This window comes from Mizuhopecten yessoensis, unplaced genomic scaffold (genome assembly GCF_002113885.1).
Source record: "Mizuhopecten yessoensis strain PY_sf001 unplaced genomic scaffold, ASM211388v2 scaffold6863, whole genome shotgun sequence".
NCBI lineage: Eukaryota > Metazoa > Mollusca > Bivalvia > Pectinida > Pectinidae > Mizuhopecten > Mizuhopecten yessoensis.
In genome coordinates this window covers 671,922-729,801 of record NW_018406762.1, presented here as the reverse complement: position 1 = coordinate 729,801, position 57,880 = coordinate 671,922, and the positions used below count along the sequence as shown (strand labels likewise).

Genomic DNA, 57,880 nt, shown 5'->3' with positions numbered 1-57,880 from the left:
TTTTTCCAGTAATGTTGCTTTTTTGGAGCTTTTTCCACAGACCAACTCTCCATACAGAATCGAACGCCTTACTAAAATCGATGAACGTACAATAAAGTTTTTTTCCTAATGAAAAATATATTGAGATTAAAGAATACAATACAAACATGTTATCGGTTGTAGAATGACCCTTTCTAAACCCAGCTTGTGCACTGCTTATCAGGTCAAATTCGTCAGAAATTTTATTTAAACGATTATTAATAACCGAAGTGAAAACTTTGCCAAGGCACGAGACTAAAGTGATCGCTCTATAATTATCCGGATCTTTTGGATCGCCTTTGTTTTTATATACTGGTTTTATAATACCGATCTTCCACACATCTGGTATAGACGCAGTATTCAGAATAAGGTTAAATATTTTTTGATAAATTGGTAAAAATACATCCATTGTACTTTTTAGATATTCATTTAGGATTTGATCTATACCAGAGGCTTTACTATTCTTCAAATTGATTAAAGAAAATTTAATTTCATCAGTGGTAATTTCACCATTCAGATAATCATCAAAAATACTATTATCAGGATTTTCCAGCTCAAAATCGTCATCATCATAAACAGACTTGTTCAGATCCTTAAAGTATTCATATAATTCAGTAATACATATATCAGCATTACCTTTCTTTACAGATCCGTCACATTTATTCAAAATATTCCAGAATTTTTTTGAATCCATTCTAGCAGTATTTCTTAACTCGCTTGACAATTTCTCCTGATAATTTCTGTAATTTTTATTCAATGTTTTTCTATAAACTTTACTAGCTCTATTGAGATTAGTTTTATTTATAGGATTATTTACTTTGTGAAATAAGGCCTTGGCTTTATTAAATTCAACTCTGTTTAAGTGGCATTCCCTATTAAACCAAGGTTTATTATCACATCTCAACCTCCGTTTCCTGTAAGCATTGTTACTACCAAAAACCTGCTTAGCAGAGCCTTTGAACAATTCACTAATTGAGTTTACAATGTCATTAATTTCGTTATTGGTTACATTGTCGTGTTGTTTATTTAATAATTCATTTAATTTATCATTAATTCTATGGAGATTACCTCTTTCATCATCTAGTATATGTTTTACAAAATCTTGTTCTTTACAGGATTTCCACTTTGTATATCGATTTTCATGACATTCGGTATTATATATACATTCATCAGTTAATTTACAAAGGCTAAATACAAGTCTACAGTGGACATCTGATATGAGTGGGTCAAAAACTTTGATTTCAAAATCTGTTGTATACCGAAACATATCTGACGACAGCAATAGATAATCTATAACGCTGACATCACTACATGTAGTTTTACCTATTTGTGCATCATTTCCAATCCGACCATTGGCAATATACATATTATTTTGCTTGCAGAAGTCAAGCAATTTATTGCCATAATTATTAACTTTAGCTTTACATTGACTAGCCCTTCGCAGAGGAACATTATATAATTTCAACTTTTCAATATCATAGAGATATGAGTATAGCTCATCATTTTCATCTAAGTTTAATGAACGAATGAAGTTATCATCTGGTTCTACAAAATCATCTCTAACTTGGGTTTTAGCATTAAAATCTCCGACTATGGCGACTTTGTTACCATGATGGGATAATTCTATCATCTCCCTTTCAATTTCATTGAACGCTTCCGGGGATGCATACTTAGTATTTTCGGGAGGTATATAAACACATCCCAGTAGAAAATCTAGATCAGAGTTCACAACGTGTTTTGAAAAATTTACCCACAATACATATTCTGATAAAGTTTTAGGAAAAGTCAACATCGACTTGAGAGTTTTCTTAAAAATAATTACTATACCACCAGATTTTTTATATGCATTAGTTCTACATTTAGCAAAATATTCATAGTCAGGCGGTAGTTGTAAATGATCCAGATTATCAATCTTGCTCTCTGCAAAAATAAGTATGTCATGTGCTAGGATTAAGTCTTCAAACTCAGGCAAAAGTATCTTAGACTTAATACCGCAAACATTAAGGAAAGTAAACTTGATAGTGTCTTTATCAATGTCACGAGGTTGACCTCTTGTCGCGTCTCCCTACATGGGGCGACTGTCATTGCGGGGGTCTGGCACGTGACGAGCATTACGGAACTGATGCTGACCACTAGGGGGCGTGGCTGTCTGTCGTCCTTGGGCCGATGAGTGCCATCCAGGTCCTCTGCGAGAATCAGGAGGATGATCTCGGCCTATGGGAGGATGACTAGGATGATGATGCTGAGGTGGGATGTAAAGGTTACCGTCAATGTAGAGTTTATCACCTTTTTGACGACAAAGCAATATTTTATATATATATAGACGATGACAGTGGGTAAAGAGGTATGGCGGAAAACTGCCCGTATTTCCCTAAGTCGGCATTTATGAAAACGGTGAAAATAATAAGGAGTAAAGCATTTCGGGTAGCAAAAATGCATACAAAAGATACAAAACCAATTGAAATTACTTTCAACACTTTCCCATCCGAGGACCAGCGTTTGAATAAACTTTTTGTGACCGTGATGTAATTTGCAAAAACAAATCGTATTACGGACAAGTGGTCCTCCTTTGGGAAAGTGCTCAAAATAATGAAACCGGTGTTTCTCGGGTTAAATAAGTTTGTAATTGCCAATATCTATATGTTCTATGTAGCCGAATGTGTAACGCAGTTTACTTGCGACTAGAAAATAAACGGTGCAGGTTCGAATCCTTCTTCAGTTTTTTTTTTTTTTAAATATTTAGGCATGTGATCATTTTCCTTAATAAGGCAATAGTGGTTTTTTTTAAATCGATGGAAAATTTTGTTTTTATTTTAATAACATACCTATTGATTTATCAGTTTTGTTAGTAATAACTTCTTTACTATTTAGTGCGACATACTTTTATCGAAGCATATCAACAAATCCCTGTACACGTGTACAGTACAGCTACGCTTTGCAGGTAAGACTATTTTTGATGAAATTTATGAATTGTTTTACCCTCCAACTGGCAATAGTAATTATATCAAGTGCTTAAACACCAACAAATAATGCCGAAATACCAAATATGTGGTCTGTTTACAATTATCTATTCTTAGACACGGGATTCCGATATTGCTACCTGTATAAAAATACCTGAGGACGCGTCATAACAGTGCACGGTTGGATGCGCGCACTAGCGTAACATAGCAACCCGCCATATCTCTTTAACACTGGGCAAAAAAAGGATTGTATCATCACTTATGTGAGGGCTTGTTTACTGCCGAGCGAACGTTTCAGTATTGCTAAAAGGTTCTTATTCAGTGACATTATTTAAATATTATAAATTTATTCAATATTAAAAGAAAAAAACAATCATTGTAATTTATTTTTATAATCCTAAGTTATTCATCAACAATTAATCAAATCATATTTTGATATAAAACCTAGACTTTTTCAATCATGTTATAGAAGGCAACTTGGCTCAAAATGGGCCGAACAAATGTGCATGCTGTCAGGGTTAAACCCCGAATCACTCCGATTTACGGCTGCTATCAATGTTGACCGCCATTCCGCATCTTTGGGAAAGCCAAAGTAATTAAGACCCTGTCCTGTTTTCTTACTGGAGTTGGTACAACCGACCACACAACAGTGTTTGCCACCCATTGTTTTACCCCTGGAGCAAACCGGAAGTTGCTTCCTATACCACCCGGTGGGGGCGCTGCGAACATCGGGAAGCTCCTTGGTTGATTATAGAGCGTGACGTCATGGAGTCGGCGGTCCCGTTAATTTAGGTCTATGCACGAACCAATGACGTTACAATCAATACCTGCTCTCAAGAGAAGATAACCCTGCAATACGCAAAGACGGAATATAAGAACCTCGAATTATTATTATTATTATTATTTATCTTTGTATTGACGTCATGCAAATATACTTTTTCTTTATTGACGTCATATTTTTACTTTGTTGATGTCATTCTTATCTTTGTTGACGTCATACAAATGTATTTTTGTCGTTATTGACGTCATACTTTATCGTTGTTGACGTCATTCTGTTTCTTTGTTAACGTCATACTTAATCTTTCTGTTGACGTCGTACTTCACCCTTGTGGGACGCCCACGATATTATTGTTGAAACTTTACATTTACATATTTTTTTCAATTGTAATTTTCATTCACCAAATCCTGATTCAAAGATGCCAATAATTCAAGTGAACAATATATAATTATGTCAACTCATATATGGCATCGCCTATTTCGTGAATGGATGCAATAGTTTCCATTAAAAGAAATGCGATTTTACAAAAAAGATGCCATATCTACCTTGGGTCTTCTTCAAAATCATTCAAATAGCCAGCTTTTCCTTAAAATACAATTCTATTAGGGAATGCATTTACAAGGTTTCTTTACAGAGAATGCACCTGTTGTGAATAGTACTTGTAGGTTTTCCTTATAAATACACAGGAAGCCGTCACTTAAACGTCAGCTGGATACAAGGTTAACAGGAACGCCGACACCAGAACTCCTGGACCACACAATACCAGTGCAAAGAGAAAGCGTTTCAACGTAGCAACTTTTCCGAAAATAGTCGTTACAGTTGAAGACAAAATCACAAAAACCAAATGAAACGTTTTTTTGAATTCTTTATTCGCAGTTTTTTTCTCCTGTAATGATCTGTACAATAGAAAATAATTTGATACTTGTATACGATCGTGAATTGCGGAAATATTTCTGGACTAGACACACAGGGAGATAGTGCGTGTCAGTATACGTCACGGCCCCCTATGGGCCAATTACTTCCCTTCCTTCCGTGCCTTATTTCGGCACGGCGTAACACCTCACCTTATCACCATACAATATTCATAACCTCATCCAACCACCTGTAGTCAATTTTCCAATCTGATTGGTCGAGCTGAATATCACCTTAACGACAGTCCCATAAGGGTTAGCATCTCCAGAGATACGACCTAGCTATAAATATATTGGTGTTAGAAGTAAGGTCATTCATACCTCGGTGAGTTATAATTCATGGCATGGCAAGATCGTCTGTATTTGTTCGAATGAAAACACGAAAGGCAAGACATGCACCGTTTGATGGACGCTTCTCATGTAGAGGAGGTCATTTAGGACTTTAGACATCGAAGAATACAAACCATGATCACAACGGACGATCTAATGCCGTGCATCAAACATACAGAAAGACGTGGACAGTTTATTAACATTAGGGAATATTAGAATGTCCCGGCCTGTGGACAGAACCCGCTGACTTTCCCATTTGAGCGAACTTTCAATACTAAGTCGGAAACTGTGGTAGTGCGGGAAACACTCTAGGACACAAAAGTCTGTTAAGAAGTTATGAGGGTATAGGGATTCAAAATGTTGCAATGGGTGAAGCAGATTTATTTTGATCACTTTTGTGTTCAAACGTAGAGGGGACAAAAGCAATTCCTAATTATGTCTCATACAACTGGCAGTGGATAACACAAGTACATTTTTTCTCCCACCTATAGTAATTAATAAAATTATTATAGGGCCAAGATGGCAAAATGCGAATCTTCAAGAAAGGTCTAGAAAAGCATCAGTTCGTAATATTCGCAAAGGAATCTTGATTAGATGATAAAGATATTTAAGTTCGTTTCCATTTCATAGGAGATTCATAAAACCCGTCAGGAATTGTTCGTCAATTAGCACGCCTAATGCGAAAACAAAAATGCCGCATTTTTTTAATAAATTTTGTGTAAAAGGAAAATTCATTCAATAGCCGCACCACGTGTAGACATGACGTTTAGTACAAGCTTTGGAAACCTTCCTTGGCCCTGTTTCGCTTGGTAAATACATCAATGGTGACTACACTGTGGAAGGGGAAACCCTTATTCGTCTGTTATCAGGACGACTGGGACTGATCGTGATATTAGCAGTGTTGTAGACCCAGGAGCAATGAGATAATGAAGTTAATTATGTATAAACAATATTGCATCACAAAGAAATGATGGGCCGATAACACAGGTAGTGGTGGAGGAGTGAGTGGGATGCAGGGTCAAGTTGTGGAATAGCCAACAAGGGTTCTGGCTCAGTGCCCGATGTGTATTCGGCAGATAGTGTCCATATTATTACCGAAAGCTTGACTTGGAGAGAAAGCAGGCGACACGCGAAGTTTACATGGTGTTATATAAGTATGCACTGTAGCATCGTTATGTAATCGTACGATACAGCCATATAACCGTCGGAACACGTACACGTCGATAAGGTTTAATGCCAAACGCCAGTTTGTATAATTATATAGACACCGGATCAATTCTATCCGCCCTCTAAGCTCGGTCCGTGTGCAGATAACACACAGGCATGTACGTCCTGGAAATTATTCTTTGCTAAGTGCGAACCCTCGTAACGTGTAAAATTAACAAGACGCAAAGCTGCTGATATAAACGAACAAACATCCAAACAAAGACTAATTTGTTAACCGTTGAAAATATCTTAGATATCGACCTAGCCCTATATGAATGTGCTAGCTTTTAGGAGTAGCCCAAGCCACTCGTTCGCTCGGCATCAGGGTTTCGCGCCCTTATGGTAAATACACTGAAGTTTTTATTCAGGGGGCAATGCAACTCCTGTGTTTCATATTATATATATATATTTATACTTCAAAGATTAATTATATTTCTTATAAAATGTCTTTTTATAAGATATCTTATAAAATGTCAGTATAAGAATTTATTTATAAATATACCATAAAGAAAAATGTTCAAAATACGGACCTGTCATATATAATTAATGATTTGTACAAAATGATAATTGAATTATATTTTAATTATATCATTTTTGTTCAAACAGGTGGAGGTGATGTACCTCTTTTATAAATTAATAATTAATATGCATGTCTTCCGTTTAAATCTGTGATGAATTTGTTTGGTCTGTTTAATAGGTTTAAGCGTCCTATTAGCAGCTTCAGTCATTTAAGCCTTCATGTGTGTAATGTATACGAGTTGCTGAAGGCAATTTGTTGGTATATTTGCCTCCTTGCGATAATATGGATCTGATTCCGAGTATAGTGCTACCTCACAGAAACACCATGCCGAAGGTCACCCTGTCATATTATGCTGAAAACGGGTAAACCAGTCGTTAACTTCGCTTACCTTTATTGCTGAAGATTTATTAGGGAATAACAACTACCATTTTAAAGGACTTTTAAAAAAGTATTTGGGGACAAAAGCCATCGCCTACCTCAAACAGGTGAACGTTACATTAATGCAGGGAAGTGATCATTTCCATTATAACTATATTTTTTCTGAATCAGCAATATTCATCGAAGACATATGATAAAAATAGTTCATTAGAAGTTCACTTTGAATCTTTCACTTCATCTTTGTTCTTCTTGTTGGTCGAGATTTCGCTTTCCGATAAACATGGTGCACTTGTCAGGACGCCTGTGTTCGTGACCGTGTTGTTCTGCGTGTCGTCACATTGATGGTATAGGTGACCATGCAGAGGAGTAGTGTCACTCTAAACGATGTTCCTAATCACCAAGAGTCAAGTGTGTCGTCACTTTAAAGGTTGTGTTGAAATGACTGCGGTTTGTATCGCCATTCACAAGTCCATGTTTCGCCGAGTGAACAAGTCTGTCGCTAAGTGACCGTTAGATCGATGGGCGCCAGTGCTGTATCTAAGAATCGCATCACAATCACTTCAAATGGCATAGACAGAGTTTTCATTTTTTCAACTTTGTTATCAATCATTTTGAACATGGTTAAAGTCGTCATATTTCTAAATTTCTTCGCAGCGAAGCATCTAAATCGATCACCAGATCATGTATGCTTTGGTTTCGTGGATTCTCAGGCCATCGAGTGGATAGCTTAATAATTCTTCCTTTCTTGTGTTAGGCTTATATAAAATGAAGAAACCATCAATATCTTCCATATTGAAGTCGTTCAAACATTATAGATATAGACCGCGTTGCTCCGCGCATTGTAGGCTCAACTACCACGCCAACCTTTGGATATCATTGTCGTTTAATAAAATGTCAGAAAAAATAAGGGAATTAATGCACCCGCTTACGTGCAAAACAGCCTCTATAAATAGTAACGGTGAATTCGGCACCTTAGCATACGAACTCATTCAAGCTATTATCATACATTTATAGAAGTTTAGTTGAAATCCGTTATGATCATTCGTCAAATGAAGTCGTTGTTGCGGTGACAAAACAAAATATGTTCGTGGTAATAATCACCTTGACCTTTGCACACTGAACCATGACTTCATTGAAGTTTTTTTCATAATTGACCTTCGTATAAAAGTGAAGTCGCTAGAGTGACAAAACTGAAAAATGGAGTTTGACAAATTTCTATAAATAATGACAAATGAAATGACATCTTGGGACTGCAATATGGATTTCAATAATTAAACTTAATAAGCTAGGATACCTATCAATTAATATAGGTTGTCTGCTATGAAACGAGTACATGTACATTGTACATAGTATACTTACGGGCAGTATGACTGTCGGCTAATAAACAAGCATATACCTTTTGGACTCTTCTTATTACGAGATTTCTCCGCTTGGTGCTTTTTTCTTCTTTTTCTTTTTCTCTTCTTCTCCAAATCCTAAAATTACAAATGACAATGAATGACGCAGTACAATCATATAGTATATCAAAAGTTAGTTACATGGAACAATACCCTTACGGAATGGATGTTATGATCAACGAAGGATAACTCTTGTTGGAATGCATCAGGAGGGTTTCGAAAAACAGCAGAGGGATGTACACCAGACATCTATCTGTCAAAATGTCTAACCCTGGTGTCAGGGCTAGAGGACACCCGGACCAAAGGATGTGCGTCACTATTATTGATTTAATCGTGCATATCCGCAAGGACTTGGATAGCGATCTAATCTAATTTCGTGATATCCGCAATTATTTATAGCATTTATAGCATTTATCGAAAATTGATTTCTGTATCAGTTTACATACAGAAATACATCTACATGTACAATGTGTATGGCCACGCACAAGTATGATCCGTACAACAAGGTACCAGATACATAGGACTTTCATACAATCGACTGTATAGTTAATACAAATGATATGATATAGAATATTTGAGACAGCAGCTACTAGAAAGATAGAGGAAGGCATGTCGACAGATTAAAGAATTAGCAATCGAACATCATATTTGTTTTGTAAAGGGCATGGCTCTACCAGGAGAACGAACCTTCTATAGCCAGAATAAACTGTATTAAGTTGAATAGGCGAACGACAAGGCACCAGCTTCAAAACTACTGAAGTAAGTGGTTTTGAACAAAGATTTTCAGTAGTTTCCCAACTTCAGTCTTTATTTTCCCAATTCGATTAAAAAAGTATACTTGTACAAGTTTCCAATCGTTACATGTGCAACATTCAAAGTATTGCCGTCCATGAAGGAACCGATACATAAATAACGAATGTTTATTTATTGCTATACAATTTAATGTAAGAAACAGCTTGTGGAAAATGTTTTGGTAATCACGTTGCGGGTTTATTTTTTTTGCAAACAAATACATGCGGGAACACTGACGATATTTTACCAATTCCTGCTCATGGGCCCCTCCCAAAATAACTGACATAAACCCAGGGAGACGAAAACACGTGCAGAAAATGCTTACACACATCAAAGCTAACACTGGAATTTGATAGTAGCATTCGGTCCAAATAACTTGATCGATTTATTGCAACAGGCAAGAAAGCAAACTTCGTCTGACGTAAACTTTCAAATGACAGAAGGAATACGAATAGACATTTGTCAGCAAATTTCGCCTACCGGGAACAGTCGTCATCAGTTTCGGTGCGGTGATTTGGTCCAGTGTTCAAAGAGAAACAACTCGAATACACATTAAAATTCTGAACGGTGGCCCATGACAAATAAAATGTTCATTGGATCCCTGCATCACATTCTTTGATCAATAATTTCTGAATAGAAAATCACCCCTTGCTGGACTTTTATGAGAATAGATTATAAGATGACATAAACAAAATATCATTAACAACAGTATTCAAAGTGGGAAAAAATGTACGGGGCTAGACCGGGGTTCGAACACTGTGACATCAGATTGTTGTTCTAATATCGCTCTAACCGATTGGGCTACCTGCTAGACCAGGGTTCGAACACTGTGACTTCAGATTGTTATAATATCGCTCTAATCGATTGGCTACCTGCTAGACCGGGGTTCGAACACTGTGACTTCAGATTGTTATAATATCGCTCTAACCGATTGGGCTACCTGCTAGACCGGGGTTCGAACACTGTGACTTCAGATTATTATAAAAACGCTCTAATCGATTGGGCGACCTGCTAAACCGGGGTTCGAACACTGTGACTTCAGATTGTTATAGTATCGCTCTAATCGATTGGGCGACCTGCTAGACCGGGGTTCGAACACTGTGACTTCAGATTGTTATAGTATCGCTCAAACCGATTGGGCTACCTGATCAACAGAAGTGTTCTTGCTTAATTGTGCTACAGTTAAATAAAAAAGGAAGGTAAATGGTAGACTGGCCCCCGTCTCTTGAATATTGAATAACTTAAAAAGAAAAACAAATCTAATAATTTTGATCGCTTGTATGTCCGATTCAGCTAAAGGAACCCCCGTCCTGCCCAATCCCCAATTCCAACAACCACCTGTAAACCCGGGTAAATGGAACTGTCCCTGGTCACATCCCAGCCACATCATCTCAGTAACGTAATATGGGCTTGACCTTTCTGCACTCACCACTATTCCGGGGAGTGCTTTTCCAGATTTGACCAGACCCCAAATTCTAAACTAGGGGTAGTAAAATGCAGTTGAAAAATTCTTCATAAAAACTTGGTTTGATTTTATATTGTTTAACGTCCTATTAACAGCTAAGGGCATTTAAGGACGTGCCTCCATGTGTGTAGTGTGTGCGTGCTTGCGTGTTTGTTTGCAGGAGATAGGGTATGTTGATGTGCTTGCCTCCTTATGATAGCGTGGATCTGATACCGACTTTATAGTGCTATCTCACTGAAATGCCATGCCGAAGGAACCCAGCACAGCATTCCACCCGGTCAGTTTATACTGACAACGGGTGAACCAGTTGTTGCCATTTCCCTAAATGCTGAACTTTAAGCAGGGAATAACAACTGCCATTTTTAAGGACTTTGGTATGTCCCGGTCCCGGCCTTGGGACTGAACCCATTGCCTTCCTCATCTGGGCGAACGCTCAACATTCAAGCCAAAAGTGAGGTTTTGCCAAGCAAGGCGCTAGGAAACAAAAGGTATTTAGAAGTAGAAAGAAAGATAAAGATCAAAATATTGCAATTGGCGCAGCAGTTTAATTCTACATCTTTTTTAAATATGTTTTCAATTTGGTAAACCTAAATTAATCAATGCAATTTAATTGATTCATTTTAGAATCCATTTTGGTTTTTGTATATTTTAATACAGGATTTGTTTGCCTGATATTTGTTTCCAATCAAAATTAATTAAAATGGAAGTTCAAGGCAAAACACACTTGATTTTTTTCAAATACATGTAGTATTCGCTTATTTAAAAATGTCTTCTTTTCGGCATCGGCAGTAGAAAAAATTGGGACGAGGTGTGGCCTCATAAATTAATTTATTGCATATTTAAATAAGTTTTGCGAACTTGCTTATTATTTATAGCGTAAGTGTAGCACACTGACAGCTTCACATTGACTTTAGTATTGCTGTAATATACGAATTTATTGAAATATCAATTTGGGGCAGGTTCGGCCCCAACAACTCATGGAAAGTTGTGAAATTAGCGGGGAAAAAATCTGACGTTGCATGCTTTATGACGTCATAATTATGCTGATTCCAACGTTGGTCGAACTTGCCCAAAGACCGGGGGCAGATAAAGTTTTATCACATAATCGGCCTGTTATCCAGTGAATTCGCCCGTGTAATATTTTTAAATATTTGATCACTAGTGTAATATACCCTGGAGCGTTTTTCATTGGTTGTGCCAGTCAGAAATCGATTGTGACTTCATAATATGGACAATGACGTGACGTCATACATTGTGAATGGCGCAACAAAATGGCTGTCTCCGTTTGATTAAGTCCTCTACATTTTGGCTTTAAAAACCTGTCAAAATGTAAGTTTAATACTCGTTTCATAAAATATCATATGAAATGAAAACTCATTTAAGATCCGTTATATATAATTCTTAAAAAACGGACGTGTTTGCCCTTTTGTTCAGTATTATTTTATGAAAGGCGTGGGATTTCTCTTCAAAATGGTATATTTACACATTAATTTTCAAAAAATGCGATACTGTCAAGAACGACGTCAATGAAGATTTGAAACACGATAAAACAGACCGGGTTAAGAGTGTATTTATATATATATTTTTCATACATGGGTTCATATTAGGCAAGATAAAATGCAAAACTGCATATTCATGCGTAGTTATAAATTCTTACGTTTTCAGAGAGAACTTTCGATAAATATTTGGCAGCTAGTGTACAGTCGATGTGCGAATGTCGAAAAATATCCTTTTGTTTGGTCATAATGGCCGCGCCGAAACCAATGACGATTCAGTAATTAAAGAGAACGATGCCTCTCTCAATGGAAGTCATTTACTAACATCCATTGCGTCGTCATTAATATATGTTATTGATATTAAACTTACCTCTGGTTAGCATTGTCTTTCTTCTCCCATTTTACTGTGTTCGAATTTCAGATTCACAAAACTTTTAAAAATGGCGGCGCTTTCGTTCATGATCTGCGTGCAAAGAGTTACACGTGTCAGTTTCGGGGCGGTCTAAGCACGTGGGTTATGCTTTGATTGGTTGCCGATGCCAAGTCTGGGATTTTGATTGACAGGGCATAGACTACATTAGTCTACTGATCGGGGATGGCGCTATCAATCAATCAATCAGGATCGCGCGCTTTTGATAAAGGGGAATAACCGATTTTAGCTAAGGGTGATAACTCTCATTCAAAGTAAATATCAATAGGGAACGGTTCATATATAACTTTAAAGGAGACAATTGCCGATTGAAAATTAAAGTGCTGTAAAGAGGNAGTAGATTAATTTTAGACACTTCGCCGGTATGCTAATGACTTAAATTAGTTTGTCCTTTTTTCTTGAGATGAGAGGTGCACATTCCAAATCAAAAGATTATTTCTTCTAAGATTTCTTTTTAAAAAGTTAAATTATATAACTTACGTCTCTGGTAAGAACAAGACACATTGGTATTTTTATGTGAATGAACGTATAATCGTAACTAATTATATAAGACCATGATGATATGTGGTTTTTATTTCACCATGGAACGTCGTCATAGTTGCAACCCCGAGGTCCAATATTAGCGATGACTTCGTGACACCTTCTGACCAGAATGTGAGGTTGATTCATAGAATACGTCATTTGGATCTATTTATAGAACGACAACCATGTGACCAAACAGTTCATTTTCAAGATGGCGGTGTTCCTAGCTGTCCCGCTGAAGCAGACTCAGGAAGTGGAACTTATAAAACCATTGAGAACATTTATTCAGAATACTTTCACTCAAGCAGATCCAGATGATTACAATCAGGCGCTAAATGAATTTAGTAAATTAAGAAATTTAATGATATCTAAATCAGTGGACAAACATGAATCAGCTCTGGAAATCCTCTACCGGTAAGTCAGTCATTGAACACAGGTGATACCGATACTCTATGGCAAAGTAAACAAACCACTGATATATTGAATGACTGAGCACATACAGTCTGCCTCTTACGGGTTGTTTAAAATTTTAATCGTGCTTGATTTTTTTTTAAAACGGCCCTATCAACGCCACAGACAAACCAAACTCGATCCATACAAACTGTATATATATTTGCTTATAATTCGGTTTAGCAGGTGGTTATTTCTAAATTCCCGTGTCACATAGCATGTGACTGCCAGTCAGAATGACTTTGTCATTAGGAATGTATTGAAATTTGTCTATGGAAATATGTTTTAGTAGGAGAAATGTCACTTTTTTCGAGTACGATACATTCTGAAGAATAGAAAATATCCCCTCGCTCTCATATGATACTTGTAATTTGTTGACATTTTTAATCAGATGCTGATCTGCTGAAAAACAACAAAAGGGATGGTATCATGTTAAACCAAAAGGTGCTGGGCATGCTGATGATATGATGTGTGTATGTATATTATATAAAAGTAAAGTATACACACATCAGACTATTTGTATGTCTAGCACCTGTGGTAGCTAGGATATAGTACTAATGTAATGGATCTAAACTGGGTCGATCGACGATGACCAGGTAGCTCAGTTGGTTAGAGCATCTGCCTAAAATTCAGAGGGTCACAGGTTTAAACCCTGTCTTGTCGCACATTTTTTCTCTCGTTATATTTTTCTCTCCTGTTATTTTTCGTACCCCAAAAATATTCCCACAAAAGGTGGTATATAGGGTCTTGTGTGTTGTTGGGGTCAAAGACTTGAGGAAAAGACGGAGGAATGTAGCGGAACTGAACTTTGTCGATCGCCAGTGACAAGGAATTTGAAGCTCAGTTGGCTAGAGTGTCTGTACAGTGTCTGTACAGAGTTTGGAGGGTCCCTGGTTCAAACCCTGGTATGGCCATGCATTTTTCCTCTTTTGTTACAGTATATATATACACATCGTATAACTATGAGTGTGTCCAGAACCTGTGGTAAAACCCACAGACCACTGATAGATTCTTACATTGATGCCATACCCATGTAATTAAACTTCATCAAAAAAATGCAGGAAGTCTGGATATGAAATATTTCAAAGATCTAATATAAATATTTTGCTTTTATATATAAATATTGATAATGTTTTGTGGTGTGCACCGTAGACCTTATAGATAAGTCTCTGTACATGAATAGGATGACAATTACAAGGATTAACAATTTAATACACACAGGAAACTAGCCTAGCTACATTTGTAGCCGAAACATGTCAACCGGTAATAAAACTACAGAATCCACATGCTGAGGCTCCATCGTTTAAATACTTTGTACACAGGAAACTTGTTATAAGTGGTGCTAATGTTGTGTTGTACCAAGATAAACATGTTGCAGATTATAATTGTACATATGATTATGGTCGCCTTCTAGCTTCGCTTTATAGGGAATTTCCCTTTAGCTCTGTGGTAGAGCGTCGAACTAGCTAGGAAGTCTGGGGTCATGGGTTCGATACCAGATGGAAGCAAGTAGATCTAATCTCTTTCCTGAACAAATTGTGTCCTTGGCCCTCCCTGTTGTGATAGGGAGTTAGAACCTGGGTGGTTGTGGTGTTCAAGGACAAACTTATTTTTAAAAAAAAGGGGAGTAGTGTGGCAGATTGTAACTGTATATATATGATTACAGTCGCCTTCTCGTTTGGCGTTAGAGGGAATACCCCTTTAGCTCAGTGGCTAGGGTTTAATCCCCGGCAGAAGCACGCCAATCTCTTTCCTGTTACAAAAAATTATCATGTAAGCTTACTGTTAAATAAATTTAATAGAACGGGTAGACCTCTATTTGTACAGCATACACTTAGGGACTTTTGTGATGATAAATATAATGTGTTATGAACCTGATAGATAAATATCCATAAATATCACAATATCTTGCAATACAAAAAAGCTTTAAATACTGATCCCGCCCCTACTCACCACCTGACCAGACAACACAGTTTGATGTATCTTTGAATGAATCAACTTGTATGAAATGGGGAGAGATAAAAACTTAAGTAATGTCTATTATTATATTGTTTACCTCCAGGTATTATGACCAGCTGGTGGCCATTGAAGACAAACTACCCATTGCAGAAAATCAGGTATGTAATGAATACACACAAATAGCTCTTTGTTTTTGTTGACCACTTGTTGACCCTAATGACCTCTGTTGTGTTGTTGACCACTTGTTGGCCCTGATGACCTCTCTTATGTTGTTGGGCCGCTAATCGTGTAATAATACAAATAAGCTACATAAACCATGAGATCTGATATATTTTTGTTTCATACACAAATATACATCTCACATTGATTATTAAATATTTAGATTTGCACTGCATTGTGGCTTTGTAAACCTGCTAAAATCAGCTGTGAATTTTGAGACCTTAATTATATTTTTCTGATGGTGTTGTCAACAAAATATTAAATGAAACAGTTTACAGCCAGTATCAACCAGCTGTCTCCAAGGTTGTGACTATGAAGTCACAATTATAATGATTAGTTGGAGACAGCTGGTTGATTCAGAAATAAACCCTAAACATGAAGGATCATGATGGAATACAGTCCTTGTCTTGTAAACCAAAAGACTAATCTTGTTGAAATTTGACATGGTAATACACTTTGATACATAGATACATATGTAGATGTTCAAGTAGTGTTTAAACATTTCTAAAATCAAGATCACTGTTACTTAAAAGAAAATACCCTGGGGGAGGCGGTATGGGCTTGGTCAGGCACATAGCGGGCCCTTGCTGATCTGTCAGGACTCTAGTGTCTTTGCAAAAAAAACCTTCAGAGAATGTAGACAATGTTTGAGATTTTAAACAGTTTGTCTGTATATAAATACATAGTGCATTGACATTAAACTAGGTCACCACACTGGTATCTATTTCTAAATCAAATTTGTTGTTATTTAGATAAACAGATAACTAAGTGTCTGTACTGATACCTGATACACTGTGTTTATAACCTATATCATCAGGCATGTTTTCTACTTCCTTAATTACAGATCAGAGTACAGTTCAAGTGGAGAGATGCGTTTGACAAAGAGTCCTTGTTTTCGGGGAAGAGAACTTTGGGTAAAGAAGATGAAATACGTTATAGTTTATATCAGTGATTTTTTGCCTATTTCACAGCTGAATACAGGTGGCTTTCCTCTAGCAAAAAAAGTGTTTTATTTTTCCAAAATGAAGAAAAATTAGTACACTTTCCCCAATTTCAGTAATACTTGTGCATTTTCCTAATTCTTGTGAGAACAGATTGTTGTGAAATTTAGGTAGAAAAATACAATGTGTATATGTTATAACTTATCACTCATAATATGAAATTATCATCATCATCAGCAGACGGAAACGACAGACTACCTGTCAGTAATAAGTAGTCTGTCCTTTCTGTCTGCTGATGATAATTTTTCATGCTACAGGGGAGGGGGGGGGGGGGCGAGTTTGATGACAAGGTACCTTACATACTTGTTACATGTCTTTAGTTGAAAAAAATTCAAACTAATGCAACATTATTCCTAAATAACAAATTATTAATTCAGAAAAAGGTCCCCATTAATACTTTGTTTTAGCCCAATATGTAGGACTTTTCCTAGCTACCTATAACTGAAATTAATATGACCTGAACTTTTTCTAATTTAATGTGTTAGTAAACCTGAGAAACCTGGCTTCACCTCACTGAAGCATGTTCAAATTTGATCTTTGTACATTTTCTTTGCTAAGTTTTGTAGAAAAGTCATTATTTAAATGTTGTGGCTGTTTCTTTTTCAGTTTTATAGCATTTAAACATATGTCCTTGAATTTCCTGTTTTAGCGATAGCATCAGGCAACTACGAGAAGGTGTGTATGCTGTTTAACATTGCCGCATTACAGACTCAGATCGCGGAAGTACAGAACCACGATAGTGACGAGGGGCTCAAAACATCCGCCAAATATTTCCAGGTTAGCCAGATAAAGTAATTCTTAAAATGGTCAACGCTTGTCTGGATGATGGAGTAAATGATTGTGTTCAGTACTAGTGAGGCATACATTTTGTTTCATACAAATTTTGCATTAAAGAAGACATCTGTTTGTTCATAATTCTAAACAAATATCAGTCAGGTCAAGAATAGTTAATTGTAATTAATCTGTAAGATAGTCCAAATTCTGTGTTCAGTTCATTTGCAGACATTACAGTTTTGATGCAAAATATAATGTATATACAAAGAATTTCAGGGGGTATATCTTAAAACATATGTATTTGTGTTTTATAATCAAATGAATTGAAATCAGAAATAAAAAAATAAAAATAGAAAGTAATCTTGGCTTGACTCTGAAACGTACAGTGTAACATCTTAAATATGACTTTGCCTGAAAGCATTGAATAAGGATGGTTTGAGTTTGACCTTGATCTTTATGACCTTGACCTTGCAGCAAGCGGCTGGTATCTATGGTCACATGAAGGATGTGGTGTTGTCCCATGTACAGCAGGATCCGACCCCTGACCTCAACCCAGACGCGCTCAATGCCCTGGTTGCCCTCATGTTGGCGCAGGCACAGGAGGCGATCTACAGGAAAGCTGCATCAGGTGTGTTATCTGTGTCTATAAATCTCTTCAGGGTGTTATAATCATGAAAAAATAAATCAAACAACTGGATTACATAAAAAAAAGATAAGAAAAATATAATCAAAACATTGAGCATTGAATTGAAATGCATGTTCAGTAAACAGATATATTTCAATTCAGCTTGGAAAATGTTTTATGCTGGTGTAATTTTCACATTATCAAACTTTTTTTTTTAAACACCCAAACAGCATGATAATAAAAAATAACCACTGTTTGTAAATTTCCATGTTTATAGCATAAGTTTGGGCAGTGATTGAGTTTCTAGGTATTAAAGATAAAGTTCCCAAATTAAAATGATATTAACCAAGCTCAAGAGTTAACTAATTCAACTGCATGGCTTTAACTTTTTCACCCCTAAAGTGACAATTTAACTCTTCTAATTCAAAGGTTGGAATAGTTCATCATGAAATTTCAGGGGTGAATGAGTTTCAGATATATTCGCAATCAGGGGTTCACTAGCCCGATGCCCGGGGCTATCAGATTTTCAGCTTTTGAAATTTAGAGGCTTACTAGCCTAGGGCTAGTGACTTTTTTTAGGATATCATAACTAACAAAAATGCTTCTGTTCGATTCTATCATCCTGAGGGTTGCCATTCAACATTTTAACCTATACATTCCTGGTAATTTTCACTATAATATCTATCAGAACACATGTTCTGTTGCCGTTCACATGTGTGCTATTATGTGATAGTAGGCACTGCTAACAACTTAAACAGCATTGAAAGTCTATACTAACCACCAAATTTGCCCTCTTTGTTGCAAATCATTCTTTTACTTATCTCTCCAAAAGTCGCAAGTCCACCATTTTTGTTTTTTATGCTTTCTAATACTGAAATCGGTATCTGATTATCAGGAATAGTTTAATAAATATTTTTGCTGAAAAAATATATTCTAAGGCATTCAATTAAATATTAATGATAATTTTTTTTTATTTTTTTTTAAGGAATGAGAATGATCGTGTGATCATGTTGTCAGCTTGATCCATTTTGTATTTGTCCGGCTAGCAGAATTTTATTTCGGGCTAGTGCATTTACACCCCTGGCAATGCATTAATCGTTGTTTGTTTGTGTTGATATGAAATAGAATTCAGCCTATAAGCAGCAATTATCAAAAAAAAAAAATGACTTATTTGAAATTCACTGTCTAGCTTCTGACTTTATTCTTTCATTTTTAGGTCACCTGAGCTTTAGCTCAAGTGACCTATTGCTATCCGTTTTCGTCCGTCGTCGTCCGTCGTCCGTCGTCCGTCGTCCGTTAACATTTTACATTTCAAACTTAAAGTCAAGTTCTGCTGGGCCGATTGAACTGAAAGTTGGTAGGAATGATCGCCTCATGGTCCTGACAAAGTGTTGTTATTTTTCGGGTCGATCAGAAATCCAATATGGCCGCCACGGCCGCCATTTTGAAAACCTATTTCAAACTTAAAGTCAAGTTCTGCTGGACCGATTGAACTGAAAGTTGGTAGGAATGATCGCCTCATGGTCCTGACAAAGTGTTGTTATTTTTCGGGTCGATCAGAAATCCAATATGGCCGCCACGGCCGCCATTTTGAAAACCTATTTCAAACTTAAAGTCAAGTTCTGCTGGACCGATTGAACTGAAAGTTGGTAGGAATGATCGCCTCATGGTCCTGACAAAGTGTTGTTATTTTTCAGGTCAATCATAAATCCAATATGGCCGCCACGGCCACCATTTTGAAAACATATTTCAAACTTAAAGTCAAGTTCTGCTAGGCCGATTGAACTGAAACTTTGTAGGAATGATTGACTCATGGTCCTGACAAAGTGTTGTTATTTTTCAGGTCGATCAGAAATCCAATATGGCCACCACAGCTGCCATTTTGGTAAACTATTTCAAACTTAAAGTAAAGATCTACTTGGCCGATTGAACTGAAACTTTGTAGGAATGATCGAATCATGGTCCTGACAAAGTGTTGTTATTTTTCGGGTCAATCAGAAATACAATTTGGCTGCCATGGCCGCTATTTTGCTACTAAGTTCTAATAGGCCGATCTCACTTAAAATTGGTCTAGGAATGATCAGCTCATGGTCCTGACAAAGTTAAGTTAACATTATACTATTTTTTACTCAAATTGGTACATATTTCAACAACAAAAATAAATACTATAGACTCAGGTGACCGTTAAGGCCCATGGGCCTCTTGTTCAAGTTATTTTTGAAAGCATTCTTTGTTTCATCATTGGTATTTCTTTCTGACAAGTGAGTCCACGTTGGTATTTTTTTTGTCGCCTGCAATGCGAGACATATAGGAATTACTTTGTTAGTGTCGGCGGTTGCATCGTCCGAAACAAGGTTTCCTTGTGATAACTTGAGTTTCCTTAGGTTGCCAAATTGTCTTTAATTGCCAAATAAGGGCATTATGTATTAAATGCAAGAACTTTTTTTATTTTTTTAATCATTTCCTTTTTAATTTTGTACCGTAATGCTAGAAGCAATAATGTTCAAAATATATTACAGGTTTTTCTGTTGAGTTTTAACTTCCCATGTTTTGGTACATCACACTTGACATAGCAACGGTGTTCGTCGTTTTGCCGTCAATTTTCGCTTGTTTACGTGTTAACTCAAGCCAAACACATTTCTCACTAAAAGCGCTGAGCAGGCGACCCTTCCACTCCTGTGGAATCTTGTCTCTTAGAAAGGTTCTAAGTGTGTGCTGATATGTTTCAGACAAGATGAAGGAGTCTATGGTGGCTAAGATTGCGTTCCAGCTGTCGGACCTGTATGCTGATGCTATGAAGCTCATGCAGTTACAATCTCTACGAGAGCTCTGGCCCAAGGTAAGCTACCTCCCTTTAGCTCTGGCCCAAGGTAAGCTACCTCCCTTTAGCTCTGGCCCAAGATAAGCTACCTCCCTTTAGCTCTGGCCCAAGATAAGCTACCTCCCTTTAGCTCTGGCCCAAGGTAAGCTACCTCCCTTTAGCTCTGGCCCAAGATAAGCTACCTCCCTTTAGCTCTGGCCCAAGATAAGCTACCTCCCTTTAGCTCTGGCCCAAGATAAGCTACCTCCCTTTAGCTCTGGCCCAAGATAAGCTACCTCCCTTTAGCTCTGGCCCAAGATAAGCTACCTCCCTTTAGCTCTGGCCCAAGATAAGCTACCTCCCTTTAGCTCTGGCCCAAGGTAAGCTACCTCCCTTTAGCTCTGGCCCAAGGTAAGCTACCTCCCTTTAGCTCTGGCCCAAGATAAGCTACCTCCCTTTAGCTCTGGCCCAAGATAAGCTACCTCCCTTTAGCTCTGGCCCAAGATAAGCTACCTCCCTTTAGCTCTGGCCCAAGATAAGCTACCTCCCTTTAGCTCTGGCCCAAGATAAGCTACCTCCCTTTAGCTATGGCCCAAGATAAGCTACCTCCCTTTAGCTCTGGCCCAAGATAAGCTACCTCCCTTTAGCTCTGGCCCAAGGTAAGCTACCTCCCTTTAGCTCTGGCCCAAGATAAGCTACCTCCCTTTAGCTCTGGCCCAAGATAAGCTACCTCCCTTTAGCTCTGGCCCAAGATAAGCTACCTCCCTTTAGCTAACACAGAAAGACTCACTATGATCAGCTTTTTAGCCCACCATCATCTGATGGTGGGCTATTCAAATCACCCTGCGTCCGTGGTCCGTGGTCCGTGGTCTGTCCATAAACAATTCTTGTTATCGCTATTTCTCAAGAAGTACCAGAGGGATCTTTCTCAAATTTTATATGCAGGTTCCCCTTGGTCCTTAGCTGTGCAGGGCAACTTTTGAGACTGATCGGATAAACAACATGGCCGACAGGCAGCCATCTTGGATTTTGATAGTGAAAGTTTGTTATCGCTATTTCTCAAGAAGTACCAGAGGGATCTTTCTCAAATTTTATATGTAGGTTCCCCTTGGTCCTTAGCTGTGCAGGGCAACTTTTGAGATTGATCGGATAAACAACATGGCCGACAGGTAGCCATCTTGGATTTTGATAGTGTGGGTTTGTTACCGCTATTTCTCCGGAAGAACTAGAGGGATCTTTCTTAAATTTTATATGTAGGTTCCCCTTGGTCCTAGCTGTGCAGGGCAATTTTAGAGACTGATCGGATAAACAACATGGCCGACAGGCAGCCATCTTGGATTTTGATAGTGAAAGTTTGTTATCGCTATTTCTCGGGAAGTACGGGAGGGATCTTTCTCAAATTTTAAATGTAGGTTCCCCTTGATCCCTCGTTGTGTATGTTATATTTTGAGACTGATCATAAAAACAAAATGGATTAAAAGAAGAACTAAACAGATCTTTCTCATATTGCAATGATCGATTCTATTTCTTTCACATTAAGTACTGTACTAGTAAATATGTGAAATGACAAACTCACTTTGAAGGTTGGCTTTCATACACATCAGTATTAAGTTTAGATCAAAAGTTACCTCAAGGTGCATTTACTGTTAACATGACTCGATCAAACAGATTAGAGGAAAGAAGAGAAAAGATCGAACTAACAAAGAACTGATGAAGACGGTACAAAGGTGGGCACCAAGATCCCTCTGGGACCTCTTGTTTGAAGTAAAAATCAAATGATCTAGAAAAATCATTTTAAAGGATTATTTATGTGTTAATGATGGATTTTGTTTTAAGTCATTCGTTGTATAGATAGCCTTCTGGATGGACTGAAGTAAGTGTACATAAAAATTCCTTAATTTGATATATAACGCAAAATTATGGCCAAGTTTCATCTGAGAGTATGAATGTCATCTCAAACTTGTGTTAAGTCAAATTGTCATGTGTATCTGTCCTGTGGTATTTCATTGGTGGCAGACATTTCAGTATCTGTCCTGTGGTATGCCATTGGTGGCAGACACTTCTGTATCTGTCCTGTGGGATGTCATTGATGGAAGACATGTCAGTATCTTTCCTGTGGTCTGTCATTGGTGCCAGACCTTTCAGTATCTGTCCTTTGGTATGTCATTGGTGCCAGGATTTTCAGTATCTGTCCTTTGGTATGTCATTGGTGGCAGTCATTTCAGTATCTGTGCTGTGGTATGTCATTGATTGCAGACATTTCAGTATATGTCCTGTGGTATGTAATTGGTGGCAGAAATTTCAGTATCTGTCCTTTGGTATGTCATTGGTGGGACGCATTTTAGTATCTGTCCTGTGCTATGTCATTGGTGGCAGACCTTTCAGTATCTGTCCTGAGGTATGTCATTGGTGTCAGACATTTCAGTATGTGTCCTGTGGGATGTCATTGATGGCAGACATTTCAGGATCTGTTCTGGGGTATGTAATTGGTGGCAGACATTCAGTAAGTTGTAGGGTAGATTGCTGTCATAGCTGTATGTAGTATTCATGTACCAAGTAGATAGAACAAATTGGTATAAAAATTTAACAATTTTTGTTTCTGCATTGTTCAAATCAGTGTATAAAATTTCATATTTTATGAATGTACTACACAAATATTGTTTCTATCCAGTAAACATTCTGACCACACAAATATTGTTCCTATCCTGTAAACAGACTGACCACACAAATACTGCTACTTTCCAGTAAACAGTCTGACCAAACAAATATTGTTACTGTTCTATAAACAGTCTGACCACACAAATATTGTTACTGTTCTATAAACAGTCTGACCAAACAAATATTGTTACTATCCTGTAAACAGACTGACCACACAAATACTGTTTCTATCCTGTAAACATTCTGACCACACAAATATTGTTACTGTCCTGTAAACAGTCTGACCAAACAAATATTGTTACTATCCTGTAAACTGTCTGACCACACAAATATTGTTCCTATCCTGTAAACAGACTGACCACACAAATACTGTTTCTATCCTGTAAACATTCTGACCACACAAATACCGCTACTGTCCAGTAAACGGTCTGACCACACAAATATTGTTCCTATCCTGTAAACAGACTGACCACACAAATACCGCTACTGTCCAGTAAACGGTCTGACCACACAAATATTGTTCCTATCCTGTAAACAGTCCGACCACACAAATATTGTTCCTATCCTGTAAACAGTCCGACCACACAAATATTGTTCCTATCCTGTAAACAGACTGACCACACAAATATTGTTCCTATCCTGTAAACAGACTGACCACACAAATACTGTTTCTATCCTGTAAACATTCTGACCACACAAATACCGCTACTGTCCAGTAAACAGTCTGACCACACAAACATTATTACTATCCTGTAAACTGTCTGACCACACAAACACTATTACTATCCCGTAAACTGTCTGACCACACAAATATTGTTACTATCCTGTAATCAAATTGTCATGTGTATCTGTCCTATGGTATGTCATTGATGGCAGACATTTCAGTCTCTGTCCTGTGGTATTTCATTGGTGGCAGACCTTTCAGTATCTGTCCTATGGTATGTCATTGATGGCAGACATTTCTGTATCTGTCCTGTGGTATGTCATTGGTGGCAGACATTCAGTAAGTTGTAGTGTAGATTGCTGTCATAGCTGTATGTAGTATTCATGTACCAAGTAGATAGAACAAATTGGTATAAAAATTTAACAATTTTTGTTTCTGCATTGTTCAAATCAGTGGATAAAATTTCATATTTTATGAATGTACTACACAAATATTGTTTCTATCCAGTAAACAGTCTGACCACACAAATACTGCTACTGTCCAGTAAACGGTCTGACCACACAAATACTGTTTCTATCCTGTAAACAGTCTGACCACACAAATACTGCTACTGTCCAGTAAACGGTCTGACCACACAAATACTGTTACTATCCTGTAAACAGTCTGACCACACAAATACTGCTACTGTCCAGTAAACAGTCTGATCACCCAAATATTGTTACTATCCTGTAAACAGTCTGACCACACAAATATTGTTACTGTCCAGTAAACAGTCTGATCACCCAAATATTGTTACTATCCTGTAAACAGTCTGACCACACAAACATTGTTACTGTCCTATAAACAGTCTGACCACACAAACATTATTACTATCCTGTAAACTGTCTGACCACACAAATACTGTTACTATCCTGTAAACAGTCTGATCACACAAATATTGTTACTATCCTGTAAACAGTCTGACCACACAAATATTGTTACTATCCTGTAAACAGTCTGACCACACAAATATTGTTACTATCCTGTAAACAGTCTGACCACACAAATATTGTTACTATCCTGTAAACAGTCTGACCACACAAATATTGTTACTATCCTGTAAACAGTCTGACCACACAAATATTGTTACTATCCTGTAAACAGTCTGACCACACAAATATTGTTACTATCCTGTAAACAGTCTGACCACACAAATATTGTTACTATCCTGTAAACAGTCTGACCACACAAATATTGTTACTATCCTGTAAACAGTCTGACCACACAAATATTGTTACTATCCTGTAAACAGTCTGACCACACAAATATTGTTACTATCCTGTAAACAGTCTGACCACACAAATATTGTTACTATCCTGTAAACAGTCTGACCACACAAATATTGTTACTGTCCAGTAAACAGTCTGACCACACAAATATTGTTACTATCCTGTAAACAGTCTGACCACACAAATATTGTTACTATCCTGTAAACAGTCTGACCACACAAATATTGTTACTATCCTGTAAACAGTCTGACCACACAAATATTGTTACTATCCTGTAAACAGTCTGACCACACAAATATTGTTACTATCCTGTAAACAGTCTGACCACACAAATATTGTTACTATCCTGTAAACAGTCTGACCACACAAATATTGTTACTATCCTGTAAACAGTCTGACCACACAAATATTGTTACTATCCTGTAAACAGTCTGACCACACAAATATTGTTACTATCCTGTAAACAGTCTGACCACACAAATATTGTTACTATCCTGTAAACAGTCTGACCACACAAATATTGTTACTATCCTGTAAACGGTCTGATCACACACATATTGTTACTGTCCTATAAACAGTCTGACCACACAAACATTGTTACTATCCTATAAACAGTCTGACCACACAAACATTGTTACTATCCTGTAAACGGTCTGACAACACAAATACTGTTACTATCCCATAAACAATCTGACCACACAAACATTATTACTTTATTGTAAACAGTCTGTAATTGTTCGACCTAGTGGACATATGACAGTGTACCTGTAACAGCTAAAGACTTGTTGTAATTTGATTTTGGCTACAAGTGTCACTCTTTATGAGATCATATCTGTTGGTTTTGTAGGAATGGGTAGCGACAGCTGTGATGAAGCAGGCAGCTTTCCACGGGATGGCTGAGTATTTCCAGAGCTGTGTGTCTGCCGAGAAGAAGTGTTACGGTGAACAGATCAGCAGGTTACAGGTGAGTGAAGTGGTGAAACAGACCGGAAGTTAGTATAATTTGTATTCAGTCCAATCACACAGTCCACTGGATTACCATATATAAGTAAGACTTGAGTTTTGATGTTTTTTGTTTTGTTTTACAGCATGCTAATGAATTGTTGTGTGCGTCCCAGACAAGAGGTGGGAGTGCATTCTGTTTTAAGAATGAGCTGGCGCGAGTCAACCGTGACCTGCAGGCAGCAAAGAAAGACAATGACTTTATTTATCACGACAAGGTCCCGGACGCGAAATCTCTGCCGAGCTGCGGCAAGGCAGTTATTGCAAAGTCGATCCCATTCTCAAACAAACCAATGAGTGAACGATTTACTGGTAACTCTTTTGAATTTTATCACAATTTCTGTCGGTAATTATTGGGGACAAGTAAATTTAATAACAATATCTGTGAGTACACTTGTAATTGTAAATTTCAAACAAATTCTATTACGATTCCTTTAAGTTGTTATAAGTTATCAGTACATATTAATGTTATCTTTTCAATATAAACATGGCCAAAATAATTGTTACATTTCTGAAGCAGTGATGACATTGTCATTTTTTGGAGGTCAAAAGATCCTCTAAAGGGTCTATTGAAAGCCCTGAATAGTGCTACTTTTGTTGGAAATTATTGTGATGGGTTATATCGGACATAGCTGAAGTCTTACAAATTTTGTCACAGATCTTACAATGGCATTTTATTTCCAACCAATAGATCTGTTCAGTAAACTGGTACCTATACCTGTTTTCGAAGCCATGACAGCGTTTGATAACAGGAAGGGACAGATAGTCAATACCGAGATTGGCAGGTTACGGGAAAGCACACAGCTCATGAACAGGTAGGCATGTGGTCAAGTGTGTTTTTTCTTATAACAAAAGGTAGCTAATACTTAGCTGCAGTGACTGTAATTTACAAGTACAATAATGTATAAAGATGTTCTAGATCTGATCAGATCACCATATTTATGACAATGTTTAATTCATATCTTTAATAAGATTCATCGCTATGTCATATCAAAGATTGACTTCAAACACAAACAATGTATGTATTAAACGTGTCACAACGTTTCAAGACTGACTGTTCCTTTTGTCAAGCTATGGCTGAATGAGGGATTTGTACTGTTTACCTCTACCAGGGTGTGACGAAACTGTATATTTCTTATGGCACTTAACCCGGGATGATTCGCAATGTATCAAATAGGTCTACACCCTACCAGTAACCTATTCGATAGAGTGTGTATATAATATTAAACTCGATATGACACACTCCTGTCATACAACTTGTTTAAACATCACACAATATTACAGTATCCTGGCCTCCTTAAACCTGCCCGCTGCCATTGAGGACCTGTCTGGAAACAAAGTGCCGCAGTCTGTCCTAGAAAAGGCGGCCAAGATAAAGCAGGAGGGAGGCATGCAGTATATCGACAAACTGATGAGGGACCTCCCCGAACTCTTACAGCGTAACCGGGAAATCTTGGATGAGGTAAAACAGATACACATTCCTGATTTCTTACAGCATACCCGAGAAATCTTGATCTAGGAAAAAAGACAGATGAAATATATTTTAAATTCCATTTTTAAATGTTTTAATTCGGTGATTTGATCTGAGAATAATGCATGACTGACCAGTTCCTGCCAAAAAGGCAGTTCTAGTTGAACTAAGAACTACATGTACAGCGTTTTGTATCCCACATGATCACATTGGTGTGAGACAGGGTCTGTATTGTTATAGTTTAAATATCAGTATACATGTAATAGGACTTATAACAAAGTTGTGTACTATATGTCAGGGTTTACACAAAAAAACAGTTGTCTTTTCTGACTTGGTAAGTTGGAACATTTCACCTATCATATTAGCTGTTAAAAATATTTGACTGGCTTTGACCAATCACATAAGTTGTTGCGTTTATTTGTTGACAGGGGTAGACCAATCACATAAGCTCACCCTGCTGTTACATCTATTTGTGGACAGTCTTTGACCAATCATATTATGTATTGAGTTTATTTGTAACGAGGCTGCATGTGGGTTAGACTTTCACTCTGTCACAGTAATTGTGACATTTGTTTTAATGAGACTATTTAGGAGTTGAATCTCTTGGCCAAAATGTTATCCTAACTTATTCACTTTCTAGCCAATCAGAAGAGTCTGTTACATTTGCTTGTTGGCAGGCCACACGAGAGTTGGATGAGGAAGAAACATCAGACAACAAGTTGCGTGAACAATTCAAGGAGCGTTGGTCTCGGACGCCGTCAGACAAGCTGACCAAGACGCTCAAGGAGGAGTGCACAAAATACAAGAGTATCCTGGACGCGGCCATCGGGGCTGACCGAGTAGTGCAGGAGAAATATGCCAAGCACAAAGAGGCCATAGCTATACTCTCCAAACCACAGGTAAAGTGCAGTAATCTGATTTGGTGGGTATTATAAGTCAGGATGTCCTCCCTTCCATACAAGCATACCCTCAGACATTGTAAACCAATTAAACAAATGACAAAAATCTGTTCCAACGATGAGTTTGACCTCTGGTTTCATCAGATTCCCTGTCAAGTGTTGAGAAAGATGCAGTAGTGGTTTTGTCTTCGAAAATGATGGATTTCACCAATAACTCTGCATTTCTGTTAATTTATTAATCTAACTGCATACAATCATATCCACTGACGATTTTGTCGACCAATGTGTATATTTCTGTAAATGATGTCCTTCAGGCTGAACTGGAACAGTCCATTCCATCCTCTGGCGGGGGCAGTGGTCAGCAGAGCAGCCCAGCAGTCAGCAGTCTGCGACAAATGATGGAGGAAGTGGCCACCATTAAGGCTGAGCGCGATGTCATAGAGTCTGAAATTAAGGACTCTACATTTGACATGAGTAAGATTGGCAGAGAATTGATTTCTGACATGTTGGCATTTTGTCACTAACAGCATTTCAATGCTAATGTGACCTTTGACCTGAACTGGGCTTGAGAATCTGTGTGACAATTTGTGACCTTTGAACCTGAGAATACTGCAGTTGAGTTCGTATTTCAGGGTCCAAAATGTCCACACAAAAATCACTTGCTGTTTATAGGTCAACCACAGGGCAAATGGCGAATTCATGTCTTATCTTATAATTTCTACTTTTATCTACATGTTCTTTTTGATGTGTCTCCAACAAGTTTCCGATAAGCTGGCTGAAAGAATAATGTGAATGGGATCGGGTGTCATGCCCCAATGTCCAGGATGTGACATTTTGGTGAGACAGCTCTATGAAAGGTCCCTTGAGCTTTCGTCTATTATGTGGATGTTATTCCACCAACAAGCAAAAATAGGAAGTTATTCTTACTAACGATTGTCAATCAATTACAATGTATACAGTTGTATGGGTTATAAGGTGAAGTTCCCGAAATTAAGATTGTGACAATGGGAAATCTAAACTTAAAGAGAGTGTTTTTTCTCATTTTTCGATTACTGTGTTGTAGCGAGTAAGTTCATGGCGGCCATGGCGTCTGATGGTTTGGTTAACGAGGAAACACTATCTATGTCTGAGCTGGACCGAACGTACGGCCCACTTCGTGAACAGGTCAACAACAGCGTCCAAAGTCAAGAATTTCTCATGGGCAAAATTCAGGTTTGTTTCCACCTTAGTTTAAGCAAAGCCTTAGTATTTACCATTTTAGTTCAGAAAAACAATGCAGGTTTATACCAATTGAAGTGATATCCTCTACACATGCCTGTGATTGGTAACTGTGTTTACATATGACAAAGGTTCGAAATGCATGGGTTTCATCTGGGGTTGTCAACGGTTAGCTGGTTACTGAGTTGAAAAACAGCGAACCGGTTACCAAAATCAATAACCGAATAGTCTGACATTATACCTATATTTTCTCTATCAGTGATTTTTTTGGCAATAAGAACAGCACTCGGCTGACCCGTTACTAGGGTATTCTTTTGTTTTGTTGTTGATGGTAAGGATTGCCAAAGAGATGCCGGCCACACAATAAAAAGCCTGAACAGATTGCAAAGCTATGAAATGTCAACTTTGCAAAGAAAACACTCACTTTTAAGGGTGAGACATAAAACAATCTATACGAGTACCTAATGGAATGGTATCAGTGAAGTGTTGAGAACTTGAAATACGTGAGTTTACTATCGTGAAAAAATAATAAATTAATTTTGAATGGAAAATTTACTTAACATATAAAAAAAGTATTGTTGTTTATGTTTGTTTAACGTCTGACCTATTAACCGGTTACTTGTTCGGAATTGTTTTCAAGTAACCGGAATTTGTCCTTTTTAGCTCGCCTGTTCAAAGAACAGAGAGCTATTATAGCGCTACCCCTGGCGTGAGCGTGAACGTCAACCTAAATATTTAGAAGCTTGTCATTCATTAAATATGTGTACTAAGATGCTGATATTTGGCATGGAGGTTCCTTTGGGGTATAATATTGAGGAAGTGAAGTGAAAATTACAAAATAATTTCACAAATTTTGAGATTTTTTTTTACCTGTTTTGTACTTATTTTAAGCACATCTATATTAAAGTTTTACCTGCAAGTTATTTAGACGCTTGTCATTCATTAAATTTGTGTACTAGGATGCTGATATTTGGCATTGAGGTCCCTGTGAGGTATATATACTATTTATGTAGTGAAGTTAAAATTTATAAATAATTTCACAAATTTTTGAAATTTTCCACCTGTTTTGTACTTAACTTTTTTGAAGCACATCAGAGTTAAAGTTTTAACTGCAAGTTATTTAGAAGCTTGTCGGTCATTAAATATGTGAACTAGGATGCTGATATTTTGCATACAGGTTCCTGTGGGGTAAAATATTGATGAAGTGAAGTTAAAATTAAACAATAAATTCAAATGTTTTAAACTTTACATTTTTTACAATCATATTTTTCAATACAATAAAATTTTAAACATGCGAGAATTTGGTGGCTTTGACACCATCTCTGGCTGACATCTCTAGTTACTGATAGAGATAAAAAATCTGCTCTATACCCCGTGGAATACAAGAAGATATGGGAATCGAGAGTGAACGATTTGGACCTATTCACCACATACCCTAGGTGGTATTTCACCATCAACAGTCCAAGATATTGCACATTTCAAGCCGAGACCTTTTGTGTGTTTTAGAATGCCAACACCCAGTTTTGTCATGAGAAGGCGTCTAGTCAGGGAGGGGCCCAGCGTGAGACTCTCCTCAAGGATCTTGCCTCTGGCTTCGACATGTACATGCAGCTCAAAGGCAACTTGGAGGAAGGCACAAAGGTACTCTCTATAGATAGATAGTAAACCCTCCTGATGTCTCGTTATGACGACATTGATATCGTGTGTAAGAGGCTCAGAGATGATGTGGGTGTAAGATGTAGGTCACATGTATTTAAATGTCTATTGTATACAGCTTTGATTGCACACATTACTACAGGTTTGTACAATCCCTCCCTCACTCAGTCCATCACGTGGTCTGTAGCATCTTTCATATACGGTCACACCTATAATTACCAGACTTTCGTGTGCAAGTACCTCTTGTGTTTGAAGTTTGGTTTTTGCAACACTATTTGCAGAGAATTGGCCCTTCCCTTTCTTAATTTTTCATCACTACATTTGATTATTATCTTGTACAATTTGTTACCTAATTAATTTGTATAGGAATACCTCTATAGAAGACTGAATGTGGTATGTTGAAATAAGGTCTCCTGTCACACTATAATAGTATTAATCGAGTTATAGCCCATTTTGCTGTTTGTAAATTTGTCTAATGCATAACTCTTAAGTCATATTCTACATCACGGAAAATTGCCAATTTTTGTATGCGCGTACCTACAAGTTACAAGAAACTTTATTTTTTGTCGTATGTGTGTAACTTGAAACATTAGCTCTGAAGAGCTATTCTTACCTATGGGGATGGTTGAGTGTCACATACAGAAATCTTGTCTTGCCTCTTGTACTCCTCTTGATATAGAGTTATTGGCTCATTGAATTGTTCATACCAAAGTTAGTCCAAAGATGGCAGACCATAGATTGCTGACAATATTTCACCTTGTTTTTGGTTTGTATGTGGAAATACTTATTTGTGTTGGGTTGACTGTTTTGAGGTAATAGGTTAGATAGGGTTACTGGACTGGTCATGTTAGCTGTTGTGTTATCTCACTGCGATAATCACCGAGTTGACACTTCTATGAAAAATAACCTGGTGTATATTATTTTCAAATCAAACATCTTACAAATAATAATCCAAGAAGATTGTGCATTCATTACTAAATATTATACACAGTAAATCAATAAGAACCAAGTAGTTCTTAAACTGTACATAGATGATGCTGTCATAATCACTCTATCCCACTATTATTCCTGATTAAAAAAATAGAAATGTTGAAATTGTTGTTTTTCTCACCCGCAGTTTTACAATGATCTAACTCCACTTCTGGTGAAACTCCAAAGTAAGATTCACGACTTCTGTTTCGCGCGAAAGACAGAGAAGGAGGAATTAATGGCAGACTTACAGAGGTCCATCGTCAAACAGCCTACTGCTGCTGCCCCCGCCGCTCCAAGCTACCAACAGCCAACCAGTACAGGTACGACTTCACACCCATTTACCAGTACAGGCACGACTTCATAGCCATTTACCAGTACAGGTACTACTTCACAGACATTTACCAGTACAGTTACGACTTCACAGACATTTACCAGTTCAGGTACGACTTAACAGACAATTACCAGTACAGGGACGACTTCACACCCATTTACCAGTACAGGTGCGACTTCACAGACAATTACCAGTACAGGTACGACTTCACAGACATCTACCAGTTCAGGTACGACTTAACAGACAATTACCAGTACAGGTACGACTTCACAGACATCTACCAGTTCAGGTACGACTTAACAGACAATTACCAGTACAGGGACGACTTCACACCCATTTACCAGTACACGTACGACTTCACACCCATTTACCAGCACAGGTACGACTTCACAGACATTTACAAGTACAGGTACGACTTCACAGACATCTACCAGTTCAGGTACGACTTAACAGACAATTACCAGTACAGGTACGACTTCACACACAACCAGCACAGGCAAGACTTCACCCCCATTTACCAGTACAGGTACGACTTAACAAACATTTACCAGTACAGGTACGACTTAACAAACATTTACCAGTACAGGTACGACTTCACTCCCAACCAGTACAGTTACGACTTCACACCCATTTACCAGTACACGTACGACTTCACACCCATTTACCAGTACACGTACGACTTCACACCCATTTACCAGCACAGGTACGACTTCACAGACATTTACAAGTACAGGTACGACTTCACAGACATCTACCAGTTCAGGTACGACTTAACAGACAATTACCAGTACAGGTACGACTTCACACCCAACCAGTTCAGTTACGACTTTACACCCATTTACCCGTACAGGTACGACTTCACAGACATTTACAAGTACAGGTACGACTTCACAGACATCTACCAGTTCAGGTACGACTTAACAGACAATTACCAGTACAGGGACGACTTCACACCCATTTACCAGTACAGGCACGACTTCATAGCCATTTACCAGTACAGGTACGACTTAACAAACATTTACCAGTACAGGTACGACTTAACAAACATTTACCAGTACAGGTACGACTTCACTCCCAACCAGTACAGTTACGACTTCACACCCATTTACCAGTACAGGCACGACTTCATAGCCATTTACCAGTACAGGTACGACTCCACACCCATTTACCAGTACAGGTACGACTTAACAAACATTTACCAGTACAGGTACGACTTCACACCCAACCAGCACAGGTACGACTTCCCACCCATCTACCAGTACAGGTACGACTTCACACACAACCAGCACAGGCAAGACTTCACCCCCATTTACCAGTACAGGTACGACTTCACGCCCATTTACCAGTACAGGTACGACTTCATAGCCATTTACCAGTACAGGTACGACTCCACACCCATTTACCAGTACAGGTACGACTTAACAAACATTTACCAGTACAGGTACGACTTAACAAACATTTACCAGTACAGGTACGACTTAACAAACATTTACCAGTACAGGTACGACTTCATAGCCATTTACCAGTACAGGTACGACTTCACAGACATTTACCAGTACAGGTACGACTTCACAGACATTTACCAGTAGTCACACCCAGTCAGTCTGTAGAGAAACTTTCAGAATTTGTTATCATCTTACTGTAGTTATACTGACAAGCTTTCAGATTAGCAGTGCTCTATCTTCTCTGTTGAAACATTGACAGATCCAGCATATTTTTTTGAAGGATTATTGTCTGATATGGTTAGTATCACAGCTCTTTGACAATTCTTTGAAAACATTTTTCTGTTAAATATCTGGACCACAGGAATAGTATAATGCAATTGATAAGCTATAATCAATATTGATATATTTAATATTCTGTCTTCAGGTAAATGAAAACTTCAAAACTGAAATAGATCTGTTCCAAATGATTAGAAACTATGGAAGTGTTTTCTTTTAGTTTTCTAAAAGTTTTGGCTGCATATTCTTGAAATAGTTCCAAAACTCAAACTTGAGTTAAATGATCAAATTATAACTTTCCTGTAAACTCTGCCAGAGCTTGTGCTGGCATTGAATTTTGTGTAATAAACATTTAAAATATGAACAGTACTCCACTACAAAGCTTGGTAAAGTACTCCCAAAATCTTGAAGTGATATGAAATTGTAAATAGTATCCATTCGCTTTCTAACTTTAACTAGGACTCAGACTATTTAAAGAAAAAAAAAAAAAAAGGATATTGAGATAAAAATATGAATCACCCAGAAACAACTTGTGTACTACTGGGTACAGCATAAGGTTTACTTATTGATACATGTACCAAACATACTGTTTTAACGATGCATTTGTGTCTAGTTTCTCCCTGAGCCCACTTGATTTGATATCCTAATTTTTGGGATCGTGAACAGATATCCAAACACTTACCTCAGCTTTCCTTTATTGCCGAGTTCTGCTTTCGGTTGTTGGTGCTGATAGGGGTAGTTCAGTCCATTCCAAGGGTCTGATGTAAAAACAGTCACGTATTAGCCTCTAAATATCAAGTGTAGGTCATTATATTTTCAGTAAAATTGATTTTAGTTTGTTTTTACGTTAAGAGCATTTTCAACAAAACAGGAGCGAGGATATATGGATATTATAATTCAAACATAATGTATTTAAAGTAAAACTTGTTTTGAGATTTTAACTGGAATGACTGGGCAAGCGTAAAATGAGTGACAAAGTCCTGTTGAATAATGTGTTGTATTGATATGTCTGATGTAGCCCTGATCCTCTATCATTTTAGGGCCCAACGGAGGTAATGTTAAGCATGTTTGATGCTGTCATTGGTGTGCTGTGAAACGTTTTGCCAGAAATAATTTGTAGTAGTTATCAACAATTTTGAAAGCTAGCAATATTGAGCAACTAAGAAAACAGTCCCAATACTTCAGGGTTAATTTTGATCTTGAGCCTAACTTCTTTTTACGATATTTGCGGTCATGGTACTGTGGGATGTTTAAGGATCAGATACCATGAAATAAACTGTGATGATATTTAAAATAGAACTACATCAACAGGATAGAAGTAAGGTATCAGATTTGAAACACAGAAATTACCTTGAGTTGATACTTTTAACCTTTTTCACAGACAAGTGTACCTTTGTGATTGAGAAAAAACATCAGCATTTTCACATTGGGAAAAATATTCTTACATTCCTAAAACACACCAAAAGTAGCAATATAATATTTCAAGATTTTATATAAAAAAAAAAAATCCAAAGAATGTCATATTGTTGTAAGTTATTTAATACTGATACACAACATATATTTCACAATCTAGGGGACAGATTGTCAAATGTTAAAATTGTGATCAAACTTGGTTTCTAATGGCTTCACTTCGAAAACATGCATAACAATAACCTAGGATCAAACAGCTTTTCCATGACTGGCACAATAGAAATGGTGTCTGCCTCCTCAGTCATGCTTTTGTTTTGTTTTTCATTTTATGATTTGTTCTTCACTTCATTTTTCAATTCTCATTGGTGTTTTGTCATTTATTTACAGCAATAACAACACCCCATCCTAGAGCAGTGTGTGTGCTTCACAACTTTCTCACCGCTTCACACCTTGTACTGTTATAGGTCTATTGATAGTAGTCTTTTTCAATGTCGTCTCTTCAATAATCAGTAATGACTGTTAATGAAGAGGCAAGAAAGTTTTTTGAAATTGGCTTGATAATTGGCAAGGTGTAAAGATTGTGAGATTGTTATAGAATTTTGTTTTGTTTCTATAATCTATTAAACCTCTGACCTCACTTTGTGTTTTTCTTTCTCTCTTTTTTGACCAATCAGAAACGTCCACGAGTCGAGTTCCGCCCCCACGCCCTCCCCCTCCCTCGTTTTCATCGGCCCCGACACAGCCACCAGCCACAGCACCTATGGGTATGGTCACATGACACATTTCTCTACTTCCTGTGTGGTAAACCAATCAGGGCTCTATTGGTCTTACTCCCAATAACTTTACATAAAAGCATTCATCAGTTCAGCTGATCAACTTGTTTTGTACAGAAAGATCAGACGGTACTCAAACACTCATGCTAATAGGCCTATAGTCGAGACGTGACTTGGTATTCCTTCATTAACAGTGTGCAGTGTTTGTTTAATTGATTTGCTTTTGCTAGTATTAGTTAGATGTTAATAGTGACAATAGTCAACATATACTGGGATATGCTTAATCTGACTGGCTAATTTGTTTTCGTCTAAAAAGCTCAGGGGGGGAAAAAGATATTTTCAAAATTGTGGCCAGTCCAAACGCATTTTCCTGGTTTCTGAGTTTATTCTGGTGGGTGAAATGAGAGAAAAATACTCTTCATGCCCAAGGGTGTAGGAAAGGGAAATTCCACCCGAGGGGTTTTCAAATTTGGTAAAATCCAAGGCAAACTGTGTATGAAAGAGTCTTATAGTCTTTGTTTTACCTCTTTGTAAGAGTGGACTAAAAGACATCAAAAATCTGTTGATGAAGAAAAGAAATGAACATTTGTAAGAACATTAGAAGTCTTTTGTTCCAGTATGTTTTACTTAACTATATGTTTTCCTACAACACTATCTATCATTACATTGGAGAATGTTTTTAATGATGTAATACCGGGTAAGATGAGTTCTGTATCAAATGAACCGTTGTATTTGTCTTTTATATATGATTTTATACCTGCTGTGTTTTTGTCGCTTACATGAGCAACTATGTCTTACTAGGTACACAGCCAAGTGCTCCGTCAGCTCCGCCTGGCCAGCCTCCGTCACAAAACTACAGTAAGTACTTGTGGAGCTGAGGTCCAGTCTTCTAATGATAAATTTGATTATAAACCGTGTTCACTACAAACACACAGTGAAATCCTGTAACATTGCCATTACTGTGTCAACAGTCAACGAATTGTATCAACAATTATTTTAACCCTGTTTTGCCTTCTGTCATATTGAATTAATTTCTGAAGTCCCCTGTTGTATGTTATAAACCCTACTATACTTAGCTGATGTATATCTTCCCCCACAGCCCCAAGTTACCAACAGCCTTTTACCAGTACAGTAGTCTCATGCAGTAGGTCTGTAGAGATACCTTCAGAATTTTATACCATCTCGCTGTAGTTATACTGACAAGCTTTCAGCTTTGCGGTGCACTATCTTCTCTGTTGAAACATTGATAAATCCAGCATATTGAAGTCCCTAGTTGTTTGTTATAAACCCTACTATACTAAGCTGGTGTATGTCTCTTTTATATTTAGTCCACATTAATTGTGTCATTCCATCCAACAGATCAGCCTGGTGGTTGGGGTGCACCACTTTATGGTGGCGGCCAGCAGCAAGACTTAAGCAGATCTATGCCTGCTATGCCCTCTGGTTTCAACCCCTACAACCCTTATATGGGGCAGCAGTATCAACCGCCTCCATATTCTGGGCAACAACCACCACAATACCCTGGACAACAACAACAGTATCCAGGGCAACAACCACAACAATACCCTGGACAACAACAACAGTATCCAGGGCAACAGCCACAACAATACCCTGGACAACAACAACAGTATCCGGGGCAACAACAATACCCAGGACAACAACAATACCCTGGATACCCCAACCAACCGTCTGGTCAGCCGCCCTACCCACAGAACACCCAGTGGAGATAGGGACAGTGATGTGTGGACAGTATCTTAGCAGAACTGCTTATGTGATAGGTTGACTTTAAAAATAGAAACTTTTGCCTGATTTTTCACTTTATAGACTCTTTGACCATAAAGTTTAATTTAATGGACACATCACAGGAAAAAAGACTAGTGCTTTCTTGTGATAGATTGACTTGTGAAAAAGAAACTCTCAGCTGATTTTCTTCTGTTATAGTCCTTTGACATGGTATTTTTATTTAATGATTAGGTGATGAAGATCAGTGCGTTCATGTGAAAAGTTGACTAAACTCTCTACTGATTTATCTCCCTTCACATTTTTTTTTGTGAAGTTATCTCCCCTGCACAGAGTTATCTTGCATTGAATTCAGAATTTCTACAAAGAGCTTGTTATTTTTACAGTCGTAACTCATCACACCTTTACTGACTTTCACTAACAATACAGTGATTATCTTGTGATAAACTTGCAGGGTAAAATGATTAGTGAACTTATTCCTCAATGAGGAACTAGATAAATCTTGATACTGAACATGGGATCATGACCGGTGAAATATGGCATTTCACTATTTTGTTTTGACGTTACAGTAATACATCCCCCGAGTAAGCAACTTGTTTATGAGGTAAAAACCTCACATTGAGACATTTTTCTGTAGGAACATCCAATGACAATTTGAAATAAAATAAAAGGCTGTTTTTTTGTCAGAAAAAAAAATCATTTTTTCAGATGTTTTATGTTCCAGTGATTTAGATATTTACCGTGTCACATACCAGTCATTACAGTGACACTCTGTGCCATGTTAATGACAGTCAGACATTGATTTTAACAAACGCTGAAGGAAGTCATGCAGTTTTTTCCCCCTGAATAGTGTTTAAAATGTGATCAACAAACCATGCTTACCTTTACCAATTCTGATATAATAAACAGAGATAAAAAAAAATCAGTCTTTTACTGATTTCATCCTTTTCCAGAATTAGTAATCTGTATAGTCTGTTTTAATGTTTCCCATTGGAGGGATTCCAGGAGTCCATTTTCATCTTTGAATGAAGTTAAACTGATCAACAATTCCTAATTGAAGTAACACAGGATACACGTACGGTAGAATTTTGTTGACCTGTGCTCGCACATATGTTTTCCAGGAACAGTAACAATGTTTCCCCCTAGGGTGATTTTTTTTCGATATTGAGAAGTGATCAGAAAGTGCTATAGATTGTGTACTGGAATGAATACATACCGTACCTGTTTTATGTCTTGTGTTGTAGTAAAAGTTTACGTCTTTATGTGTGTCCACATCAATGATTTATTTCTCATTAATCAAGATTAAAGGGATATCAATTAAAGAGAATCATTCTCCAATTCTTTTATTTCATATATGACTCTCGATGTAATAGAATAATATGGAAATGGACATGCTTTACATTTTCAAATACATATTTCAGAAATGAAGATATGAAAGGGACAGAAAGGCACTACTGTTTAAGGGGAAATTTTCGACTTTTTCGCCCTCCCTAACGAGGGTAATTTATCATTACAGCGAACATTAGTATACAATATTATCAATGTAAACACGATAAAATGTGAAGGGCGAAATTAAAACTTGGCCAATATGGATTTCACCAGCGAAGGCCGAAAGTTTGACTAGGCGAAAATGTCCAAAATATACAGTATATAGACGATGAGGTCTAAAATAAATGTTTACATTTGTAAAGTTGGCCCCAGGAAAAGAACACTTATGGACGGTGAGGCCGTAAAAAGTGACTCCCTGTAGTCCTTCCCCTACATATATGTATTTCTGAAATAGTCCTTATATTTAATAACTTTTAGAATAGAAGTACTATGTATTCTGGCTGCAATGTATACAAATAAACAATGAATATGGAAATATAGTGTTGTGTTTCACACCAAGATTTTACGACCTAGAATTCCTAGGTACAGTGCTCCATTCAAAGTTGTACGTTCTTCATATATACATATCACTTTAATTATTTCATGTTGTGTTTGAATTGTAGTAAATCTGTCTTGCAAACAGATATATATCCTACTTTTTCGTCGATTTCGGTGGGCGAGACCCTACTTACTGTCACTTGTCTCATGGAAAAAATGTTTGGTGATTGCCCTGATCATTCAACAGAATCCATACAGTTGTTCCATAAAATTAATGAGTAAAAAAACAGAAAAGGAGAAGATAAATTTGAAAAACAATCTCCTTTTAATGTGTACACAATGCTTGCAAACATAATGACAAGGAAATTGATTTCTTGGTACAGAACTTAGAAATTTATAGAGGAAAGAATCAAACTTAAATGTCCAAGAATAGTTTAAATAGAAATAAATACATGTATACACTTTATTATTTTTCAAAAAATTATGAAGCAAGTTTTAATAACTTATGTTAACATCTAGGGAGTCTGGGTGTGAGAGAAACCAGAGTTCCCAGAGCAAACCGTAGTGGTCAGGCAGGTGACACAATACCTTTCCATGTGTAATCAGGGAGTCCAACCCTGTCCACTGTGCCCCTGACCACCCAAGTTAAATAAAAACTTTTGAGTGGTTTTACCGTGTTGTCACTAATCCTTGTACCATTGCTTAATAGTGTCTTAGTTATTCACATGACTATTGAATTCATGATCAGCTCTCCGGAAGTTAGCTCATTCACCCCTGAAAACACATTTGAACTCTTCCAATTTAAAGATTGGAATAGTAAATTATGAAATTGCAGGGGTGAGTAAGTTAAAAGTATATTTTTACAGAAAAAAAATCAAGACTTACACTACACGCATTACCCACAAATTTAACATTAACTCATTCACACCTGAAATTTCTTAATAAACTATACCAACCTTTGAATTGGAAGAGTTCAAATGTGTGTTCAGGGGTGAATGAGTCGAGCGTAATTTTGATAAAGCCTGATTGATTAGTAATTAAGTGTAATCAATTTGTAGTGTTTCTAGTTCGTGGTGGTTTCCTTTATCATAGATTGTTTATAGAATCAATATCATCTACATATCACACAACGCTGTAATGCATTGTGGTTTTTTTTCCATAACTAATAAACATCCGTTAAAAATGGTTGTTTACAAGGGAAGTATTAATCTTATTGTTTGAACCTCTAGTAGTATAGCACTAAATAACTTATAAGTAACTATCTATAATGTGACATATACAATACATTTACTTCAGCATTAAATCTCTTTTATCTGAATAAATTTTGTACAGTTGTCTGTAAAATAATATATTTCTCTCGTCACGCTGTAAGCTAGAAAAGCTAGTCACGAAAAAGGGAATCATATATAAAACTGAGAGGGCTAGCGTATAGCAAGAGGCTAAATCAAGTTGACTGGGATAGTACTTTAAAAGGTGGAGATTGAAACGGAAAGAAAAAGCCATTTGAAAGAGGGTAATGAAGCTGATGGTGATAGTCCTTGTAGAAAAGTGATCATTTAAAAAGAAGGGTTAGTCATTGAAAAAGTGTGAAGTAGCTGTAACGATCACTAAATATTCTGAATAGTGTAGCTTTTTACGGTAGCATCAGAGGATGGGCTTGCTAACCAGTTGGTTAAGTGTTGGCTAACCACAAATAGTATTTGTCTATAAGGAAGTGTAGCAAGAGGATTGGTTTTGCTGGCTTACCAAAGTAACATCGGTAAAGAAAGGGTCGGGCCAAGTATTACTGAATGTGTGTGGGCTTACCAAAGTAACATCGCTATAGAAAGGGTTGAACCAAGTATTACTGAATGTTTATGGGCTTACAAAAGTAACATCGTTATAGAAAGGGTTGGGCTAAGTATTCCTGCATTTGTGTGTCCTTACCCGAGTGACGAGTCTGTGGGCCAATTACCACAAGTAAAATCTGTATAACAAAGGGACAGGCTTACAACAAGTAACGTATGTGTAACAAGGGAATAGGCTCCCGAGTATGAGCTAGAGCAGATAAAATACAATGCTAGTGTGCAAAATTAGCAATAGCCCCATAGCACCTGGCTAGTAGAAAAAAATAATGTACAAATTTGACAATGGGGCTATGATAAAAAAAAAATCCAATTTCTTAGCGCTATACACACAGATATTTAGAAAGTAACATCGGTACAGAACGGGTTGGGCTAAGTATTACTGAATTGGTGTGTCCTTACCCGAGTGACGAGTCTGTGGGCCAATTACCACAAGTAAAATCTGTATAACAAAGGGACAGGCTTACAACAAGTAACGTATGTGTAACAAGGGAATAGGCTCCCGAGTATGATCTAGAGCAGATAAAATACAATGCTAGTGTGCAAAATTAGCAATAGCCCCATAGCACCTGGCTAGTAGAAAAAAATAATGTACAAATTTGACAATGGGGCTATGATAAAAAAAAAATCCAATTTCTTAGCGCCATACACACAGATATTTAGGGGCTTACCAAAGTAACATTGGTATATAAAGGGTTGGGCCAAGTATTACTGAATGTCTGTGGGCTTACCAAAGTAACAGCGGGATATAAAGGGTTGGGCCAAGTATTACTGAATGTGTGTGGGCTTACCAAAGTAACAGCGGGATATAAAGGGTTGGGCCAAGTATTACTGAATTTTTGTGGGCTTACCAAAGTAACATCGCTATAGAAAGGGTTGAACCAAGTATAAATGAATGTTTGTGGGCTTACCAAAATAACATCGGTACAGAAAGGGATGGGCTAAGTATTACTGAATTTTTGTGTGCTTACCAAAGTAACATCGTTACAGAAAGGGTTGGTCCAAGTATTACTTGATGATTTAAAAAGAAGGGTTAGTCATTGAAAAAGTGTGAAGTAGCTGTAACGATCACTAAATATTCTGAATAGTGTAGCTTTTTACGGTAGCATCAGAGGATGGGCTTGCTAACCAGTTGGGTAAGTGTTGGCTAACCACAAATAGTATTTGTCTATAAGGAAGTGTAGCAAGAGGATTGGTTTTGCTGGCTTACCAAAGTAACATCTGTATATAAAGGGTTGGGCCAAGTATTACTGAATGTTTGAGGGCTTACCAAAGTAATATCGGTAAAGAAAGGGTTGGCCAAAGTATTACTGAATGTTTGTCGGCTTACCAAAGTAACATCGCTATAGAAAGGGTTGAACCAAGTATTACTGAATGTTTGAGGGCTTACCAAAGTAATATCGGTAAAGAAAGGGTTGGCCAAAGTATTACTGAATGTTTGAGGGCTTACCAAAGTAATATCGGTAAAGAAAGGGTTGAGCCAAGTATTACTGAATGTTTGTAGGCTTACAAAAGTAACATCGTTATAGAAAGGGTTGGGCTAAGTATACTGAATGTTTGTGGGCTTATCAAAGTAACATCGGTATAGAAAGTGATCATTTAAAAAGAAGGGTTAGTCATTGAAAAAGTGTGAAGTAGCTGTAACGATCACTAAATATTCTGAATAGTGTACCTTTTTAGGGTATCATCAGAGGATGGGCTTGCTAACCAGTTGGGTAAGTGTTGGCTAACCACAAATAGTATTTGTCTATAAGTAAGTGTAGCAAGAGGATTGGTTTTGCTGGCTTACCAAAGTAACATCGTTATATAAAGGGTTGGGCCAAGTATTACTGAATGTTTGAGGGCTTACCAAAGTAATATCGGTAAAGAAAGGGTTGGCCAAAGTATTACTGAATGTTTGTAGGCTTACAAAAGTAACATCGTTATAGAAAGGGTTGGGCTAAGTATTCCTGCATTTGTGTGTCCTTACCCGCGTGCCGAGTCTGTGGGCCAATTACCACAAGTAAAATCTGTATAACAAAGGGACAGGCTTACAACAAGTAACGTATGTGTAACAAGGGAATAGGCTCCCGAGTATGAGCTAGAGCAGATAAAATACAATGCCATTGTGCAAAATTAGCAATAGCCCCATAGCACCTGGCTAGTAGAAAAAAATAATGTACAAATTTGACAATGGGGCTATGATAAAAAAAAAATCCAATTTCTTAGCGCCATACACACAGATATTTAGGGGCTTACCAAAGTAACATCGGAATAAAAAGGGTTGGGCTAAGGATTACTGAATTTGTGTGTCCTTTCCCGAGTGCCGAGTCTGTGGGCCAATTACCACAAGTAAAATCTGTATAACAAAGGGACAGGCTTACAACAAGTAACGTATGTGTAACAAGGGAATAGGCTCCCGAGTATGAGCTAGAGCAGATAAAATACAATGCCAGTGGGCAAAATTAGCAATAGCCCCATAGCACCTGGCTAGTAGAAAAAAATAATGTACAAATTTGACAATGGGGCTATGATAAAAAAAAAATCCAATTTCTTAGCGCCATACACACAGATATTTAGGGGCTTACCAAAGTAACATCTGTATATAAAGGGTTGGGCCAAGTATTACTGAATTTTTGTGTGCTTACCAAAGTAACATCGTTATATAAAGGGTTGGGCCAAGTATTACTGAATTTTTGTGTGCTTACCAAAGTAACATCGCTATAGAAAGGGTTGAACCAAGTATAACTGAATGTTTGTGGGATTACCAAAGTAACATCGGTAAAGAGAGGGTTGGGCCAAGTATTACTGAATTTTTGTGTGCTTACCAAAGTAACATCGTTACAGAAAGGGTTGGTCCAAGTATTACTGAATGTTTGTGGGCTTACCAAAGTAACATCGGTATAAAAAGGGTTGGGCTAAGTATTACTGAATTTGTGTGTCCTTACCCGAGTGCCGAGTCTGTGGGCCAATTACCACAAGTAAAATCTGTATAACAAAGGGACAGGCTTACAACAAGTAACGTATGTGTAACAAGGGAATAGGCTCCCGAGTATGAGCTAGAGCAGATAAAATACAATGCCAGTGTGCAAAATTAGCAATAGCCCCATAGCACCTGGCTAGTAGAAAAAAATAATGTACAAATTTGACAATGGGGCTATGATAAAAAAAAAATCCAATTTCTTAGCGCTATACACACAGATATTTAGATATGATCATGTTTATTTCCTAGAGCATTACGTAGCATTATGATGTTATACCATACTCGATAAGCTCTCCGGGGCTTGAAAATTTGAATGCCTTACTGGTTGGGCACTATCCTTATATGACCTTTTAAAATAAACTAGAACAAGAGGCCCAGAGGACCTGTATCGCTCACTTGGAAATGTTAGCAAAATTGAAGTAAGAATAGCCAGATGTTACTGGAAGAGTACATGTATTACAGGGTTAGTCAGGGGTTATATTTATATGCAATTGGACAAAATCCTGTCATTCCTAAAGAAAATGGAGGATTTCAAAGAATTTGCTTTGTTTCTCCTATAGGGCTCTGCCCTCAGGGGTGTCCGACACATCATTGATACAAAATGATGTCCCATTCTCCCAATGATGCTTCAGACCGAATATGGACATAATCCTATCATTACTATAGAGGAAGAAGGATTTTAAAGAATTTGCTTTGTTTACCCTATTGGGCCTCGACCCTCAGGCCCCAGGGGGTTCAAGCCCACCATTTATACAAAATTGATTTCCCTTCCAAATAAGATGCTACTGTTAAAATTTGGTGAAAATACCTTCATCCCATCGGAAGAAGAAGGATATTAAAGCTATTCCTCTATATCCCTTATTAGGCCCCACCTCTCTGCACCAAAGGGGGGAGGGGGGCAAGACCCACTGTTTATACAAAATTGGTTCCCCTTCACCCAAGGGTGCTTCATCTAAAATTTAATAAAAATCCTGTCATTCCTACAGAAAACAAGAGTCCCAGAGGCCCTGTATCGCTCACCTGAATATGTTTAAAATAATTGGTATGAAGTAAAGATTTAGCACTCCATGGTAGGTGCTGCAAGTACATATGAAATTTCAGACAGGTCCATCCAGTACTTGAGATATAGCAAGAACAAACCTCAAACAGAGCCCCATCCCTATGCACCTGATAAGGGGGGTCATACCCACCGTTTATACAAAATTGAGTCCCCTTGGCCCGAGAATGCTCCAGACTAAATAAGGATAAAATCCCTTAATCCCTATGGTAAAAGAAGGATTTTAAAGGTTTTACCTCTATTTCTCCTATTGGGCCCGCCTCTCTGCCTCCAGGGGGGTTAGACACACCGTTTATACAAAATTGGTTCCCCTTCACCCAAGGATGCTTCATACCAAATTTGGACAAAATCCCGTCATTCGTACCGAAAAAGGTATTTGAAGAATTTGCTATGTTTCCCCTATTGGGCCCCTGCCCTTCTGCCCCAAGGGGGGCCACACTCACTCACTCACAAAATTAAGTCCCTTTTGTCCAAGATCCTCCAGACGAAATTAGGAAGAAATCCCTTCATCCCTATGGTAGAATAGGTAGAAGGATTTTAAAGGTTTACCTCCATTTCCCCTATTGGGCCCGCTCTTCTGCCCCTTTGGAGACCACACCCACTTCTTATACAAAATTGGTTCCCCTTTACCCAAGGATGCTCCACACCAAAGATGGACCAAATCCTTTCATTCCGACTGCCCCACTTAGGTATTGAACCTGTGACCCAGTGGTGGAGGGCTAGTGGTAGCAGAATGTCGGACACCTTCACCACTTGGACACTGAGGCCCCCTCAACTGAACAAATCATATCAACTAAATACTTTCATCACATAATGTACTGTGTTATCCAGTGAACATGTCATGATTTTGCATTTTAACCCATGTAATATGATCTATCAGCCCTGTGATTGGTTGCAAGTTTCCATTGCGATGTCACACCTAGGACAAGTACACGTCGTCACAGACTTGTGCACTGGGGTCAAAATGGCTGCTTTTACATTTCAAGGTGAGGATGCATGAAAATTGTGGTTTTACATGAATAAATCTTGATGATGCGATAAAAAGGATCTTACACTTGTTTTCATTTCATATGAAATTTATGAAACTTGTCACAAATTTTTCATCATAGCTCGCCAGAGGCACGCTAAATTGAAAAATTCTCAAGACTCGTTTCATAAATCTCATACGAAATGGAAACTCATGCAAGATCCTATATATCATTCATTTGTAGATCAGGGTATTCCATGAATTTTCCAGTCCAACAGTTTTACTGAAAATTGATGATCAGTGAATTTAAACTAGCCATAAGGGAATGCAGGGCAACTAAATTTCTTAAAACCGATAAAATCAAAACATCAAAACTTTTTCATCATTTAATAAAATTGTCAACATTGTAAATTGTTGTAACTTTATACATGTCATGATTAAAGAATATATCTCCCATTATTTCTCCACATACAAAAATACATGGACACTGGTCAAAGATTATTTCTGGGTGTTAAAATAGTGGTAAACTGTGTTGGAGAAGCCAACAGCATGTGTACCTGTTCATTTCATTTTGCTACACAAGATAATTTTGAAATAAATCCTATTGAAGCATATCCAACTTAATTTGTATAATCCTTTCAACATCAAAGACACTCGTAAAGATATTTCATCATCATGGGAAATACAAGAAGAGATTCTCAAATTAGTTTGCAGGAAAACGATTTTTTTCCCCTAAACACAAAAAAAGTTTAACCAGAAGAATGCATAAACACAAGACTTCATTCAACATTGTTTAATTAGAAACTAGCAATTACTTGAAGCATAACTTCTTCCACCCATTAAAGTATGTTTTCCAGTTTGTTATTTCAGATAAATTACAACTTTTGAAAACAAAAAATGTTAATTTATAACTTTGTGCATGCATCTCGTTTAAAGTTTTATGTTTTTGTTGACAATCACAATTAGCTATGTACAGCAAATGACGGTACATATGCATAGCTAATTAAGCATATATTTAAGAGATATTTATTTCAGTATGTAAATTGAAATAAACTTACAAAGTATTATTCGTTTTTCAGGAGACACAGCTAAAATGCAACAAATTCAAGTCTTAACCTGTTGACGGAACAAACACTATGAAAACATCAAACTTTTAGCAAATATACAGACTAGTAAACTAGACTAATAGTTTGTGTTAATTTTGAGAACAGTAGACAGTAGTATTCAATATTCTAACCGCAATTAATTGATAGAGAAGAAACCATCTGTATAAAACAGAGTTGTCTCCCCTAGCATACTTGGCAGTGGTGGGCTTTGTCTGTACACATACATGTACACATGAAAACTTTGATGTTCATTTCAGGAGCACTAATATAACACACAAGTATAAATTTCGAGCATAAATCTTCGGGATTTGGTCGATCCAATCAAAATTGTAGGAAAACAATTCAAATGTATACCATTTAAATTGTTGGGAAAATGTTCTCTTTATACAACTTAAAGTAGGTACATACTCATTTTACCTTCACCAAGAGGAACCTTGTTAATTATAAAGAAATTGACTAACAGATTTTAACTATTCCATATACAAATGTACATTTCGATTTCTATACTAATAACAGTATAAAGTCATTTATTTATCAAGTGGCAACATGTCCTTGTAAAGAAATGAAAAAAAATGTTACCGAGGAAGGTTTTTATATTTTGTATCGTGCAAGATGATAGCTCAATACTGCCAGTGTTTTACACAGGACCTCCTGCTGTGCTAAAAAAGGGGTACAACTTTCTCATAATGCTGATGTGCAAATTATTTCTCCCAAAATTATATCTCCACTTGGTTTGTGGAGGTTATAATCCTAGATATTGTTTTAACAGCCAATATATCACAAAGAATACTTTTAATAATCTAGTTTGCTGCGACGCCCATTGCTAATTTTAAACAATCCTTTTAAAATTTATTTGGGAAAACAATATGTACATGAATCATCATGTGTATCCATAACCCTAAGAACTCAAGTTTTTATAATAATTGAAAATACGATCAGTTCTTTTTCTAAACCAGATTATTTTTTATTAGAATGGTTTTGTTAGTTAGTAAGGTATTATTTCTGCAGATGATACCCATTTATGAACAAAATTTGAAGTTTTCAATGGCTACATATATCTAGTCTACATAGTAAGGGTGAAATTTTGAAAATAACCGGTCATATTATAAAGGAATATATTGATTTATATCAATCTGTAGAGTTATTATTATAATAGATTTTCAAGCTGCAATTAACATCACCTGTCAACAACCCAAACACAGCAGAATTATATGCATAGTTTCACCCCTACTACATAAAATGGTCAAACAATTCTGAAGAAACTTAACCAACACAGAAATTATTCAGCATGCTCCAAATTACTCAATGCTTCATAATGAATAACAAATTTGTACAAGAAAAGTAGACAGTACTTGAAGCACCAACTAAAATAAATGCGAAGATGAACAATGAAACGACTTGCATGATGACTTGAAAAAGGAAAGACACGGTAGCAATGAATGTATTCACAAATAACTGTGCGTTGTAATACGTCAACAACAAAATTTGTATAAAAATAAACATCTTTGAACAACAAAAAAAGTGTAAACAATTTGCTGGGGTTTTGAATTTTTTTTTCACCTATTAATTTCTTATTCAAAACATGAACAAAAAAATTAATAAAAAGTTTTTCGAAGGACTATGACAAATGGATGTCAATAGTTAATAAAATGCCACATATTATAGGCCATCTAACAACCAATAAGGGACCAATTAATCGTAAACTTGTATTCAGCATATTTTCACTTTCAGATCTGCACTTATTTGTTGCACAGTTCATGCACACTTTCCCTTTTCAAAATTCATTTTTACAATATACATGTACAAGCCTGAACATTTAAACTCACTTTCAGTAGAACACTCACATTTAAAACATCAATGTGTAAAATAATAATGCCCTTTCACATTCAAATAAACGCAGCATTTTATCATGCATATCAATTCGTACGAAATTGAAATTTGAAATAAAGTGCATCTAACATGTTATGATAATGATGACAATTTATTTTAGCACCATCGCATAACAAATCATATGGAAAACTTTTCTAACATTTCTAAGCTATCATCCAAAACAAGGAATAAGTTCTCGAGATGGAATCACATTTGATAAGAAAATAGAACCAACATGGAAATGGACATATTTTTTGTGTACTAATTGGTGACAAATTCTGGCCAAGTACCATTTGTCAGCCGAGCAAACAGAAAATTCTATTTTTTCCCCCCAACACAACTTACAGAAAATGTGTTTGTCTCAGCACTCCTCTGTTTGATAAAAAAAAAATCAAGTCAATTATTTGTGCTGCGACAAGAGTTAGTACTCTAGCGAGACTTTGTCACCAACCAGTTAAACATACAAAGACTTGATATGCATGCATCTGTATTTGTAAAGATTTAACAAAAAATTTCAACATCGATCATTTTTATTGAAAAAAAATTCCTTTGACCAACTCCAAAGGTTTAAAAAAAAAAAAATCTCAATTTTCTGCCAGACTCCCAATTATTGATACATTTTATATTTAATTTTAACTGTTTGTCTATGAAATCAGATTAATCCAATACTACATTTTTTTATTGATCATAAAAAATCCAAGGAACCACCTTATCCGATCTTTCTAGCTGTATTTGAATTATGTTTCGACAGTCAGTCAACATATATATAACGAGACCTTGCAAGTTTAAAACCTAACCACAATGACTGTTTAAATTACTTAAATACAGTACATACCTCTGTACCTCCCATTTGTGATTTGCATTCAACAGATTTAAAGAGTTATTATTGCGTACACACCTTCTTAACCAAAATTACTTATAAAACAAGATATTCATAATAAAAATCTTGAAATTTAAGCCTTAAAATGCATCAAAGACGGTACTTATCCTCAAAACTCGTCAATATTACGAGACAAACTTTATGGAAGCAATGATACATTCTCAAAAACTGAGAATTAAATTCTTATAAAAAACTCAACAAATACAAAAACAAGTGCCATTTCTCATCTCGATAAAACAAACATAACATAGACTTGTAATATCTTACATGTTATGTTAGGTACAATCTCTGTTCCAACACTTAAAAGACATCCACTTGGATTCTAATTAAAAATCAAATTATATTTGACTTTTTAAATATCACAAATATGCAGTAATTCAGTGCATTATTTTCGTCAGTTCATTCTTCAGCTTGCAATTTTCGTCCTTCAACAACTTGTTTTCATCTTCAAACTTCCTGGCCGCTTCCAAGTCCACGGATTCCTCCCCCTCGCTGCTCAGTGAAGCGGAACTGTTGTTCTTTGACTCGCGCTTCTGTCGTTTGTTTTTGTATCTTTTCTCTAAACGTTCAAGTTTTGCCTCCATCTCTACGTAGTCTTTAATAAGTTCGTCCTTACTCATCATCTGTAACCTTTCCGCATGAATATTGTCATAGGTTTCAGAAAATTCTTTCTCCATGAAATGATCTTCATCCTCACTACTAGTTGAAGTAGTTTCGTCCGAATAATCGCTCGACCGTGACCCACTCCTAGACTCCCTCGAATCGTGTCTACTCAGGTGCTCCTCTTCGTCCTCCTGCACGTATGGCGAATTTAGGGATTCGTTTTTAATGTGGTCTTCCATAAGAAACTGTGTCGTGTTATACGGAGCCACTGGGTGTCCATGTGCGAACGCCTCCTCGCGCTTTTGATTGGCACGTACCGTTTCCCTCTCCTCCAGCTCGCGTCTTTCATTCCAGCTCAGTTTGTCATAAGGTTTCCATTTCCGATGATGTTTGCCACCCTTCATCCTCCTCCTCCGCTTTTTCTTGCCGTTTCCGTCGTACTGATTCTCGGATTCGCTCCCCTCTTGTGCCTCGCTCTCATGCCTTATCGCAAGAGGCCCCGATGGGGAAATCGGACATCTGTCAAAGTTTTCGCTAGTTTCTATCTCATCGTTAGAGCGATGTAACTCACCCAATGTGTTGCTTTTGCGCGTAAAATTACTCTCACCCCGTATTGAGTCCACCACCATCATCACCGTTGAACTGACATTCGCTGACATTTAAGAAAACGATCCTTTCACAGTCACTGTATTTGAAGCTATAGAACATTATATGAATAGACCTTGCCGATTGCTGCCTGAATGACAACTAATGATCCGAAGGGCACCGGCTATTTATATTCTACGCATTATCTACCCTTCCGCGCAACGATATAGTTCTTGTTGCAAATATTTTCTGTGAATGCGCTATTTTCACGATTTAATGACAAATGAATCATTATCATTTTTTGTCTCCGTTATAAATAGCATTCGAATCCAACACTGGCATTGTCAGAATACGTGGATCAAACAAGAAATAAGGTACCTTGCTTCGATGTTTATTTCGTAGAAAGTAGTTCGTGGTTGGATGTTTGGCGCAGTCATACAAAAGGAAGGGACGTTACTCTAACTCTTTTTGCAGCAATACATTAGTTGATAGTCAGAGGGATCAACTTTTTAGTTTCCATGAAATAGTTTTCAATCTAGGCATGTCATCGGTGCCAATTAATTTAAACGATGACGAGATTTTTATAATTGCACCGGTGGTAGTAGCAAATCTAGAGACTTTTCCTGGACGATTTTAATAAAACTTTAAGCCCCCCCCNAGGATCCACAAATGTTACTGATAGTAGCAGATGTCATTGACGTGGATTTAGAACTCCCGAAAAAATATCAGAAGCAATGTCTCGTGACTTCTAATCTTGAAATAACATACAAATAACATACAAATGATATCAAATTTTGAACGACGTTATAGAGTCTACTGCATTCTGAATCAATACAAAAAAAAATAACACAACTTTGACCCAGCTGAATCATAAATTAATTGTCAAAATCGAAACGCTGATACAACCAATTGACGATTGATTTTATTTTGGAACAAATTTGATAACATTAGTCTATACCTTGATAATGATTGGTGACACAGATATAATACCCGTAGTTCAGACCTATTTATCTTGATAATATATGGACAATGGGGATGTGGGCAATGTATATTTTCTTCACCTTGATAACGCCAGTTTTATACATACATTACAACATCGTCTATACTTACCAAGCTAAAATAACAAAACTGAACAGAAATTAAAAAATATGTATAGATATATCATCTTCTTTGTTTAACTGTACTATTCCTTTTAAAATCAATGTTGAAAAACCTGCTTTTGATTATAGATTTTTAGATTCTTACAAAGACAATGCCCATTTCCCCCGCCCTCGAGACATAACACACCATTGTACACATGTACAACTTCTACATGCAGAATTACACATAAGGAACGAGATTACACAACACATGGGGCATTCTTACTTCACTCTATGGGGTCCATGATTTGTGAGGGTTCAAAATTTTGTTTGAACATCCACATTTATGCTGAGAACCAGCAAAAACAAAACCAGAGATAGTAAGTTTTTTTATTTTGCTTTGTTTCCAATGAATATGCTAAACATGGAAAAAAATTGAAATAACGTAGAAGTTTATTACATTATTAAAAAGTGTCCGATAGATTTCATTTAGTCCCCCACCCATCCCCCTCACAGCCCCTCCTCCTCCAAATTAAATTTGTATTTTGTTATGAGAAAAAAAAAGAAAATTAAACTTGCCTCGCTATGTTCGACGATGTTTCTAGTATTTGTTTTTATTTGGCTATGATTCTAAAGTATGTGCTTAATATGAAATTAATATGAAATAACGTAAGAGTTGATTACATTACAAAAAATGCACACTAACAAATTTCCTTAAATTTTATAAAAGTGCTTTTAGATTTATTTTTCTACCTCGGTTGATTGATTGATTGATAGGTTTTACGTCCGCTTCACTACCGAGTAGTTTGTTTATCCAGCAGACGAACCTAAATGTTACCTCGGGTGGGGCGAGGGCTTTATAGCCCCTCCCTCATCTAAATTGAGTTAATCTCTTTTGTTATGCCATATCATTAAGATTATAAATCTACCAAACGATCCACGTGAATGACGTGTTGTTATTTTAAACAAGACTTACGCAAGACTAATATCCTAACGGTTGGGCCTTCAGCTTTGTAACGGTGTAATCTATAATTGTATAGAAACATGTTTAACGAGTACGCGTATTAGGTAACATGGACCAGGAGCGCCCTCAAGTGGCACTGCAGGTTTTATCTTATCATGTGATGGTATATTCACACGTACATAGTCTGGCGTACCTGTTGACTAAAATACACACAGTTGCAATTTGTGTTCTATTTTTAGATCGTATGCAATAAATCGGCTTTTGAGGACAGGCATATTGTGGAGTGTTTCGTGTTATCCGGGCGGGACGTATTATAAACCATGAATAACATACCCGTGTTAACGGATCAATAAGTAAGCGTCGTGGCAAGTGATTACGTAGCTGTGTATATAATACTGAGTGGGAGGTGACGTAATGACTAGCCACATAGGTCGTGTACTAGCTGTAATTTACTTTTTTAGAAGCTCGGTCACATTAAGATAGATATATTGCGGCGTATGAAGTGTAGAGTTGTATGGGGCTGAGGAACTACGGACGAACAGAAGCTTGTTTCAAAATATCTAACACCTACATAATACTGATATAAAAATATTAATTATAAAGTTGACCGTATAATTTTCACTCCTTGCTACGCGTTGTCTATGACGTCATCTGAGTATGACGTATGACATCATCGCAATCGACGACCCCGCCGACAGCAATATTTGTAGAGTAACGAATTATATTTAATTCAGATGAGAAAATATATAAGTGTTTTATATCTCTCCACTGTGTGTGTATCATGGGGTATGTTGTCTTTGTATCATTTTGTTTTGTATATATGTTATAACTGATAAGTCAACCGACTTAAAATAATAAAGAATTTGAACTTGAATTGTATATGTCAGCCCACGGAATTAGATTAGTCCGTGGTCAGCCCAATAAAATACTACCCGCTTTCTATTGACTATAGGCTTGGGAGAATTCCGTAGAGTAAGACTAGTGAACTAGATGGCCAGGGCTCGATCCTTAACGGACGTATTGGGAAAAAAACCCAATGACCTCTAGCTACGCTACCGTCCTCCAATGTAAGTGTAATTTCTCCGGCGACTAATTTAGACTCGTGTATAAATGACGAGGAGAGGCAGGTCATTCAGATTAGTCGTGACTTGGTTTGTGACAGACAATTTGAGAGACTGCTGTAGCCCCCGGGTGTAGGTCACATGGTGTACATCTACCTGTGTAGATCTATCAGGTGTCATGTGGTCGGAACAGGTGTGGTTATAATTTGTGTCACAAGTTTCGCGTATGATATGACGGCACTTTTTAATTACTTTTCGAAACAAGAGGCCAAATGGGCCTGTATCTCTCAACTAGATATATAGCAATCCTGGTAAAATTATCATCAAACTGCAAATCTTTCCTACTATGTGTTTGTGCTCTTAATATCAAGACTGGTATCAAGAAAACACCCTTTCTTCATACAATACTTCATTTCAAGGCCACAAAGATGCTTCACAGAAAGTTTGGCTGAAATGCAATCAATTGGTCTGCAGGAGAAGACTTTAAAATATTTAACCTTTTAGGCATTAATTGCCCCCTCAGCGTCCAGGGAGCTTTAATCCCCCTTTATACAGAAACTGATTCCCAGGGAACCCGGTCCTTAAGATAAAGTAGGTTGGTTGCATCGATACCAATATTTTTTTCTCTCACTTTTTCATAATTTTTAGGTTTTATATGAAAACAATGTTGCTAATCAAAAGAAATGACCGAATTGTTATGTAGAGCCTGAGGGTAGGGGTGGGGGTAGAGCCTGGGGGTAGGGGTGGGGGTAGGGTTTCACTCTTCCTTCTTTTTAAACATTGTAAGTTTTGTGAACAATTCCATACCCATCCAATACAATATACAAAGCCAGAATGTTTTTCGCAATATAATAGTTTCCAAAGTCAAATTCAAAACATTATTTGCTTATAACTACAAAGTATAGTTTGAATGCAAAATATCACAAAACGCATTGTATTTGTAAAAGTAACAAGATTATAAACGTCTGTTTTCAAGGAAAAATTACCATACAGTCTTCGTACATAACAACCATAGCGTATATTAATAACTAACTCAGACATAAACTTGAGTGAAATGAATAAATGAATAAGCTACCCTTAAATAGGTATATCCTTGCTGGGCCTTAAAACCAAACAGAACAAAGAGTTTTGATAACCGCCCATTAACAGAGATGCATGACATTATAGGTGCGTATGCAAAGAAAGGCATATATATATATACTGGAAACGGGGTAAACCGAAAAAGACACAGATCCAAATGTTGTCATTGGTGCAATATAAGTGTCCCCAAAACGGAGTATACAGAAGACATTCTATAATGGGGCGGGGCCCGATACGACCTCCGCGCAGTATTATACAGTAGAACAGGCCCCCTACCCGCCTCCACCTCCCCGTCCCCGTCCCCTGTCCCGCCCCCTTCCTTCAGACCAGGTAAAACGTCGAAATCTATATATGATTATTCCAAAATAAGATACAGCTGCATATCTAATGAAGCTATATTCTGTTTCATAGTTTCCTGTGCGAGTCTCATGCAATGTGTATATAGCGCCCTGCAGGTAGGTATACGTATACCGTGTGTATTTGGGTATCACAGGTGTACCGGCCACAACTAGTTACATATAAGTATAGGTCCATTTAGGTCTTCATTGTATATGGGTAGTGCTACATATGTGTATTACTGTACCTGCTATATGATTGATGACGTCAGCTCATGTTGTATTTCAATCTTCATATTCCAGCTGTACGAAAGGTCACATTCACATCACAAATGTTTCACAATCAAATTTCAATATTTACTTTTACTATTTAATTGATACGGTTAAATGTATGTTTCCATAAAGATATTAATGAGTATAAAAAAAAAATTACCAGTAAAATAATTTGTGCCGAGGTTGTTTATCTAATCCTATCAATTCCAGTTTCTGCTCCATGTACTGTATTTATATATAATGAAATGAGATACTCACATTATATATTTTACATGAAACGTTAAATCCCTAAATAAACTCCGGCTTTTCTATTGACATATTCAACTATATATACTCAGACTATATTTAGATAACGTTAGTAAAACTACAACGTACGTTCGTCTTTATCGATGTATAGGTATAAGCTATACGTGTATAAGTATAAGCTATACGTGTATAGGTATAAGCTATACGTGTATAAATATAAGCTATACGTGTATAGGTATAAGCTATACGTGTATAAGTATAAGCTATACGTGTATAGGTATAAGCTATA

General features: G+C 37.1%; 2 protein-coding genes across 8 annotated transcripts; one reads left to right on the top strand and one right to left on the bottom strand.

Moving 5' to 3' along the window:
- The first annotated feature begins 13,371 nt into the window (after positions 1-13,371).
- LOC110452747 (programmed cell death 6-interacting protein-like) lies at positions 13,372-41,998 on the top strand. Of its 7 annotated transcripts, none has more exons than XM_021501403.1 (19): positions 13,372-13,617; positions 15,716-15,770; positions 16,676-16,745; positions 17,482-17,609; positions 18,081-18,234; positions 20,961-21,070; positions 26,469-26,585; positions 26,710-26,935; positions 27,315-27,438; positions 27,908-28,085; positions 28,772-28,993; positions 29,308-29,467; positions 30,057-30,205; positions 31,718-31,852; positions 32,985-33,159; positions 35,932-35,943; positions 36,976-37,065; positions 37,876-37,932; positions 38,434-41,998. In XM_021501403.1, exons 1-19 carry the CDS (start codon positions 13,415-13,417, stop codon positions 38,802-38,804), a joined length of 2,736 nt encoding a protein of 911 aa, XP_021357078.1. In that variant the 5' UTR covers positions 13,372-13,414; the 3' UTR covers positions 38,805-41,998. The 7 variants fall into 7 exon arrangements, with proteins under 7 accessions (XP_021357078.1, XP_021357074.1, XP_021357079.1 ...); XM_021501399.1 differs by having other exon boundaries at positions 32,985-33,189; XM_021501404.1 differs by lacking the exon at positions 35,932-35,943.
- Positions 41,999-47,882: 5,884 nt separating this feature from the next.
- LOC110452746 (protein HEXIM-like) lies at positions 47,883-52,723 on the bottom strand. The gene has a single exon (XM_021501398.1). It carries the CDS (start codon positions 52,625-52,627, stop codon positions 51,743-51,745), a length of 885 nt encoding a protein of 294 aa, XP_021357073.1. The 5' UTR covers positions 52,628-52,723; the 3' UTR covers positions 47,883-51,742.
- Between the last annotated feature and the right edge of the window lie 5,157 nt (positions 52,724-57,880).

Coding starts and splice junctions, on each gene's coding strand:
- LOC110452747 (XM_021501399.1), top strand. CDS start 13,415: ATGGCGGTGTTCCTAGCTGTCCCGCTGAAGCAGACTCAGGAAGTGGAA. Junction 16,746..17,481: donor TTCGGGGAAGAGAACTTTGG/GTAAAGAAGATG, acceptor TTCCTGTTTTAG/CGATAGCATCAGGCAACTAC. Junction 31,853..32,984: donor ACTTGGAGGAAGGCACAAAG/GTACTCTCTATA, acceptor TCTCACCCGCAG/TTTTACAATGATCTAACTCC.
- LOC110452746 (XM_021501398.1), bottom strand. CDS start 52,627: ATGTCAGCGAATGTCAGTTCAACGGTGATGATGGTGGTGGACTCAATA.